Source organism: Argentina silus (genome assembly GCF_951799395.1).
Source record: "Argentina silus genome assembly, chromosome: 2".
In the NCBI taxonomy this organism is placed as follows: Eukaryota; Metazoa; Chordata; class Actinopteri; order Argentiniformes; family Argentinidae; genus Argentina; species Argentina silus.
Window position 1 is genome coordinate 20,339,026 of NC_139656.1, and position 71,171 is coordinate 20,410,196.

At 40.4% G+C, this 71,171-nt stretch overlaps 6 protein-coding genes across 7 annotated transcripts in view; 3 read left to right on the forward strand and 3 right to left on the reverse strand.

Moving 5' to 3' along the window:
• Positions 1-9,563: 9,563 nt before the first annotated feature.
• Positions 9,564-12,160, reverse strand: mcee (methylmalonyl CoA epimerase). Its single transcript, XM_083697342.1, has 3 exons — positions 12,078-12,160; positions 10,008-10,342; positions 9,564-9,775 (listed from the first exon to the last, which is right to left on the reverse strand). The coding sequence occupies exons 1-3, from the start codon at positions 12,103-12,105 to the stop codon at positions 9,623-9,625; spliced, it is 516 nt and encodes a 171-aa protein (XP_083553468.1). The 5' UTR covers positions 12,106-12,160; the 3' UTR covers positions 9,564-9,622.
• Positions 12,161-12,169: 9 nt separating this feature from the next.
• On the forward strand, positions 12,170-18,679 carry mphosph10 (M-phase phosphoprotein 10 (U3 small nucleolar ribonucleoprotein)). Its single transcript, XM_083697332.1, has 11 exons — positions 12,170-12,306; positions 13,021-13,672; positions 14,120-14,289; positions 14,424-14,595; positions 15,318-15,459; positions 15,580-15,647; positions 15,829-15,966; positions 16,865-16,975; positions 17,116-17,223; positions 17,414-17,644; positions 18,403-18,679. The coding sequence occupies exons 1-11, from the start codon at positions 12,221-12,223 to the stop codon at positions 18,550-18,552; spliced, it is 2,028 nt and encodes a 675-aa protein (XP_083553458.1). The 5' UTR covers positions 12,170-12,220; the 3' UTR covers positions 18,553-18,679.
• Positions 18,680-19,628: 949 nt separating this feature from the next.
• On the forward strand, positions 19,629-26,465 carry ist1 (IST1 factor associated with ESCRT-III). The gene is made up of 10 exons (XM_083697338.1): positions 19,629-19,731; positions 20,624-20,724; positions 20,932-21,112; positions 21,388-21,475; positions 21,621-21,704; positions 21,817-21,927; positions 22,023-22,199; positions 22,684-22,794; positions 23,676-23,721; positions 23,859-26,465. The coding sequence occupies exons 2-10, from the start codon at positions 20,637-20,639 to the stop codon at positions 24,023-24,025; spliced, it is 1,053 nt and encodes a 350-aa protein (XP_083553464.1). The 5' UTR covers positions 19,629-19,731; positions 20,624-20,636; the 3' UTR covers positions 24,026-26,465.
• Positions 26,466-28,794: 2,329 nt separating this feature from the next.
• On the reverse strand, positions 28,795-43,987 carry pkd1l3 (polycystic kidney disease 1-like 3). The gene is made up of 23 exons (XM_083697331.1): positions 43,628-43,987; positions 42,773-42,898; positions 42,475-42,503; positions 41,125-41,191; positions 40,865-40,926; positions 39,925-39,987; positions 38,587-38,733; positions 38,319-38,437; positions 38,073-38,196; positions 37,836-37,958; positions 37,223-37,442; positions 36,425-36,606; positions 35,485-35,715; positions 35,226-35,327; positions 34,945-35,123; positions 33,947-34,093; positions 33,286-33,488; positions 31,035-31,231; positions 30,535-30,670; positions 30,071-30,266; positions 29,638-29,854; positions 29,339-29,423; positions 28,795-28,977 (listed from the first exon to the last, which is right to left on the reverse strand). Exons 1-23 carry the CDS (start codon positions 43,962-43,964, stop codon positions 28,931-28,933), a joined length of 3,339 nt encoding a protein of 1,112 aa, XP_083553457.1. The 5' UTR covers positions 43,965-43,987; the 3' UTR covers positions 28,795-28,930.
• A 1,900-nt stretch (positions 43,988-45,887) lies between these two features.
• dhodh (dihydroorotate dehydrogenase) lies at positions 45,888-58,466 on the forward strand. Of its 2 annotated transcripts, XM_083697334.1 has the most exons (9): positions 45,888-45,928; positions 46,426-46,638; positions 47,924-48,123; positions 51,128-51,210; positions 51,794-51,981; positions 55,176-55,289; positions 56,849-57,002; positions 57,261-57,420; positions 57,542-58,466. In XM_083697334.1, the coding sequence occupies exons 1-9, from the start codon at positions 45,911-45,913 to the stop codon at positions 57,639-57,641; spliced, it is 1,230 nt and encodes a 409-aa protein (XP_083553460.1). In that variant the 5' UTR covers positions 45,888-45,910; the 3' UTR covers positions 57,642-58,466. The 2 variants fall into 2 exon arrangements, with proteins under 2 accessions (XP_083553460.1, XP_083553461.1); XM_083697335.1 differs by lacking the exon at positions 45,888-45,928 and having other exon boundaries at positions 46,470-46,682.
• Positions 58,467-70,573: 12,107 nt separating this feature from the next.
• The window catches only part of LOC310824963 (trace amine-associated receptor 13c), a gene marked incomplete at both ends in the record, with an annotated part of 1,660 nt that continues 1,062 nt past the window's right edge, over positions 70,574-71,171 (reverse strand). The window contains one exon of the mRNA XM_083697336.1: positions 70,574-71,171. This exon is cut by the window's right edge and continues 283 nt beyond it. Within this exon, the coding sequence (XP_083553462.1) occupies positions 70,574-71,171 (598 nt within the window).

The following is a 71,171-nucleotide window of genomic DNA, read 5'->3' on the forward strand; positions in this document are numbered from 1 at the left end:
TGTATCTTTGGATTTAGCAGGAGAAGTTTGTACTGTGTATAACCAGTTCCGTGTACACGCAACCAAGTGTACACCCTCGCATGCACCCTCGCCCTCGGTGACAGACACAGCTTCACGACTCCCATTGCAGTGAAAATAGGGTGCAATCCTGCATATGGTGCCTTTAATAACAATGGGATTGTAACCAAACACTATATAGCTTCAAAACATGGTTGAGAGTGGTTAAATTTCACCGGCACCATCCCTCAGCTGTTTACCAAAAAAAGTGGCCTGGTTGACAGCTTTGTTTTGTTTGAATCCCAGATTGCCCCTTTAAGAAATGATAGTCAACACTAGTTTTTGCCTATGAATCCTCACTTCACAACACATTGAAATATGATACACTTATCATGGAAATGTAATGCGACATTCCTACAAAATTCAAGAGCATTAAAAAAAAAATGGCCAGCTATAACAATGTTAATTCCCTCTAATACTGCAGCCAAGCAAGTCACTATGCCCTCTCATGACTGGGCTTGTAAATAACTATGACCATAAAAGCCTGTTTTAATGTAAAGAGGGTATATAAAAAGCTGGTCCTAAGCCAGGAGATCAAAGAGTAGAGTCAGCGCAGCAGCCCTTGGGTGTGATTATACCCTCCACATCCCAAATTCCCAGCCACATCTCTCTTGTAACACACTGCTAACATATTATGGCTGACAGCACTCCTGCAGGTTTTACATCCTGTACTAAAGAAACATGATTCTACTTCGACTTTAGCTCACAGAGACCTTTTATACTGTTGAGCAGGGGTGCTTTTTTGTGGAGAAAATATTTTTTATAACACTTTATGACAACTTTCATCAACTATTATTATTGCAGTGGTAGTACACTGTATATACTAGTGATTAATGATGATTTCACATTATTAGAGCATGTGTACGCATGTATAACCTTTATGAGCATTATAATGGCTCCATGATAAAAGTTATTACAAAGTGTTACCGGTTTTAACAATGTTACCCTCTCTTGCAGATTGGTAATGTAAACCATTGTTGATCCAATGAAATGCTCATGGTGTCAGAATCATCACAAATCCTTTAAATATCAACCCTAGACATAGGTCTTAAAGGGATAGTTCATGATTTTGGAAGTTGCCTGGGATGTTGTCAATTCATCCAGACACTTTCTTTGTTCATATTCGTGTTCTTGAGAAACTTTGCTACAGCTCAGCCGCTAGCATGTAGCTAGCTAGTGGAACTGGTAGGCTGATCCAACCACCAGTCTCAGTACATTTCTGTACAGTTCTTTACATCTCCACAACTTGTTTTACAGCAATCCTTTCTCTTTGTAGTAGAGTCCTGTGCTGCCCTGACCACCTGTTTCTCTCCAGCTGTGCTCTGATGGCAGAATACAGAATTAATTTACAAGGAAAAACAAATATATGGTAAATTATTTTGTTATTATTTGAAAACGGCTATCAAGTACTGTTTAGTAACTAAACATCCCAAAACTGTCTTGGTGAATCAACTACAGCCAAGGTACATGGGAAATCATTTTAACTTGTATTTTTAGTAAACTATCCCTTTAAAGCTTTCATGTGCTATCCTCTGGATTCAAATACACATCTGTTCATATATATTATCTATAACCCACAAATTAAATTGAATCAAATTCAAGACTTAAAACAAGCCCTGCTATTGCTTATTTACTTGTCACAGTCAAATTAATCATTGTCTTGGTTAGCTGGAGCAGAGGGAAGACCTTGGCCAGTATGTATCAAGCCTCTCAGAATAGAAAATACTGTAATTCTAAGCCAATGCCTTAGAAAAAATGTATGACTTTTCAAAAAGTTTTATGAGGACAGTTGTTAATCAACACTTTGTTTTATCATTAAGCCTTGTGCCAACTACACAGCCTATCTTGCTCAGAAGTCCTAGGCCTATTGACATTTTGAACCCTATGGTTTCTTCAGGCTTCAGCCCTAAGCAGAAAATGCCCTTCAAACTTTACATAGAGCATTATTTAATGTATATCGTGATAATTATCGTTATCAAAATGTTTGGCCATTCCTGGCTGAGACTTGTGACTGGGCAGCTTCATAACATAGTCCCACGTCCTACTCTGAGGTGTGTCTTTTTTTGTCCTAATAGGGCTGCTAGCGCGATTTCTATGAGTAATTCTGAGAGGCTCGATAAATACTGGCCCAGATCCCGAGCCTCTTTTGGCTCGCTCTCTTTCCGCAAGAGTCTAATTTAGAATTCTCCTTCTGCTGCAGGAATAACATCCCAGCAGGCCGCTGTGACACAGTGTTTGTCCTTCAGCGCCGGTGCCACACATAAAACTGTAACGAGCACCCTCTCTGTCAGGATTGGGGGAAGGGGAGAGGGTATGGTCTGGGAGAAGGTAGACTGCCAGGCTGAGCACAGAACCTGCTGTGAACCTACTCCAGGGCTGCACACCTTACCATAGCTCCCTGGGGGCACCTCTTTGCACCAGCCACCCTCTCTGGGACAGCAATCGTTCTGCTAATCTGACCCACTATTCTGTTCATTGCAGGCCAGGGGTTTTCAGCAGTAATATATAATTAATACAAACATCAAGGCCTTCCTTTAAATGAACTGACATAAAGACTACCCAGGCAGCAAATAAAAGAGGGGCTCCTAGTTGTGTCATAAAAGACTTGTTAGCACTCTTCTTTTGGATGTCTGGAGAATTCATGATTGAAAAGTGCTTTGAATGGAGCTTGGGCTGCAAGAGGTCACATTTTGATTGGTCCTGTGCAAAAGTGATGTTTCAACACCCCTCTCCCATTTTTCTTTACTCTTGAAAAGAGCTAATTGGTCAGCGTTAGCCAACTAACTAAACTATATTCTTGAAAATGGACATTGCTGAACTGGTTTTCTTTTTGAGATTATAATGCGGTTGTTGAAACACTACCCAAGTGGGACCAGTGAAAATCATTGGCTGTTCTGTTTTGAGCTGTCTATTGACTGGTTGGGAGTGTGGCAATCGAGGTACAGGTCTCCACCCCTCTGTTGCACTTTCTGCCTCAAATTTCCCCAGGCTTTCCGAACAAGGTGAAAACAAAAATTAAAACCATGCACTCAACAATGCACTAGTGATCTAATGATTATACAGTTTTGAAGTATTTAGAATTGTTACAAAACCTGACTGGACAATAAAAATGTAATCAAAATCAAAACATGGTTCAGTGTCATTTGCAGAAGTTGTCAGGCTTTCACTTCAACTTCCAGCGATGTACAGCATCCACACAACTTGAGCCTAGCAGGCCTCCACTGAACAATACACAGATATAATTACAGCGAGCTTGCTGCCTACTTATATGACTAGCTCTGGAACACAATGGTACAACAGACAGAAATCACAGCATAGCTCTCAACAACAGTTTTACAATTTACAGAAACTAGGCCCATTTGTTACTGGACAGTGGAACATGTGCCTACTGAATCAATTATGAAATGATTGTTCTTCATAGGATAGCTGTACTTGCTGGTTAGAAAATGTGCTACACCTGCTCATCATGCAGCTACAATTTTCAGTTATGAAGCCAAATATGGCAGGAGGGGGCTGCATCCCTGTATAAGGGATCAGCCATTAAGCATTAGATTACTAATCGTGTAAAAACATTTAAGAATTAACACTGAAAAGCAGTTACACAATTATACTGGTTAGTGGTTACACTGACTTGAACCTCTGTCAACTGTTCAAAAGAGTCATTTGAGGAAGATCATTGAAGCGCACATTTTATCCAGTTGGAAACTGGCTGTTCCGAAAATTATACGATTTTAAGTGACGATCAATCAATATTGAAAAAGCCTACGCTAACAATCAGTTAACACAAATATGTTTTCGTATAACAGGATTTTATATTGGATTTTATATTTATGTTACTTTATCACAATTATCATTATGACACATTTTTGGCGAACATCCGCGCTGCTAATGTTCTCACTATTCTCCATAGTACACCGTAAGATACAATTTATATAATGGATTTGTTGAGGTTATATTTTATTTAAAGAGAAATCAGCGGACATGTTTGCCCGCATGTAAGAGAATAGGTATGTGATGTTTCTGAAAAAAATCCTCATTTGGTGAATTAGCTGGCTGCAGATGATGAGCTAACACCAGGCGAGTGTGTCTACATGCTGTAGGAATAGGTTAATAGACCAAAATGCATCTTTCTTTTCAGTACACTTGTAATAATATAAGTTGTTTGTCGATAAATGTAGGATACAACGTCTTACCTTTAGTATTCAATGTAGGCAATTTCTTATGTTGCTCATTAAGTCACCTCCCTTTTGGAAATGTGAAAGCCCAGACGATGGATGCTTCCAAGACACTTGCGCGGCATCACACCCCATCAATGATCACACCGAGAGAAAGCGAATAAACCCCGGAATCTGGAAACCTTGTGTTGAGGGCGGCCCCGGAACGTGCATGAACATAGGCTCCACTGCAGTTCTCCGTTATAAAGTAGTGCAACAACGCACCGCCAAACCCCACCCGACCACCGAGAGAGCAAAGTGAGGAGGGGGACAGGGGGATGGGGGATTTTCTACACTTTTCATTTTGAAAGGATGAACAAAATGCACTCCAAACTGATTCATTATTGCTAACTGGCTCACAGATCACTTACACGTGGTGAGATCCCTATTGAATAACAATCAAAAACATTTCCTGAAGGAGGATTTTATTCATTAATTTGTATCATTCTTCATTCTTCTTAATAATCACTGAGTGTGCAGCTCATGAGTGATAATATTTAGCACAATTATATTACATAACAGAACATGCAATGAAATCCATTAATCGTTGCCTCCAATGGCAAGTTATGAAGGAATTATATTGTGGCGATCGGTGATGTAAGACGCAAATTAGCTTTCAAATTAGTCTCTTTATCAGCCACTCTTCTCTGGCTCGACCTGTCACGTGGTGGCCACTTGGAGAGCCACTTCATCTCGCTCCTCTTGGCACCGACAGTGTCTGCAGTCCTCGCAGGGAGGTCGGGAGAGGGCATCTGTGTTTCTGTGCAGGCACCTTGCTCGGTGCTTGACCTCGAAATTGTAGCTCTGCAGGGCCTCGATCCACCTGGCCACTTGACCCTCGGGCTCCTTGAAGCTGAGCAGCCAAGTCAGGTAAGTGTGATCCATCTGCAGGAGGAAGGACCTGCCGTAGAGGTAGGGGTGAAAGTGATGGAAAGCCATGACCACCACCAGGAGCTCACGTCGGGTAACGCAGTAATTGTGCTCAGGACGGGTCAAGGCACGGCTGTAGTAGGCCACCACTCTCTCTCCCCCATCTCCTTCCTGCAACAGAACTGCCCCCACTCCCACGTTGCTGGCGTCAGTGTCCACAGTGAAACAGCGCCCAGGATCAGGAAGGGCTAGGATGGGTGTGGTGGTCAGGGAGGCATGGAGCTGGTCAAAGGCGGCAGCACAGTTGAACTCTCACCCCTTGTGGGTGAGACGGTGTAGGGGCTGGTGATAGAGGCAAAGTTGCGGACAAAGTGTCGGTAGTAGGAGGCCCGCCCCCCGAATGGCTTGGAAGACCTGGCGGAGGTTCTCCAGGGCCAGCATGAAGTCAGTGGCATGGACCAGAAGGTCATCAAGGTAAACCACGCACTGGTTTCGGGGAATGTGAGCCAGCACCCTCTCCATTAGTCTCTCGACCGTGGCAGGGGTGTTGCAGAGAACCAAAGGGCATCACGCGAAACTGCCAGAGTCCTTGGCCGATGGTGAAGGCCGTCTTGGGCTGTTGGATGGCTCTATCACCCCTGCTGCAGCCATCTCCAGTATCATCTGCTCTGCAGCTTCACGCTTGGCAAGCGCTAACCGGTAGGGTCGCAATCTAATGGGCTGGGCTGTGCCAGTGTCAATTGGTGTGCTGCACCAAGTTGGTCTGGGTGCACTCATCGCGTGCAGCGAAAATGTCTGTGAACTGTTGGAGCAGGTCTCGCAGTTGTTGGCTCTGCTGAGAGTCCAGCCCTTCACTGCTCCGCTTATATACACTCACTGAGCACTTTATTAGGAGTATGTGAATATGTCTACGAATGACTAATGAAAACAACAAATCCACTGGATTACAGGGTAAAATTCCACTTTAACATGATGGACAGTTATGGGCACTGTGAGTGGCATGGACGTAGTTGAGGAGCACCCATTTCAGCACCATGGACAGCTCCAATTACTACAGCGTAACCTCAAACCGGGAACCTTTCAAATGGATGACCCAAATGTGATCCTAAGTCCTGGTCCTGGAGAGCCACAGTGTTGCAGGCTTTCGTCCCAGCTCAGCAGTGACACATCTGATTCAGCTAATCAAGACCAGTTGCTAGCTCTCTAGAACCAGGATTGAGTACAGTGCGTTAAATCAAGAGGACATCCTTGTGTTTCGAGGGCACACTTTGGCTTACAAGACACAGGCAGGCCTACTCATCACCAGAGTATGATTCCAAATCACCTCCGCTACAACAGCGCTACTCACTCATGAAACATGTACAACAGGCTTATTCACCTGGCGGCCCAGGGGCCAGATCCGGTCCACTCCTCAATTTAGACTGGCCCTTTCATACATTTTCAACATTAATAAATATCTGCAAAAAAAATCCAAGCAAAAATCTGATATGTGGTACAAAATGAACCAGAGTTGAATTTCCTCCAATAGGACAAGTGATTTTTCCCTTCAGATTTGCATGTTTTCTTCTAACTGTTTGGATCAACATACACATGAATCTCTCACATGAATGCTATTAAAACGAACACCCATTCCCTGCTGACTAATGAACACCTTCATCATTGTCTGAGAATTGCGCTGACTTCATATGAACCAAATTTTCTGTTCTTGCCCAATCAAAGTAGTGCAATTTCTCTCATCAGAAGGGAAAAATATCACTGTGTGTGCTGTGTTCATATCCAGTAAGTGAGAAAAGTATGGACTTAAAAAGGCCTTCAATAAGCACTTACATTTAAAATAATTAATTGTATTAATTAAAGGCACTTTATCAGAATATAGCAGTGTTTATGCATTGTTTTACAAGTGTACAGTTATTGGGAAGAATAATTGCATGCATGTGGAAAATGTCTAGCCCCCTGCAAATAAATTTATTTAGAAAATCTGGCCCTCTTAGAATATAGTTGAATAGTCCTGATGTAGTGCACCACTATCAACACACCTGCAAGGAATTCTCATATCAACCCTGGGGCATAAGAGAGCAGCCTGAGCCTCATATTAGTGGAACAGAAGAGCACAGCCACAGTGGCACACCTGCACTCCCAATTACAGCTCATTTACAGTCTTTTTCAATAGATTCCTGGAAGGAGCACTACTAACCCTTTCGGAGAACTCAAGACAACGCCTAACCATGTGACAGCCATGTGACTGCCATGTCCAGCCACCGTCTCGCCTGACAGCTCTGTGAAGATATTTTCTTACACAGACAAAATCTGAGGATGTTTGTTGATGGGTTATGCCGGTGGGGATGTGACGGTGGGCAAGGGAGGGAAGGTTGTTATGTGAAGTGTCTCATCTTGTATTTATTTATTACTATCATTTATTTATTTATATTAATTATTATACATTATTTATTTATTTTCTCACTCTGTTGGCCTTCTCCAATATACATTTGTTAACCTCTATGGGGGGAAACATACTGTATTTTCTTGTGATGGACAATGTCAATGGACATGTATGTTATCCCTCGCTCTCAATTTTACTTAACAGTTCATAGATCAAAGAAAATAACAGTTGATAACAAAAAACTAAAATGTGTCTGCAACATTTCTCCCCTAGTGATACAATGTAACTGTATGCAGCACTAATCACTGCACTTGTTGGATAATTTGTATGGGGCTTTATATCACTGCTTCACCAGAAGCTATGTTGGCCCTCATTATGAACCCACCGGCTGAAAATAAATTATGGTTTCATTTACAGGTGTCAAGAGTCAGAATAGAGCTTGGTAATACATGTTTCTGGCACCTATGTCCTGGAATAACCTCCCTGAATTCACTGAATGTATAGTATTTTCCTCTATAGATGATTGTTGATATGCTGCAGGAAGTGTACAATTGTTTTACGTGATAGTTGGCTAGATGAGCATCATTAATATGGTGGGTATATTATTAGTACTAAAACTGATCTGCACCTCATTCTGGTGGAACAGATTATGCCAACATGACTGAATTTGCTTATTTTACAGAAAATCTAACCGTCACCCATATAAAAATGCAAAAATGCACAGCATTGAGCCCATTGCCTGAATTGCAGTTATAAAACAGGAGCTTGACTAATGTCATTAGGAATACACTGAAGGCTATGAATGTATGTTCATGCAGTAGCTAGAACATTCCATTCCTATTAATTCACCCCAATTCTTAACAGTCTGGAGAACAAGGCACTGAGGCAATCACAGCATCCTGCAACAGTATAGATAACCCCGAACAGGCTGCTTGGATGTCCATGCAATTACACTTAACTTCTTTCAGTACACTACAATAACCCAATTACATTCTAACTAGGCACATGTCCTGCTGAAACAGTTAATACAACTGTATAATAAAGCATTTTCCTGCTACATGACCAATTCAGCGGCTTTTATTCATTAGCAAGTCAGCCATCAACTATGCAACCGGTTTGGTGATCTACATTTGATCAGACAGGTCCATAGCATATACGGAAATTCAGGCTACACAAGCGAAAATGGGCATACAGTTCAGTAGGCCTAGTGTAATGTGTGATGGGCATGGGAACATCAGGAGGAACAGATATTTGCACTTGCTGGGCCCACATAATAAGACATGTCCACATGACTGGACAATCATTTTAGAGCAGTAAGCGCACAGGCCTACCACAGTGCGTCTGTCCACATTAATCAGGGATGTACAGATTTCCCGTTGCAACAAGAAATGTATAGATTAACCGGGATATGTATACATTTCCTGCAAAAAAATAAACCAATGCATAATCTTCCTCTTCTGGTTACATCCAGCAGAAGAGGATTAGAAGCGTACAGTAAGCATCAAAGAGAGAAAGAGCCTTCTCTGGCAGGGAAAGTGGCAGTGGATGGTCGTCTGCCAGGGAGAATTCATTACTAAAACAATGCCTGCAGCTCAATCACAGCAGTTGATATTGTAGTGTAAAGACACAAATAGTACTATATTTTACATTAAAACTCAATTTTCATTTTGCTAAGTTAGGACAGTAATTTATTATTGGGAGAAAATAGACTCACTGCCAATTCAAGATACAAGGAAAACTTTTAACATTCAAAACAGCAAACCCAAAATAAAGGATACATATCTTCTGAAAATGTTATTGTGAAAAGTCAATGTGAACACACCTTAATTAAATAATTTATAAAATGTATTCACAGCAGAGAGGCAGAGGCAAATAGATTGTGATTCCAGCACACGGCAACCACTATTTTAAGGCAGATAGGCCTCTGAAAAGGCAAAGACTAATGCAGGGGACAAGACAAGTCTTAGTTTTCTAGTTTAAAACGCTGATGCTGATTATCAAAAATGATACCTTTGTTATCATAATAACTGGTAAAAGACAACTTACTACTCAGTTTTTTATTATACAATTTTGAACTACAAAGTTTGAGGCATACAGGTGTTCATGCTTGCTCCAGTTCCACAAGCACTCCATCACAGTCTTTTGGGTGGAGGAACATGACAGGTTTCCCATGAGCACCTATCCTTGGTACCTCTGACAGGGTTCTTATTTTCCTTGCCTTCAGGTCCACTATTGCTGCATTAATGTCATCAACCTGTAGTAATTGAAATAAGAACATAAATACAAAATCATATACGAGTATGTTTGACACATTTCGATATACATAGTCTGACATAATGTGAGCTGTGTTAGGGTCATAAGGAGAGAAGAATTTAGTGAATATAGGTAACTTAATATTTTCATCCCAAATAACGCCTTAATTTCCCCTCGGGTATCAATAAAGTACCTATCTATCTAAATCATATGCATTTCCAGGATTGACTTGCCTCAATGCAGATATGGTGCATCCCACCCGCTTTGTTCTTCTGTAGGAAGCCAGCAATGGGGCTCTTCTCTCCCAGTGGGTGTAGCAGCTCTAGTTTGGTGTTACCCAGCTCCACAAACACTGTATAGACTCCATGCTCAGGGAGGGGAACTTTATCGCTAACCTGAGCCCCAAGCACATCTCGGTAGAGAGCAGTAGCCTTCTCCATGTCTGGTACAGCTATTGCAATATGATTCAGCTTCCCTAGCTTCCAAACTGATCCAGGAATACCTTGACAGAGTGGCGTGGAGGTTGAGTGTGTTCTCAGGAGGGGAGCACACTTTGAGAGACCTGTAACTAAAGAAATGCATTTTTGCTTTAGTTCTAGTATGAAACAACCAGTAACTCGGAAAATATTTTTGTCTTAGTGTTTTCAGCATGGTCTATTTTTTAGTTTCTTCTGCCAATGTTAGAGTAGTTTATAAACTGTGACAGTGCATTGAATGTTACTGGTAGCTGACTCAAATATAACATCTCCAAGAACGCCTATGTAAACAATATTCTCTCACTAGCTGGATACATTTGATTTGTTGACGTTCTTTGTTTAAGACTTTATTTTCTTCTTGACTATGTCGAAGTAGGGTCTGAATTCATACCATAGGTGTAATTTCAACCACAGTGTAGGAATTCAATAAAACCCACAACAATAAAAGCAAAAGTCACTTGGACAATGGCAATCATTTCTGAAAGTTATTTTCAGAGTGTGGATCTGCTGTCTGCTGCAGTATATTCTGAATGATTTGCTTGAGAGCACTTTGTCTACCGCAACCATTTGAGTTGGGAATATGCAGAGATGCAGAGAATAGGCACAGTATGCTATATTTCCCATTCATTGCATTTGTAATGGCATTAGCGGCACCATGCAGTCAACTAGGGTGGGACTAGCCGACACAACACTCCATCTTCTTTCATGGGAGTGTCATGGTATTGGCTTGCAACTTAATTCAACATGAGTGCCCTTATCTGTTTTGGCATCCCTTATCCTAGCTTTGAAAAATATCCATTACTCTCCATCATCATCCAGCACCATGAAATATCCAATGGGCTGCTTTAATATCCATATAGATTAACTTTATACCAGTCATTACACGAAACCAGTGGAAAACTCCAAACATGACACTCAGAATTGCAATTGCAATTCCGCTTCTTCGTTTATAATGATGGCGTTTAGCCAATCACCCTCTGGTTTACCTGCACACTATGCAGAAATGCGGAGTGCCATGTTTTCCACCGTGGCGTCTCGGAATGACGGGTATAAAATCCAATTGTAATTATGGAATTATGAATTAATGAACCATACACATTTTTGTTGACCAAATGCGAACCTATCCCATTGCCTTGCAGTCAAAAATCGCATGGCTTTGTCTGCAAAGCGTCACTTCTCACCTGGGACGGAAGAAGGGGCGGAGTTGGGTCTCTCGCTTCAGGGTGCAGTGAATTCATACTACATGGAAAGGTACATTTAGTATGCCATCCTACTATTTTATAAATACTCAATTTCGCATAGCGTAGTACCTTTTAATCGTGCATACTGAAAACACTAACCAGGTCCCAGCTTTCGAACATGGCCACTGTTAATTAGGAGAATGCGCCATCTAATGGTTATAACTCTGTGACCATGGGTTTTAGAGTCCTGTTCTCGCGTATTTGTGCATGCTTCGGAACTGCACTGACTACATATTTCCAACTCAAATAATGGTAGCTATAGGTAGGCTAACCAGGTGCTCAGAAGTCAGGTTTTTCGTAATTTGGAGAAATTACACTCCTGTGCGTGGAGAGAAGAGTTCGTCAGCAACCTAGCAACACAGTTACTTTGGTGTATGACGAAAGTATATTTAAGTCAGTCACTCCAAAAATCAACATCATTTGCTGCATGTCAATGGCCTAGTAGCAACATCACAAGCTAACTAACTAGCTAGATAACTGCTCAGAAATGGGGATATGAATACATGTTTATTTTTATCCGAACACACTTCGACAGGTATAACACACATACTGATCAGGGAGAAAGTTAAAAATTACAAACACTGACCTGCCACCTTCAACAGGGACGCCGCCATATTTTCGAAGATTTGTGCAACGTTATCCGGACCTTGTAACGCAATTTAAAGTGTTTCCGGGCGGATGTGTTTATCTGTTACTCACATGTCCACGTGAGCTCGCAGAACAAGAACGATGGCTACGAGGGACATCAATTACACGTTGGAAAACTGTTTAAAGTTACTAAACATCAACACTGCACACCCAGAACAATTTCTAAGGTAAGTGCAACATGTCTTCCCTACTGCCGAATATGTCTGTGCAAGCTATAATGAATTCGTACAGTTTAACATGCTTCATGTGCATGCTTTTGATCTAGCTAGCAGCAGCAGCAGCAAACTAGCCAAGCAGCACGAGTCTCGACCCACAGACGGTTGTATATGACAATACGCCTGTATTACTTTGTTTTTGGAAAGGGGTTCCTGTCGCGTCGGGTAAGGAGGTTTTAATAGCCGAATGGGTGCTTTCAGGTGCGCAAAACCTTATTGGGCCTAGTTAACAAATGTGGTGTCTCACTGACCGGTATGGTAGGCCAAAGGCCATAAGTAAACACTTACTGAGCACTGCAACCGTCCTTGTCTGCCCCTTCACAATCTACTTTGGCTGCTCATCCTAACAGTAACCCCCCTCCCCAAGTAAATGGTATGACATATCTCAAATCACAAACAAGCATATTGCATAGTTCATAGCGAACAACATATTTGTTGCTGAATCCACCCGCCATACAATACAGCGAGCCAGCCAACGTTACCATACACTCGTTGTTATGTATACCTGTCATGGTTTGGGGCTAGTGTGCTATTACTGGTCTGGAATTAAATCCTACACCCACCCTGCAGGTCTCAAGGACCAGGATTGAAGAACATTAAGCACTGAAGCCCACTGCTTCAGACATAACAATTGTTTTAACATGTCTGTGTTTACTCTTGTTTTAGTCTGCAGGATGGAGTGGCAGCTGACTTCACCTCCCTCACAAAGACTCTGTATGATTTGCATGAGCCAGTGGACACAAAAAGTTGCCCTCTGGATCAGCTGGTGGTTGAGAACTTTGACGAAGAACAGATCTGGCAGGAGTTGGAGCTACAGAATACTGCAGTGTTGGAGCACTTTGAGACAGTCGTGAGTCAGGCTGTCTTGGATGAAACTTTGAGAATAGTTGAGGAGGAAGATGAAGAGGAGGAAGTGGATGATGACAATATAGAGGAGGAGGAGCTGGAAGATGAGGGTTTGGAGAATGGGGAAGGAGAAGAAGCCCTGCCTAAAACTGCTTTAGCTGATGAGGCAGGGGAAATCACAGATGAGGACTCTGATGTAGATTTTGATGTAGATGTGTTTGAAAAACAAGCTAAGGAGAAGAAAAGCTCTTTGGGGAAAGCATCCAGACCAATTGGACCTTCTTCAGAGGTTGATGACAGGTTCTTCAAGCTCTCAGAGATGGAATCCTTCCTGGACAATATGGACAAACGAGAGGGGAAGGGAGATGATGAGGATGATGATGTAGACTACTTCCTGGACTTGCCCTCTGGGGATGAAGATGAACTAGACCTTGATGATGTGACCTCCAAAAGACAAAAGAAACAAAACACAGTAAGTAGAGTCTATACTTTAATTCATAGACAGTTTCTATTTTTCAGATCTATGTGTTTCTGCCGATTCATGCACATTTGATGCCATGATTGAAGTAGGGCAGCAATGACTAGTCAACTTAGTTGATTATTTCGGTTATGTAATTTTGTTGATTTGCATATTGATCATCGACAAGCCATTCATGTTTTATAAATTCGAATGCCTTTTAGTTGAACAACATATCGCTGGTTCTGGTCCGTCTTGCATCGCATTCAAAAGCATGTTTTTTGTAAATTAATCTTTTAGACAAATCGATAAAATAATCTATAGATTAATCTATAACAAAATAATCCTTAGTTGCAGCCCTAGATTGAAGAAATGGGGTTTGTCAAATGAATGTTTTAATTTGGTGTTTCAATTCTTCATTACTGCAGACACATATATTGAACTCACATGTTCCTTTTGTAGTTGAAAAGTTCCAGGAATCTTAAGTACAAGGACTTCTTTGATTCGGTGGATGGGGGACCTTCACAAGCAGATGACCAATTAGGTGCTGAGGATGAAGAGGACTGTACGGATGAGGAGGAGGAGGAGGATGACGACAATGATGAAGATGAGGAGGAGGATGATCATGAAGAGTAAGGACGTAAACATTTATTTCAATGACTAGTGTTGTAAACTGTCATCATTGTGTGTTCAGAGAAAAAATTACATTTAGGTCCCTGTAAAACAGACGAGTTCTGCTGACATGTTTGTTACTGTACTGTTGCAGGGATTTAATTGAGGATGAAGACAACAGGCAAGCCAAGGAGGCTCTGAAGAGGGTGACTTTTGAGCTACCTGAAGACAGCGAGGGAGAGGACATGGAGGACATTTTTGGGGGAAAGGCCCGAAGTGCACCAAAATCTGACTCCAAGTCATCCTTTGAGAAGCGACAAGATAAGGTACAAACAATATGTTGGTAAAATGAACATCACTTCCTCTTTTGGAGACACACAAACAAGTGTGCAAACAGTCCAAACCACATGTCTCTATCTAACTTGATTAAAAAATTCTAAGGTTTCTTTATTATTATTTAGTAATCTGAAAAGCAGAGGTTTTGTGTATGTTGCATTTAGTTGCAAAAGCTGACTTAAGAATGGATAATTTGTCTCTGCTTCATAATTGATAATACTGATAAAATCACGTTCCTCTCCTCAAATAATAAGTATTAGCCCTAATTAAATACATAATTATTTAATAAATTCAATGTTTCCATAACAGGGTTCTCCCTTTTCAACAGGGTGGTGGTGGATTGCATTATCAAAACCGAGTCACGTTTTTCATGTCAAAATGTGCAAAAAAAAAAATACAGCTAAAACGCTGAGGAACATAACACTTGCACTTTTGCTTTTAACAACGATGCCATTGGCGATCAAAGATCGTTACTCTATCATTACTAAGTCTCAGTTAAATTTGCTCTTAAATATTTACATAGTGGCGGAGCCAAGTCAACAAGGTGCCCCTCTTACATTCTTTTGGGAGAACCCTGCATAAGTATCCCCAATACATCCTCAAGTATTTTTAGTTTGTTGCATTTACATTTGTTTTTAACTTGACTTCATGGAGCACATTCCATAACGGCAAACTCATAATTGATATTGATATTGAAATTTACCACACACAGATGGCTGAAAAAATCCAGGACTTGGAGAAGGCTGCGATGGGAGAGAAGCCATGGCAACTGACAGGGGAGGTCTCAGCTCAGACTCGGCCAGAGAACAGTCTTCTGGAGGTGGACGTGGTATTTGACCAGGCCTCCAGGATGGGTAGGTGCCAAATGGCTGTCAGTCTGTCCTGTTTTGCTCTGCTGTTAACATTCCATTGCTGCCAATTAAGGATACCTTCTTAGAGTTTGAGGTGTGTGTATGTGTTTTGTTCTCTCTTAGCACCTGCTGTCACAGAGGAAACCACTTTGCAGTTGGAGGACATTATCAAGCAGAGAATTAAAGACCAGGTCAGTATGGAGACCATTAACTCCTCTTTACAATAAACTAGACATTTGCAGTTGTATCCAATTGAATGTGTAAATATACTTCTGATTGTTATTAGTTGTAGTAAAAGAGTACCACACTGTTTCTACATGTGGCACATTTCAAAGACTTTTATTTGCAGACTCACTTGTAGTTTTTTCTTAGGTGTGGGATGATGTGGTACGTAAGGAGAAGCCTAAGGAAGAGGTGTTTGAGTACAAGAAGAGGCTGACTCTGGACCAGGAGAAGAGCAAGCTGAGCCTTGCAGAGGTTTATGAGCAAGAATACCTCAAGCAGAATCAGGTAGGACCTCCATAAAGCTTTTTCCATTTGCCACAACAGCCTAGAGGATTAGCATAGCTTCAGCTATGCAGTGTCTTAAAATAGAATATTGTATTGCTATATTGTCAGTTCCGTAGCCGTGTATACCTTTTTTCAGAAGTGACATCAGAATTTGTGCAAGTTTTTTGATACATTTTGAATAAACTGGTATCTCAACTACCTACATTTGCCAAATAATGATATGCTTAGGAGAAAGGTATACACTAGAGGTCATCATAGGTCCAAAAATGTAGATCCATTCCGAAATGGATCTGTGGGTTTCCTACCTGAACGGACCCGTTCTTCTTTTTAAATATAGAGACCCGAACCTTAACTAATCTGTGTATAATCAGACCAGAACCCAAATGGACCCTTGGACAAATATCTCCAAAACATGACGCATCCAGGTCTAGCCCTGACCCGATTAGATTAAAACCAGATGTTCTCCCTCTGACTAGGTAGCCTGCCAGTTCGATAGGCTAATAAATTTAATTTAGCATAAGTTTCTGTTTAGGGCTACCTGAATAAAGAAGGCCTCCATAAAGGAGGTGCTGTGAATTAACCAACACATTTCTGATATTTTTAAGAATTTACGCACGGTCCACGATTGGAGAAGCAATTTATGCACACACCGATAAAGTTAGAGTGAATGATAGAATGTGTCATGGTAACTAGCCTATTGTGTGAAAATGAAATATTAAGACACAATGGTATTGAAGTGTGTTTTGATGCATCTTCTGTCATTGGTGGAATTGGGACAAATAGCCAAAATGCGGTGAGGTGTGTGTGTGTGTGTGGCCAGAGGTGCCTGCTAGACTGTAGCACAGGTTTTGATGAGTTGGGATTGATGTACTTACAACTGTATTCTCTTGTATTTTAGCAAAAGTCTGAGGAAGAAGAAAATCCAGCCCATGTGGAAATTAAAAAGCTCATGGACTCTCTTTTCCTTAAACTTGATGCTCTGTCTAACTTCCACTTCACACCCAAACCAGTAAGTGTGAATTTGTTGTAATATTAGTGTTGTAACTGATATGTTATTAGGATTTAAGGGGTATTTCAAAGCTGTTTGGACTGTATGTCAGTACATATGACAAACTTAAATGTAAATATACTTCTCTTTGTGCCCTATAGCCTGTTCCTGAGGTGAAGGTTGTGTCCAATCTGCCTTCTATCGCCATGGAGGAGGTTGCTCCAGTCAGTGCGAGTAATGCAACTCTGTTGGCTCCAGAGGAAGTCAAGGTTTGTCATGCATCCCTCTCTGTACTGTTTCATGGAAGTGAAATATTACTTTTTGTTAAGAGTGCGCTTAAACTTATGAAAACTATAGTGTACAATATACTCTTACTTGCTAACACAATAAATTATGTTGTCCAACATTATCCTTTTAATCTTGAGGTATTCATGCTACAATATTTTCCCCCTATGTTAGGGGAAAAACAAAGCTGGTGATGTGCTGGGTGACTCTGAAAAAACCGCTACAGATAAGAAACGTGACAGACGCAAGAAGAAGAAGGTGAAGCGTATCAGGATCCATGAGAAGGAGAAAAGACAGAAACTGAAAGAGGCCAACAAAGCTGGAGGGAATAAGAAGCCATCAAAGACAGAGGTGGCTGAGAACCTCAAGAAACTCACAAAAGGAGGCAAAGCAACATTGCTGAAGGTCTGTATTTTGTTTCCACCTCAGTGTTCACATTTTATTATGGTGTGTGAGACTCAGGAAGATGTTTGATTTTAATTGTTAGATAGTTTTTACTTTTTTTGTTAACATTCTTATAATAATTTGCTTGCCTTGCATAGAGCACATGAACAGCAGTCCATTGTTCATGAGTCCTAGTGGAGCATGAATTGTCTGATGTAAACATTCCATACTATCTTGGCCAAACATCCTTGTTTACAGCATCTCCTTGTTATGATTAATTCAACTTTTGAAAACCTGATCTTTTTGATATGTGATCATACAAGTGTATAGAATCCATTTTATTACATCTCTAGTTCCAAGCAAACAGTCAATGTTCAGCCTTTACGGCATTGCTCACCTCAAATGGTGCCACTCCTCCCACATCAAACAAAACGGCCACATGTCTCAGTGATCATCTGTCATCGTTTGGTGTCAATCATCAGCTGGTAGATCGCATTCAAAGTGAGAAATTCTGTCTCAAAGAAGTCTGTGACAGAAGACGAGTATATGAAGTAAGGAGTTAGGATTCTGAGTTTTCATCTGATTTGTTGACAACATATGCAACCATTAATATCAAAACCAGTGACAAAATATGGAAAAGACGTGACATGTTCCAACATGCTGCATCTAAGCTAAGCGGCTGCTTCACACAACAAGGGTTGGCCCATTCATGCAGTCATTGGGTTCAGCATAATAATTGAAATAGATGCAGAGCTAACTTAATTTGTTCTCTGTGACAGGACGAGGGGAAGGACAAAGCTCTGCGCTCTTCCCAAGCCTTCTTCTCCCAACTACAAGACCAAGTGAAGAGCCAGATCAAAGGAGCCAAGGACCAGGCATCAAAGAAGAAAAAACTCAAGGAAGTCTCAGCCAGCAAACTGAAATTGTAACATTGATATGGTGTTGTGATGCATATTTCTTTGTACAGAGTTTTTTTTTTTATATATATATAAAAGAAAGCTGCAATATATTAACCAATAAGTAAATGTCATTTGCAATAAAGAAGTTGTGTCCAGGTGTAGTTTTTGTTTGCTATTTTTTCAATAAATGTTATGTACATTTTTTGAGAGTGAATTCACTGGCACCTCTAGGCCAGCTTTCAGATTTTTCAAGAGCTTCTCTGGAGGACTTTTATGGTTAAAGCAAGTACCATCCATAAAATCAGACTGAAATGGGAATCAACATTTTGCTTGCTGCTCCCAGGTAGTATGTGGCCAATGAGCCACACACGTACGTTGCATGTCCACAGCAGTTGGTACTGTCGATGCCCAAATACTCCTGAAATTTTGGGGAAAGCAGAATACCGCCTGCAGAAGGGCAGGGTCTTGGCAGGTGCATGCACAGTCACAGATTGCCAATGCATCATAAGTAATGATTCAGCATGATTATTTTGTGAAATTTTTAAGGGGACAAGCTACATGTTGCACCTTTAAAGGTAGATTCAGCTATATATAATGTAGTTGTAATTAGTGGGGTGAATTTTGACTTTGAGACCAAATTATTGAGAAATGGTTATGGTATGATGTTTTTTTGTTGTTGTTTTTTTTACACTTTATAGTCAGATGGTTCCTTACCCTGAAAGTAATCCATGGTTCAGAGTTGTTTAATAGTCACTATTTAATGTAGCCACGGCTAAACAAAAATCCCCAACAAAGTCAGAAAGTTCATTTGAGTTGATTTGGCCATGCAATTTTAACTTTGTTTAATTGTCCCCATCACTCCCATTGTTCTTTTGTTAGTCATGGCAAAAGTTAGCAGTGGCTTTTTAAACATCTCGTTTTTTTGTGCAGCAGATTTTAAAACGTTTTTGTACAGAAGTTTTTTTATTAAATTTTTCTCAAAATTCAAAGGAGAACCAGCCTCCACTGAAAGGGGCGTAGAACATATCTGCTTATACCACAGCCTACCTCTGCTTACTTATTCGTTTACTGAACAGGACTGCACTCTTATTTTGAAGGATTCCCACCGGGAAGCGATTTGTTAATGCTCGTTTGAGATCCGTCCAAGATCAAACGCGGAAGTAGCCAAGAGAAGTTGCTGTTTACCTAGCGAGTTGACGACCACAACAGGTAATGTCTGAAATTATATAAATACGTTATTTAAAAAAATGATTAATTGTCTTGCACTGTTGTCGATTGTCAATGTTCTAGCTAGCTAGCAATTTCCATCAAAGTGCGGTTGTTGTATTATTAGCTATAGCTAGCTAGCAAACTGCCAGCCAGGATTGCTTCCTTCCTGGTATGACCAGCTAGTATTTCAGTATTGTATCACTAGCTCGCTGGCAGTACATTAATAATATAGCTAGGTAGGTAATAAGCTAGCTAACGTTTTTGGTTAACTACCCCTCTGTAGCTATTGTCGTATTCATTATGTCGCTAACGTCAGCACGTAAACTAGTCCGTCTATATATACTAGTGTCGTCAAGTCAATGTTGTGAATTATTCTCAATTAAAATTTCAGATTGAATGCGAGCAAGCTAGCAGGCATTTTATTATTGCTCTTTGATTTTATATATAGCTCTATCTGTTAGAACTCCGTCAGTCCTGCCTGTAGTTCCCCGGTATGGCGTCATCGGACCCGCTCACAACACAAGACTACTCTGACTCACTCCGATCTTGGGCCTCTGCACCTTATTTAGTCCTTCGTCTGCAATAGTGTGAAAAGTCAGGCTATGAGAAAGCAATCGGTATAGAGAGCAAGGAAACTAATGGTTTATAAGCACTCTTGGGTCGTTGGCATATATAGAAGCTGTTAAGCAGTAGGCTGTCATTCAAAGACTCACTATATTATTAGCGACAAGCGTACACCCCATGTTAAGCTACAACTGACGTTCGTTCGCCAAATAGGCCTCAGTATCCTGACACATTATCTGTCTTCAATCAGAATTGAAGTCAGTATTCTTAAGACTGCCGATCCTTTAGTTTCCTCATTATATTAACATTGTTTACTCTTTTTCCGTAGTAAGCTGACCATCATGCTGGGAGGAGGATTCAAAGCGGAAAGACTAAGAGTCAACCTCCGGCTGGTCATCAATCGCCTGAAACTCCTGGAGAAAAAGAAAAGTGAGCCTTCACATTTGATTTAAACTCTTCTGCAATTACACATTCTCACACATGCTCCAAATAGATAAACACAAAACACAACATGTAGCCCATCCTCTGTTGTTCACTGACGTGTGTCTTGAATGTCCTTTGAAATAGATTCTTATAGAATTTTCTTTTAAAGAATGAATAATTTTACATTCTTGGATTTTCTCTCTCTCTGTGTAGCTGAGCTAGCTCAAAAGGCACGAAAGGAGATTGCAGACTACTTGTCCTCTGGAAAGGATGAGAGGGCAAGGATCCGTGTGGAACACATCATCAGAGAGGACTACCTGGTAGAGGCCATGGAGATCCTAGAGCTGTACTGTGACCTGCTGCTGGCCCGCTTTGGCCTCATCCAGTCCATGAAGTGAGTTAGCCAGCCTGCAGTAAGCCTGCCTGCAAGACTGCACACACTCCCAATTGATGCTTGTGACATGCTGATTCCACCCATCTCTTGAAAACCTGTCTGGGATGCCTGTTTAAGGGTATGAATTGGGGTGTAATCTTGAAGTGTGCATCCAGCATTAGCCAACAGGGATCTGAGGCTGCACAAATGTAATACTTCCGGGGAGTATTGTCAATAATGTGTGCATATGAGGTATTAACACATCTCTCTTCCTCTGTCCCTCTCCTCTACGTCAGGGAGCTCGACCCGGGCTTGCAGGAAGCAGTGTCCACTCTTATCTGGGCTGCTCCGCGTCTTCAGTCGGAGGTCTCGGAGCTCAAAATTGTGAGTAGTAGGCATTGTGCTGTATAAACCCTGGCTAGAGCATGTCTAGTGGCTTGTTTCAAGTTCAATCTTAATTTAACTGTGCAGTTTGTATTTCCCTCTTGTTTGATTCTAAACCTGGATCGTATGTGCCTTCTTCATACAGGTGTCTGACCAGCTGTGCGCAAAATACAGCAAGGAATACGGCAAGCTCTGTAGGACAAACCAAATTGCAACAGTCAATGATAGGGTAGTTATTTTCAGATGATCTGCCTCAATTTGAATGTGTGTTTATGAACCTTATAAAGCCTAAATCCTTTTTATATTTGTTTAAAAATCCCTGTCATGGCTTTTCCTCCCAGCTCATGCACAAGCTGAGTGTCGAGGCTCCTCCTAAGATCCTTGTGGAACGCTACCTCATTGAGATTGCCAAGAACTACAACGTGCCATACGAGCCTGATGCCATGGTCAGAGTGAGTATTATGAGTGAGACCCCCCTGCCCCCCATGTGACGCTAATTATTGTAGCTGCTTCAATTAATGTCTTCCCCTGACAATTAACCCCACAGCCAGAGGTGAATCTTGGCGAGGAGGCTGACCTTATAGACGTGGACACTGACAACAGGAAGCCAGGCGGTGGAGGCGGAGGTGGTGGTGGCGGCTTCACTGCTCCTACAGGAGCCATGCATATGCCCATGCCTATGCCCATGCCATCAGCCTTTAGCTACCCGACCCCCAAAGGAGCAGTAAGACTGTTTTTACTGATTTTGATTACACTGTTAGCACTCTTGTTGTCATAAGATCGTACCTGTGTGACTTGAAATGTAGAGATTAGAAAAGATTAAAAAAAAAAAAAATAAACTTTTGCTGAAACACTGGAAAATCTAATGGAAATCTACTGATCCTCTATCTTTACAGCAGTCGAAGAACTTGTTGTATTATTTAAATATTGAAACAAATCTGGCTCAATTTGAAGTCATATGGGATAAATTAATGCAAGCACTTAAAACATCGAATCACTGCAAAATAGTAAAAAAAAAAAAAAAAAAAAAAAAAAAAAAGTGATATATGAAATAAATGAAAAGTTTAGATATTGGTATTGGATACTATGGAAAAATGTAGGATTAAGCAAAGTCTGATGTCTAGAATGTTTGTCGAGATGTATCTTTCCTTTTGTAGAGATCAGAAATGTTAGAAAAGTGTGATTTATGTTTTTTTTTTTTTTTGCAGGAGGCCTTCAATGGCCCAATGGGCACATATGATGCCTTTAACAACTTCCAGCCCCCAATGAGAGGCGGGCAGCCCCCTCAGTTGCCCAGCTGCCCCCCCACCTATGAGTCTGTAAGTCCCCCTTCCACTTCTCCAGACAGACGGACAGACGGACAGATCACCCTTCAGGGAAGAGAAGTTATTCATTATAGTTAGCTATAGCTTATATAACATGAACAGATAGTGTTGACAATGGCGATGGCTTATTTGAGCTAGAGGTCTTCTTGGGTGCAAAAATGTGGACCTGTTCAAAAATGGAAACAGAAGTGTTCCTACCTGAACCTGAATGGATCAGTTCAGTCAGTTGAATTGGACAGTCTGACCTGAACGTACCTGTGAACAACTAGACCCGAAAAAATAGGCAATGATAGGGTAGTTACTGCATTATAGACCTCACAGCCAGACCTTCTCCCTCTTAACAACATGAGCTCCAATGAGGTAGCCTATCGGTAGGCTAATCATTTTAATGTAGCCTAGCATTCTGTTTATGCCTACCATGGTAAAGAAGGCCTCCATGGGAACACATTTTCTGATAACGCTTTGGAAGAATTTACTGACGATCCAGTGTGCCAGAATACACTCTGATGCTTGGAGAGGCTGTAGTACAGGATTTGATTACTTGGGATGCTCTCCTGATCAGAGCTGTTTATCAGGTCCGCTAAGGTAAATCAGCTGTTTTGTGATTTACCCGAGGGGCTAGTTAACTTTTTGGACCCGTTCGGGTTGACCTGTGAAGACGTCTTAATTTGGCAGGCCTTCTTATTTAGGAAGTGATAATTCTTCCATTAATATACACATTTTTGGACGTTTTCTGCCTATCCTGATCAAATTCTATACTAACATAGAAACCATTGACTATCTCTGCATCTCCATGTATCAATACTTGGTATGAAGTAACATTTCAACACATAGGCGAGAGAGATCATATTAACATATGCTTGTGTATTTTTCAGATTGACGAACTCTCTGTCAAACCATCTGTTCCATCACAGGTGTTAGGTAAGTTTGATGGTCACCACCAACTATAATCTTTGCATTATAAAGCAGTCTCCAAGGGTAATACCGCTTGCCCTTTTCATGATATTTGTGTTGGCTTGTATCTGTGATCTAATTTGAAATCTGTTCCATCTCAACAGGCCCCAACCCCTCATCTCAGTTCTACGATAACAACGCCCTCCCAGAGCTCCCCTCAGTCCCTGATACGCTTCCAACTTCCTCATTTGGGGGAAATACAACAACCTCTGATGACATCGACTTTGATGACCTGTCACGGCGCTTCGAGGAGCTGAAGAAGAAGACCTAATCGTCCTGTATCCCCACGCTTCACTGTGACATCCACACAGCCTTCAGGGAATGTCTGAAGCTGAATCAGATCTGGATAAGCACCCTCTCGTACAGTGAAACCTATCTTGCCTTTACAGATGTTAATGTTACTGTGCCTCATTCAAACACAAATGTGTCTGGCACGCTGATGTCGGAGGCTCCCTCAACAATTGTATCTTTAAATTTCAGAGGGGTTCGTAATAAGTACACTTTACAGTAAACAAAAAAAGTTAAAAATAATAATAATCTTACAATCACATCCTGTTTTTATGACCACTTTGGATATACAGTGCTTTTGGAAAGTATTCAGATCCCTTCACTTTTTCCACATTTTGTTATAGACTCAATTCAAAATGGATTAAATTAAAAGAATTTGCCATCAATTCACACACTATACCCCAGAATGACGAAGCGAAAACATGTTTTTTGAAATTTAAGTAAATTTATTAAAATTGAAATACAGAAATGCCTCATGTACATAAGTAGTCAGACCCTTTGCTATGACACTCTTAAAATTAGCTAAAATGCAAAAATGTCATCAACAAATCACCCAGTAACTTGAATTGAGTCCATCTTAATGCAAGGATAATAGTTCATGTAATTTTTTTTTTTTAACCAAGTGGCCAAAAATAATCCCTTAATGGAAAATAATCTCTCATATTCCATAATTGTGTTTGCAACAATTAATTCAAGTGATACAGCAAAAAAAGTGGCTGGAAATGTGTTTATTTGGTTTTATTACAAAGCATTAAGTTTAGTGCAAATCCAGCACATGCAATGCAGTTTCTGCACCATCGCTCCTGTGAAGAATAGTAGTAGCTGCATCAAGTTATTGGTATGTTTGTCACTGGCAGGGACTGGGGAGTTTGTCAGGATCAAAATGTGAAATTTGCTGAGTTGATAGTGACATCCTAATCCACACACTGTCTAATTGATTCCTATGCAAACCAGAGTCTATAAAAACAAAATATATTAATTAATTAATATTTCCGAAATCAGATGAACTATTATCCTTGCACTCATATGGACTCAATTCAACTTGTTTAGTGACTTGTTGAAGACTGCATTTGAGCAAATTTTAAGAGTGTCATAGCAAAGGGTCTGAATACTTATGTACATGAGGTATTTCTGTATTTAAATTTTAATAAATTTGCAAACATTCCTAAAAATGTGTTTTCACTTCTCATTATGGGATATTGTGTATGGATGGCAGTGCCTGGTTGATATTCCAATAGTCTTAAATAACAGCATAGCCTATCTCTTCCCAGGAACTAGATAAATGAGCTCAATACCTCCATTTGACTTTGCTAGGTGTTATGAAACTCCAGTCTTTACCTGTCACTAAATAGAATACCAGAAAAACCTGTCGGTCTGGCTCACCCTGTTTGTTGGGAAGATGCAGGGCTAGGCCATACAAGGCCCCATAACTCCCAATGTGACTTTACACTCCTTTATTCACTGTGGCTCTGAAACTTTGGTGATGTCTGATACTTGTTCTTTGACATATCTGTTACTCGACGTAGGTGAAGGATTGCAATCAAACTTTAAATGCAAACTGATTAAGTGGAAAACTGAAATATGTAATATAACCAATGCTATTTACAAGAATTACTTTAATTGAGGTTGTAGGCAGTTTTAAGTCAATAATGGGCAAAAAATGTTTTTGTTTTGTATGTTTTTTCATTAAAAAATTAGTATTTTATTAGGTCTTAATTTTACCACATATACGCACTTTCAGTATAGCCCAGGCAGTGAATCGGCGAAGGGAATGCATGATATGACTGTTGACATACATTATAGTCTACAAATAACCACATGAAAAAAGTTTGATATAAATGCTTTTCCCAAATTGAATAGGTTGTGCTCCCTCATGTACTGGAGGTGTAGTGTGATCTCTATGTACATATCTACACAACACTACATTTGCCTTAGTTGCCATCTCTCATCAGAGGCCTTCCTAGTCTATACGTATACCAGGGATGTACTTTAACAGGCGTATATTAAATACAATTTTAATTTTTTATGTATACAAATCAATACAATTACTAGTTAATTTTTTGTATATATTTATTTCAAACAAAAACATCTTGGAGATGGTTGAAGTCTTTTTTGACAAACTGGAGAGTGGTGGGAGGATTTGCAGTTCCTGTCTCATACATTGTTTTCACTGATGGAAGGAGGGTGAGACCATCCTAGAATGAGAAGTCTAATTAAGCACTACTGTACAGTGACCCACTCACTGCTTTGCCTGATGTCATCCTCTTTTGAGGTGTCATATATGTAGGATAGTTTGAGGAATGTTTGATACTAACTTTAATTTGCAAATATATACAGTATCTTGTCTCTTACAACATGTAGTAATCAAAGGTTTTTCCTGTCTACCAAAAAAATGGTTTAATAAAGAAGATATTTCAAATCTTTTCCTGATGTAATTGTTTTCTGTGATTGGTATGTGATTTAATAATGAATAATAGATTGGTTTAATACATTAAATAATAAATGCAATATTTTTTTTATTTTTTATTAGTTGATTAATCAACTGATGTAAGTGGTGCCTAAACAATGTGTTTGGTAGTAATAGGATACTTAACAATTAAATGATGGCCTCCAAATAAAGGGTGCAAATTGCCATTCTCATTCCCAGAGACTAAGACTAAAGCTGGCTAACTTCTTCAACCGAGTTTCTTTGGTACAACCAATGACTGTAAATAGGAGGGTACAACGTACAAAAAACATTTGTTTCATATGTTCTATTAATTGCCACAGGTTTTACACATGTGGATCCATGCCTCCACCCCATTACATTCTTACATACAAATTGACCTTATTTCATACTAAATACATCCAAATACTCGTGTGCATACCTATCTTTTGTAAACAAACGAACTACCAATGGCTGTCGGTTACGACATGTGGTTGTTGTGATACCCTGGAACTGCAAGCACATAGCCTTGCCACTAGAGGGCAGGCTATTAACATATGAAAAGTAAAGATCTGCGTAGAGCTTTGTCTCAAGGCTAGACACATGAGGCATGTTTGTATTACACACACACGCAAGTATCACAACCCTGTAATCGTTGGACAAGCAATTTGTGGCGTGCCACACAGCCATTAAACATCACACAGCAGATTATGAAGAATAATACAAACACACCCTTTATTTATCCCATAAACACACACCAGAGAGAGGTCTGACATACACATATCAAACACTGGCCAGGATTTCAACTAGGAATAAGTTTTGTCTGGGTGGCTTTATGCATCCACCTTTTGGCCCTGAAGAAATCCAACACCTAGAAAACCCATCTACTGGATGGCTGACAGATTTGCTAAAGTTGTTTTCCAAAAAGGTGCACACTCTAGGCTTTAGATTATTATTTTTATTTTTTATCTAATAAGAAGATGAGCCCCAGGTGTATACTAATGGATGCTCTAGTCGCGGGGAAATCTTCGCAATTAGGATCATCTCTTTCACACCTGTACCTGATTCATCAAGAGACCAGCTTATGGTGATCCCACTCCCAATGTTGGTTGCAATCAACCCAATGAGATGGGTGCTTGTCTGGCACAAGTCATCACTACTCTGTCTTCTCAAAAACTATTTTGCAAAGCAAAAGGGTTCTTGACAGATTTCCCAAAAGTAAAATGAATTATAGTTCAAAGAACACAAATACTCTTCTCTACCTCATCTTTATTAAAAGATAATCCTCTCAGGAGTAACACAAAATTAATTTTCACATGGACAATTTAGCATAGATGACTTGTAGTTTTAAATTAAAAACAAACTCTGCAGAGGGGCAACGTTTCATGCCAACTAGTCCAATTTAGCTGAGATCAGTTGTTCCTGTGGACCAGGGAAGGAGTCATTTTATTCTGTGTGACCATTGGAGCAAATCTCTCAATATTGTTGCTGTATTACTGCCTTTAATGCAATCACCATTGGTACAAGGGTCTACAGCAATCTCCATTGATACTGAACACTTGCAGAGGTTTAATGAAATTATTAATGACACAAACACACCAGGTTCTGAGACTCACAAGATGAATGGATAACCAACACAATCAACCCATATTGTATCTAAATCGTCATAGCTGTGTTTGACTCATTACCCTTGGGATGGATGCCTTGATGCTTAAGCAATTTATCGAACATAGACTCATACAGTACACTGTTGACTGAATATGTTTCATTGCAAGGGTCAAACTGTTTTAACTGTTTATGTACTGTTTATTAACCCATTCAAGCAACACACAAAGAAACATGATGACTCAGAGGAGGTTGAGACAATCTTGGCCATGGCATTGACCTACTGTAAGTTAGATACCGTAACTATGTGATTTAATGCTCCATATACACCTTAGATCCATCTACAGTATATTTATGTATATGTATTTATGTATATGTACATACAGAGGTGAAGTCCTGTAATGGAAAAGAGGGGGGAACGTGATAACCTTATTTAACACAAATAACACAAATCCATTTTTTATTTTGACCATAATGGTCATACTGTGCTGATCATAATTATAATCCATACAGTACTGTAAATATGATATTTAAATGTAAATACATATTTTACAGTGAAAAAAACCAACACAACAGGAATATGTCATAGATTAAATCTAAATGTATACAGTAGCAACCACATGAAAATGAAATATTCTCACTATCAGCATATTATCAATTTAAGAAATGTCCATTACATACATACATATTATGCATTATAGATGACTTATAAGGCCAAATATTCACACAGACAAAACCTTCACACTATATTTTCAAAATAACTTGTACTCTAAGTTTCCCATATTGATGATCAGTACAGCAAAGGTGGTCTACAGCAGAGCATCAGGATTTCCAACCCCATCCAACTGGAGACCTTCCTCAGCATGTCTCCCCACTGGAGTACAACTTACACCTCGCCTGTTGTTCTGTAAAACAGAGATGACAGGGCTCTTAGTGAGCACCCTTCACTCCATATCTCAGAGGGGAACTTAAACACAAATTCCTTAAAGCCACCATTCTTGACAAACTGTTTTTTTTTTCTTCCATACTAACAGTTTACACTAAATACAAGTAAATATGAGAGTAAAGCAGACCTGGAAAACATAACTCCACTCAGTCTACTAATCATTCTACTCCAGGCACTCATATTATGCAGAATAGAGAGGTTTCACAATAGAAAGCTTTTCAAGCTTGACTGAAGAAATTAATTTCCAATGTGAAGCAAAGCTTTTGTGGTAAGCATGCACATGAGAGAACTATACTTTTTCATTTGACTGCACTTATTACCTGCCAGCAGTAGTTCAATCTCCTCGCTCTCTTCTACTGCCACTGGTTTTAGGAGGAGGGCAAATAAGATTGCCAAGCCAATCACCTGGTATCAAACCCAAGGTTCAAATGTAAATATATACTCTGACACAACCAATTGAATGTTGGAACTACAGCATGAAGCTTGAATAACTACAATTCTTGGTTTGAAGAATAACATCTGAAATAAGTATAACAATAAATACCAGACATTATAAATACAATTTCATTTATGTTCAACAAGTGAGTTACCACTAGAGCCCTGATGCATACCCCCATACCTTGAGAGGCTGTAGGATGAAGATGCTTTGGAATAGGGACAGTCCCAGAGAGACGACCCACTGGATGGACTTTTCTCTGCCAAAATCAAAGCTGTAGATCAGGGTGAAGTAGGTGGACACACCACTGATGGATAGCAGCAAGAACCAGCCCAGAAACACAAACCACCAGGGCAGCCAGCATCCAGACTTCCTCTTCCCTTTCGGAACAGGGAGAGGGCTGGGTCGGATTACAGGGAGAGGAGGGCAAGGAGAGAAAAATATGTGTATTTTCAAGTATTTGGTAACAGTATAATGATGTCAGTCCTAAAATAGTCGCAATAAACTTAATTGGTATTTTGTGTGAAGGAAGGGTGAGATATGCATTTTTTATAACCCATCTTTTAACACTATTCTTTATTTCCCATGTCTGCACTAGTCAAGCATATTGGCTGACCTGTAAGCCATGTGACTGGAGAAGACCATTTCAGCCTTCTTCAGCAGCAGATTGACAGTGCTCAGGACCTGTTGGTGGGCCTCTGTGCTGGGGAAGTTACTCCCATCCAGCCGCCCCAGTGACATGGACAAGTGGTGGAGGGAGTACAGGACAAACTTGCTGCAGTAGACCCAGTGCGGGTCACTCTCGCTCTCTCCTGGTGATGTTAAAGACAGATAAATGTGGGCATATCATAGTAATCAACAAGACTTGTGTGCATGTAAGGTTGTCTGTTGGAAAGGTTTTTTTGCTCGCCTCTCTCTTTGTTGCATAATTTTCCTCCAATAGTTAATGATGGTCAAGACAACAACAAAAGAGCAGAAACAGACTGGCTCCTAGGCTAAGGGAGGGATCTCTGCTGTTTCTTTCAGGACATCTGCATAAATAATGATGTTTAAGGTTGCTCTTGTACTGCAGTGAAGCACCTTGCATAAGCTGAATCACATCATGCACTCTGTCCAAGGCTGAGCAAAGATCATCGTATGACTCCAGCCTCTCCTTCAGCTCAGGCACTTTGTTCCTCTGGCTCCTACTGAGGATGTTGACCATGTCCTCCGTCTCCTACACAGAACCACAACAAATAGGTACACAAGGACACAACATATATGGACACAACACAAATGAACATATCACAAAATAAAATCACGAACGCAACACATAGGGATCTAGGTCTAGAGGTCGTCTCTGGTCATGGGCAAATTAAAAAAACAGATTAAAGAAAGCATACAGTTACAGTCGCTATCAACCGGGTAATATATTTCTATACAAATATAATCATGAGAAAAATGTGTGGCTTTGGAGGTATTAAAAAAGGAAGCCACTGCATAGAGAGACATAAACAATGAGACTGTTTGAAGGTTAGACAAACCATGGAGCAAGACTAACACGGGGAACAACGCTTTTGAAAAGAAAATGTATAGTGGACCTTCAGAATGGTTGGCATGGTAACAGCACAAGGTATTGAGTCTTGCATGGAATTGCTGTTTTTGCTTTTTTCTGTTGGTTGGATGGAGCGAGGCTTGATACTGCGGAATATGGTGATAATGAGGATGTTGATAGGGAACATGAGAAAGCCGCTTTCCACCCCGACCATAATCTCTTGCCAGGTGATCGACAGTGAACCTGTCAAATCACAAGCATTTTGTGGACAAGATAGCTGAGGTTATTACATTGAAACATTGGTCCCACTTGAAAGAAAATACAACTTTTAAAACAGTTCAGTTAGGCATTCTTCATGCGTAGTAAATCATTAATAAGCACATGCATAGTTCATAAGCACATACAGGGTGTGAAAGCAGGTCCTGGCATCTGGCATTATCTGGCATACTACCTTTTGCCATCCGTTATGCATGACATTTGCTCATAAATGATTTATGAAGCATCTATGTAGGCCTTATAAATAGTTAAGAAAGGCTTTAAAAGTCTACAAAGTAATTAGTTTGAAGTGTGACAGAAACATCTCTCTCTATAATTAATTGTCTGAACTCTTGTTGTCTCGATTTTGATAGATATATGTTACCCTATGAAACATGTATCAAGGGTCAGATCATAACCACAACCCTCTCATCAAAAGGCTCAGTGCACCAGACCTGGGTTCTAATCCTATATTGACACTGCAACATGATAAAAGGCTGACAAGTGAATTGTTAGCTAATTCATCTAGTTATCTCTGCCAGCAGTCGCTCCGTTATCGCTGAGTCGACATTCAAAAGTACAACAATTTGATTTCCAATGGATACATTTAATGGCTCAATAAATCATTAATACAATGTTGGGCATCATAGATGCTTCAGAATTTAAGCAAATGTCATGCTATAAAGAGTGGCATGGGGCAAAACATCAGATTTAAGTGTAACCAAGTTGAGATGGGTAACTCACTCCTCAAGTTGAAATACCCCCACCCTCGCCAATCGAATTGCTAGTTTTTAGGTGGTGCAGCTGGTTTACATTGGGTGTTTTGTGGGTGGTCATGTTTGTTGGCAATACAGAGGACGCAGGATCAAGACTCGTGTGTGAGGAAGCAATACTGTTTGCTGCAGGCGACACCTGTTAGAGTGGTGCCTTTTGACTCGGATCCGCAGTTGTGCTTAGCTTAACAGATGGGGTCGCTGTGGAGTGAGTTTAGAGGGGTGAGTGTAACTGAGTTGAGATGGTAAACTCACTCTTCAAATTGAAATACCCTCATCCACGCCATTGAATTGCAAGCTTTTCGGTGACGCAGCTGGTTTACATTGGGTGTTTTGGTAGCCGTGTGTAGTGTGTTGGCAATAAAGAGGACGTAGGTTCGAGAGTCGTGTGAACTTCCGTGCGAGGAAGCAATACTGTTTGTGGCGGCGTGACGCCTGTTACATAAGGACTTATAACACCTTTTACATAGGATATGACTTGGCATAAATAATATGTGATGCATCTGTAGGTGTTACATAGGACCTATGAAGGCTTCATCAAGCCTTTAAAGTTTAAGTGGGACTGGTTCAAGTTACTACAATCTATGTCTTTCAGGACTGGAGAGGTTAAAGAAATAAAACAAAACAGACACAGCCGATATGCCTTATTCACACTGTGGCCATTGTTCATTGTTCATTTACGAACATTCACATTTCCTGACTGGAAAGGAAGTAATGGTGCTCCTCCATTGAAACCAATATAAAAACACGTATTGTGTGACTTGTAGATTATAAACTGCTGCACACCTACACAGCAAAATGACATCATCATGATCAGATTCTGGATATTCTGAAGAATATTGCCTCACGGTTTGTCATTATCATCTGCTCGAATTTTAAAAGTCACAACTGCGTAATAGCATCTCACGCAAGTTCTAGTAGAACATATTATTAGTATGCCAGTTCAGCTGTTAATAATGTGTATTGAAGGTGGAGCCATGCCCATATTGCTGACATCAATCCAGTCCCTACAGATCTATGACCATCAGAAGGGTAGAGGCAAGGGGAGGAGAGTAGGGACTAGATTGTAGCCTGACATTTAATGAACATGAGCATACTCCTCATCCATTGTGGGCTAATCACATGAACCCCGTACTGCTCTCCTTTTTGCAGCAGTACATCAATTCTCCAGTAGTTAAAAAATCATCCAATTCTTTGTCAGTGGGACATACTGTATCTCTATCAGGCTGCTCATTAGATATGAATTGTAGAGTGACCTGATTGACTTACCAATCTGGAAGATGACAGGAGACTCCTGATCCTGGGGTATATTCCAGAAGGCAATGTTGATGGCCATGGTGCAGAGCAGCAGACTCATACAGCAGGACACCCTCTGGGCTCGAGTGAAGGGGCTGCGCCAGGGAGGGTCCACGATGGACACCCAGATATGCTCATCCCTGAAGCCAGACGACGTCCTGGTCTGAAAGATATTCCTAACAGGGGGAGAGTAACTAAGGTAGAAGTCACAGGCACTCATTGGTTAATTTTGGAAAAAGGCAAATAGATACAATGATGCACAATTAATGCATCATAATCACCCATTGCATGATTGCAGGATCTTGGCTAATTCAACCATTATCAATCATATATCCAAAACTAGCAGGTAGAAAGTAATCCATAGCACAGAAAAAACAATAAATTGCATTCTAGTAATACTGAAATTAAGCTAGCCCTGTAACCTAAGGCTAGTTCTTTTCAGAGCTGGCTAGTGAAAGATTTGACCAACTACCTCGACAGCTTGAGTCTCAACTGAACAGTCACAAAGTTATGTAGCTGTACATTTATGGGAAATAATAATAATGTCACTAGGGCTTGTAGAAATTGCATTCTACTAGGCTGGTTGGTAATCCTTAGGTTACATCCCTGAGTTTATTACTCCACTGGTACTCACCTGAAGCTGTCTATCTCATTCTTCTTAGCAGTGTTGAAGGTCTTCTTGATCATTCCATCCCCTTTGTCAGAGCTCAGCCATGATGAGGACAGGAAGTGCCAGATCTGCCGTGTCTGCAGGTCCTGGATGGTCACCTTCTGAAGATACCTGACATGAAAGGAAACCACAAGACATTACACTCAGACAACTGCATATCAAGGTGAGGGGGAGGGGCTTTGTCAGGGGGAGGGCATTTGCGACTGTTGTGTTTGAAAACTAAAGTTTAAAACCTTTTTTCCTTCATAAGATATCCACATTCACACTACAATATATATACAACACATATAAGACAATATCAACACCAGTCTATTTAGTCCAATGCATATTTGCAATGAACATTTTAAAGTACATTCCTTGTAGTAGTCCATGCATATATTTTGTTGTCCCATTCTTGGCATTCCTATTACAGAATTATTTTTTAAATTACCACCTATGATATCATAGGGGTTAATTTTCTTGGTTCCTTTTCTTCTTATCTTTTTGACTTCATAACATAGACAATCTCAGTATTCACATATGTAGACCCTTGTATGGTGTTAATGAATATGAGGTTGAAAAGTTTTGAAGTGCCCCTTTAAATAGGCATGGTTGACATTTAGTGTCGTTGTGATGAACTCAACAAGCTCTCCTATGGTGAGAGGACAAATGCTTGATAATGTCAGCCCTAAATTGCTTTAACAGCTCGTTATTCATAGGTCCTGTTGTCCCCAGAGAGTTCTAAACATGTCACAATGTACCTATCAAAGGAGGGAGGGATTTCAAAATGTTTTAGGAAAGCCATAATTATGGGAATAATGGTGTCCCCCAGGGCTGTGATGCTCACCAGGAGGGCTGCCCCCCAGGGCTGTGATGGCCACGAGGAGGGCTGCCCCCCAGGGCTGTGATGCTCACCAGGAGGGCTGCCCCCAGGGCTGTGATGCCAACCAGGGGGGCTGCCCCCCTAGGACTGTGATACTCACCAGGAGGGGTGCCCCCCGGAGTTATCATGCCACAGCCGGATGCCCTGCAGCTCTCCCAGTGGGAAGGGTGTGGTCACCAGGAACATGTCCTCACCCCTTCTCTCAAACACTGGTTTGTCAGGGTCTGTCAAGTGGTGCAGCTCGCTCTCCCCCTCTGAGCCAATTAGCTTCAATGTCACCTACATAAAAACAAAATACTCAGATGCAAGGATATTGGGTCTACATTCCCATGCCATTTAAACTGGTCAAACCTACTCAGATATGACATTACCCAACCTCACCTTGGCAGAGGTGCCCGCCCCACTCCGATGGCCAGTTTGCACATTCAGCAGGTAATTATAGTGGGCACATGGGTGGTTGTCTTCCAACAGGGTCAGTTTTCTCTGAGAACACAGTACAACAACAAAATAGTGTGTGTGTGTGTGTGTGTGTGTGTGTGTGTGTGTGTTGAGAGTGAGTGAGTGTGTGTGTGGAGGGGGGTTAGTATTTGAATGAAAGTGTGTGTACATGTATGTACTGTATGCCACTCAGTGCACTCACCCTGGTGAGGGCCCTCCGGTCAGAATAGCAGGCCCACAGCAGAGTCATCAGATAGAGGCCAAAGAAGGTGGAGAGCAGCACCACAACTACATAGTTCTCCCCCACTGTGGCAAATAATTCAGCTGTACGGGACAGGTCCACGTAGTTGGGCATCACAAAGAAAGATGATCCAAATAATGTCAGGTGGTTACACAGGCAATGGGCCTGCTCTGGAGTGGACTTCACACCCACCTGCAACAATCCAACACAGAACATGTACACCTTTACATTATACAGCAGTAATGCAGTTCGGGATCAGCCACAGTGCAGCAGCACCATCGGAGCTAGTATGGGATGAGGTGACTCAAGGGCACAACATCTGAAACTAGCAACCACAGTTTCCAGTTCAGTTACCATTATTTGTGTTGTGCCCAACCCAGGATTTGAACCAGGCCTTCAGGCTACTGTCCTATCTCTCTTGCCTTTTATCTCTAGGCTACCTATCACCACATATGAAGTTTATGTAGGTTTAGGCAGGGCACTTTAAGGAGAAGAGCAGCTGGCTGTCAGGTGACGGACAACTGAATCCACGTATGAAAGAAAGAAAACACATTACATGTTCATGGGACTAGGCTAAAAGAGTTATGGAACACTCTGCCATGGTTAAACAGTGTTTTCGCCAGTGGCTATGCGAGTTACAGTTTTACACCCACCGCCTCAGCTTCCACCTGCAGGTTCACTCTGTGTTTTTACCTACCTACAGGGGGTTTGAAAAGTGTATGGGCTCCCGGCCTTATAATATTGTATTTAATGTTGTTTAACTTCAGGCGGGGAGCTATATCAGAGTGGAGCCATCCAATTACGCCAAAACTAATGTATTACCATTTTCATTAAACTTATTAAAGTGACATAATACACTATGATTGAGCCAAAGAATGAGAAAGGTTAAATGGTGGCTCACCCAGCAGCCTGCTATGCTCCATGTCTCCTGTACAGTGTCCCAGTACATGCACTTGGAGGTGAAGGTGGTGATGTTTATTTTGAGGCCCTGGCTCCAGGTGGAGTTGAAGAGACTGGCATTGACATACCAGACACCAGTCCTCTCTGCCATCATCTCAGGGGTGACCAGCCAACGATATCCCCCTGGCCCAGTAAGGATCAATCAATCAAGCTTTATTTATATAGCGCCTTTCATACACAATTGCAATACAAGGTGCTTAACAGTAAAATTGAAAATACATAAGTACAGAACATACAAGCATACATACAAGCATACATACATACAAACATACATACATACATATATACATAGAGAATACATAGAGGATGACACAAGGCTGGATCATTCTGTTCTCACACTCATGAGAACAAAGCGAAACAACAGATTATTTATAATACTGATAATGTAACAGTGGCTAGATGAGCTCTCCTGGTTCAAAAGTGTCATCCAGCTTGGAGAGCCTATCCTCCAACTTCCTAACTACTGGGAAATGTTACCATAAATATCACAGGATATCAATCTACAATCCAGACAGCCAGGGGGTTAAAGAATATAGGCACAGTACAGTAGGTGCAATTGTGACCAACTGGGTTCTAACTCAGGTTTTCTGCATGCCACAAGGCTACTTGGCCTATTATATTAAAGTCTAGACATTAGCTCAGGTAGCTCACACTGTCTTCAGGCCATAGGCAAGATTACCCAACACGTTAGAGTGATTCAACAAACCACCTCTGTTACACAATGCTAGCAGTATGCTACCTGTGTGTTGCAGAATGGTCCTGTGGTCATAGTGGGTGTGGTTGGGTGGGGAGCCCTGGGATAGAAGCAGCTGCAGGGACACATTCACACTAGGCTCTACAGTGAAGATAACCGTGACGTTGGGATCTGTGATGTTGAAAGTGGTCATGGCTGTACTCCCATTCTTCAATGAAATACACTTTTGAGAAACTGATGGGACAACTGAACGTGGCAGAAAGATCTGTGGGAGAAACCGAAGAGAACTCAAACCTGCTGGGTTATCATTGTACACTACAAAGCAAATAAGGATATTCTGCAACACTTAATTTTAACCATACTGTATGTCAAAGCTGTGATACCGATAGTTACTAATCATACTACCATAAACATGTCAACAAATGACATCTCAAGACATTGTCATTAAGACATCAGATGTCATGACATCTTTTGATATTTGTAACATTATTGAATGCGTACAATTTAAAATGGTGTTACCAAGTGTTCTTTGACCTAAGCTTTGAACCCAACTTTTTGGAAAAGATGCGAAAGTTTCCTGCTCTATTTTTGCAAACATGGAGAGTTAACCTGTAACACTAGAGTTAACCTGTAGAGAAATGTTGTGGTCAAGCTGTACCTCAATTAACTCAGACAAATTCTCCACATTGATTGTGGATGACCCATGTGATAGCACAAGGCTGCAAACTGTCCCTGTGATGTTCTCATCAGAGTCGTGGGGGTTCTCTGAAAAAGTGGCCAGCTGAGAAGTACAAAACAACCCACAAAAAAAATTGACATATGATAAACTCTTTGAACAACGAAATAACACTATCTCCAAAATAGACAGACGCTTGTCTCATGTTGACACACAGACCTGTGCATTGACGACTGGGAAGTTCTTCAATTGGGACTGTAATGCAGAGTAAGATGGAAGCTTGACGTACGTGCCTTCTTCCTCTGACCCTAAAACTGCATTTTCCAATTCCATAGGGGTGAAACTGAGGAAGAAAAGGATTGATGACTCAATGCTCACATTCAATTACAGGTATACAGTATATTCAAGAGAAAGCCTTTAAGATCAGTGATATTTTGGAGGCTCGGGTCAGATGAAAACACTAACCTGCTCTGGTAAATGAATCCTGTTGGGTGCTTAAGGATAATTGTCTTATTAGTTGCTGTGGCTATCAGTAAGCTAAGTTTCTGATATATCTGAAAGACCAAATCAAACATGGCCTTGTCCTGTTTGAAGAAAACACAAGAACATTTTCTCATCAGTGAAACATATGTGCTGCTGTCTTTAATTTGCATGTGGTACATTGCACCGCCACCTACTAGTGTATAACAGCTTTTGGTCACTGGTGAAGTAAAGTTGACAATGTTTGACCTACCTTGGGGTTATAATCACATTTTTTCAGTGAGAGGAGATAGATGCCACCTGAACATCTGATAATGTGGCTAGAAGTGTCATTGTTTGATATTATATCTTGTGGAGTCATCATCTCAACACCCTTCAGTAGATATTCAAGGAACTTGATCTGAAAGGAGAGGTAGGCTCAAGTTAAAGGGTTGGCAGTTGTTGGCATTGATGTAGCAGGACTATCCAGATCGTTTTTACATGCATATCTTTTTTATGGACCTGCATTAATGAGAAGGTAGGTTTCAGTCTAACAAGACCACGGACAGGAAAGGACGCAACTTTTGATGGCTCATTCCCCACACTCAGCCTCACGTCATGCATAGGCCAGGTCATGTATAGGCCACGTCATGCATAGGTCTGCAACTGTGGCTTAGGATTTGGCTTGAACAGGCCAACTATCCTACTGCACACATGCAAACTATTGGATTTGTGTGTGAAAAATATCACATAATGATTGAATGATGATGATTGATGAATGATAGCCCATGTAGGCCTAGCTGGTTGTGAATGGTAGTTTGGCCAGCAGAGTGCGGGTCTCGAAATGGACATATTCTGAAGTATATAGGCATATTTTACCAACAGTATTTTACCTACTGATGCTGGATTCTAGTCTAATTCAGCACCATGGCATCCCTCCCTCCACATCCCCATCCCATGGTCAATCACTTGCTCCTGTGATGCAAATGAAAAGAGTTGTTTTCTGCATATATAAAACATAAGGTTACAAGGGCGGAAACCAGATACATCATTGCTATGGAGGTATTGCTCATAGCAATGTTGTATCTGGTGAACTGGTTGAAAGGGAAACTTCATCTGATTTCTCTACTCCAGATGCTGCCTTTAGTGCGAGTGACCAGCAGGTAAGGGGACCCAAGGAGGCACAGACCGAAAATGACTGACTACCGAAAATGTTAATAGCCAATCATAAAGTAAAACAGAAGAGATGGAGACAGAGTTGTGGATTATAGGGGGGGGGGGGGGGGGCTGAGTTCCAGAGTTTGGGGGTAGCCGCTCTGAAGGCTTGGTCTGCCATCAAGCACAACCTGGTTTGAGAAGTGGTGAGGTTTCCAGTGTCCGAGAAGCAGAGTCTACGGAAGTGGGTGGAGGTGTGAACTGATAAGCATTACATGGACGCCTGACGGGCTAGCGGGCTAGTTGGCCAAATTGTTCACTAGACAGCTCTGAAAAATACTAGCCTCAGGCTAGCAGGCTAGTTAAATGTCGATCCCTGCCTATACCTCTCTCATACTCTTCCCTGACCACAACTTGGTCTTAGTCCTTTTTTTTAGTCAAATTAGCGCCAATTTACCATGTTTTCGTCTGAAGGCTGTCCTGCAGTCAGTTCCATCCATAGCAGTTCCCTGTCCGCCACCTTAGATAAAAGAGAAAATGAGAACAAAAACTGGACACTACGGACCAGTTTCACAAACTTGGAAAACTTTGGGCCTACTCCTAGACTACAGTGCCTTCAGAAAGTATTCAGACCCCTTCACTTTTTCTACATTTTGTTCTGTTATAGACTCAATTTAAAATGGATTAAATTAAAAGAATTTGCCTTCAATCCACAGACAATACCCCAAAATGAGAAAGCGATTTTTTTTTTTTTTTTTATAAATACAGAAATACCTCATGCACATAAGTATTCAGACCCTTTGCTATGTCATCAACAAATCAGTCAATGAGTTGAATTGAGTCCATCTTAATGCAAGGATGCTTAATGCAAATTAATGCAAATCAGAGACCCTATAAAAACAAAGATATTAATTCCAAAATTACATGAACTATTATCATTGCATTAAGATGGACTCAATTCAACTTATTGAATGATTTGTTGATGACATTTTTGCATTTTAGCTAATTTTAAGAGTGTCATAGCAAAAGGTCTGAATACTTATGTACATGAGGTATTTCTGTATTTTAATAAATTTACTGACATTTCTAAAAACGCTTTTCATTTTGGGGTATTGTGTGTGGATTGATGGCAAATTCTTTTAATTTAATCCATAAAAATTTATTGAAATTAAATTGAACTGTAAAATACATCTACAATGGAAAGTCATCAATGAAAGTGTGATTGAGTCAAGGCCTTAATATGTGAACAGCAATCCCCCCCCCAACTGGCATATAAATACAGTGAGATGTGAAGTTTGTGACCCACTTTTGTGTGACATTGAAATGCAATACTTCATGGTTGACCAGTTGTGTAAGGTGTGTGGAAATATCGCACCACACTTTAAGTTTTTTCTGACCTGCAGGAGCTCCTCAATGTTGTTAACATGATAACCCATATCAGTCACATTTCTTGGCAAACCTGTAGGATATAGTAGAGAGAGAGAGAGAGAGAGAGAGAGAGACCTTTATGAAAAGGAAGAAACTCAAGTGACATAGTGTGACATTTACAAAAAGCAAAAAAATAACACACTGCCAAGAGGTTTAACTCTGGTTTCATTCAAGTCCTTACATGATCTGGTGAAACAATGAAACACAGCCATACTTTACACAAACTTACGTTTGAAAGAATTATGATGAAAATTCCTTTTGATACGTTTTGATTCGTCACTTGCACTCTGTTTCTTCTGTAACATGAACAAGAACAGACAGGGGCAATCTACAATTGGTATATACTTTTTTTACTTTAAATTAATGATATAACATTGATTTAGAAGAATATAACTTAATATATGTTTAAATAAATGCCTCATGAGCTTAGTTTAACTGTTTCCCCATTAGAAAGCAGAATACGCCTATTTTACTCCATTGTTTGTAAACAATGTAATTGTAAACAAATACTGTATAGCTTCAAACATAATAACAACTATAATGTTGATCTCTTGTATGGTCATTCCTTGCATCCATACAGTAGCTCTGTCTATGAAATTGAGAGGGGTTACATTTCTCCAGCCCCATCCGTCAGCTGTTTATCAAAAAAGTGGTGGGGAGCCAGTTTTATTGTTGTTTGAATTACAGATTGCACCTTTAAAGATGTGCACCATGAACGGTGAAATGGAATTGAAAACAGTGTTTTGCTGTCGTGAACCAGTAACCAGAGATACAGTTTAGCTACGTGACTGCCCTCAGAAATGTAGCTTTTATGGTAAAATGTAGGTTTCAGCAGCACACTGCCATGTCTGTACTGCTTTGTTTACAAATGTCCTCTCCACAGATAACCTTATGCTGCTATTTCACTATATTTTCTAAATTAAAACAAACTTTGAGGGCAGTGGCATTGCTAAACAGTTTCTTCAGTACTTTTACTAAAGCGAAACACTATGTTTTCTGTGTTTTTTTGTTTTATTTGTTTTTTGGTTTAAATATGTTTTTAGGGCATTTCTGCTTTATTGGGATATACAGTAGAGATTGACAGGAAGGATGGGAGAGAGAGGAGGGATGACATGCAAGATAGGTTGAGGGTCGGAACCAGGAACCTTGCGATTACGTGGTAAGCGTATTAGTGTCCCCTGTTTTTTAGCGCCCCCTGTTTTCTGTGTTGTTAACCCCGAGTGGTGGGTCAACTACCAAAATAGGCTAGTTTTACTGTTTGTGGATTACAGCTTTAAAGGGGCAATCTGGGATTGGCACATCATTACTGCATTGTTTGTAAACAATGTAATTGTAATCAAACACTGTATAGCATCAAAACATGGTTAAAACTATCATTTTGATCTCATGGACGGTCAGTCATTGCAGCCAAAGCTCTGTTTATGAATTTGAGAGTGGTTACATTTCTCCAGCCCCATCCCTCAGCTGTTTACAAAAAAAAGTGTTCGGAAGAATGCTTTGTTGTTGTTTGAATCCCAGATTGTCCCTTTAAATTAAAGTCAAATGATTACAACAATGAAATGTTGTTGGTGCCACTTACCATTCGGTTATTTGTTGACCATTTCAGATCTGTATAACAAGAAAAAGTACAGTACAGATTTCATGCAAAATATCAAAGGCCCCTATTCCATAGTTACTGTTGAGTACACTCAACATGTTACAATCCTATGTCTGCTTAGAATGAGGAAGGAGACTTTTGGGTTAATGTAAATGTTGTATGCATATACTGTATTGTATTTTGTTTATATTGTAGTTAGAGTATATTGTACTGCAGGCCTCATTAAATGAATTTCGAAAATGTACAATAAAGAACTGTACAGTATAGTGTCAAATCATACCCAGGGTGCAGAGGTAGCCACGCCTTTGGCTGCAGTTGGTTGTGGTCACTAGCTGAAACGGATCCATCATTGCATAGTTGCAGAGGAGCGGAGTGATCCCATTACTCTTAAAAGTATAATTCTCAGCTGTAGGCACTACACACACACACACACACACACACACACACACTTACAAATTGGATGAAACATTACATTTCTGACTGTTTTATACTATATCATAATCTAAATGTAATAAAAAAAACACAATATTACGCAATTAAAGTTTGACTAATCAAGTGTGAAAGAATGTGAGATTTCCTTAAAGTTATGATCTTGTGAATCTCTGGTGGAAATATGCTTAATTATTACATTAGCTTATGAAAAGATTGGACTTATTCATAGTGGCTACATAGTCAACAGGATCTCACGTTTAATTCATATGAATTCATACCAAAAGCAGAACATAAGACAAAACGCAAATTAATCTGTTAGCAGTGAAGAAATGCTTTTCACCCATGTCGGCTATCAGGGCTTGTCATTGGGTTGTCAGCAGTGGACTATTTAAGATAACTCAGCTTCATCATTTAATTAGAAAATCAAATACATTTTCATGGCTCACAGCGAGCTTAAGTCAATTAAGACTATAGAGCAAGAAGTGTCTAACAGAGGTGTAAAAAAAACACAGCCCAGCCCAGGAGCCACTATAAGCCTAATGGAGGATTCCAGAATGAAAGGACCATAAACAAGCAATTAACATTTAAACACTGGTAACAAACATGTATACAAACTGCATTTCAGATCAATTAGGGCCTTAGACAGGGTCCAAAACACTTTGGGTATTCGGAGATCATAATGATAACAGTATTTCTTACTCACCGAAAGATAGACCCTGGGGCTTCTCTAAAACCCTCTTGCCCACCCACCAAGTCAGGTTGGTTGAGTTCCTTTCCTTTTGGAAGTTCTGAAGAAAATTTGTGATATTGCAGTTCAGGACATTCAGAAGTTTCCCTCCTCGCTCTTCACAGGACTCTCTGGCTTGGGACCAGTTTTGGGGCTTTTGTGCAAACTCATAGCACACATTCCTGAACACTTGATGTCTGAACTTTAAACCATACTCTTTGTCTTCGTCCTCTATGCTGCATGGATATGTACCCATGGATAAAAGGCCCCCAGTAATCCACAAAAAGAAAGAAGCTTGTATTAACAAATCCATGGATGATGGAGTTGAAACACAAACTACAACAAGTCACACAGTGTGGAGAGCTGTTGAGTGAAAGACAGACTGTACATCTCATGGAAATCAAGAAGCTTTCTCTGGAAAAACTGAATACGCTCTTACTACATTAGGAAAATGTCTGCAGACACTCAAACAACATGCAAAGTGAAAAGGTGGCTTCACCCAAGGTCAGAAATCTTTGGAGTAAGATTCCCTTCTCCACTGTAGGACGTATAAGTGAATGGTGGATTTGTACTGGCTGGGCTAGGGATGTACAGTCATTTAACAGGATATTCAACTTTAGTTTAGAATACACTGCATGGAAATCCTAACATCTGTGAATATGCCACACTATGTGTGTACACACTGTGATGTAAGCACATTTCAATATTTCAATTCTTATTGACGTAAGTGATTTTAACAAGATAAGCAAACAAACAACCTTTAACAGCAGCAGCCATGGGTGGGCCTGTGTAAGTTTGTATGGACAACACAAAATAAAGATACATTAATAGTGATTGCAATCTATTACCAGTGGTTCAGTCAAGAACACTCACATCTTAGCTTAACCATTTAGTGAATGTAAAATGATAATTCAATTAAGCTTGGCATATTTGGATGGCTCTGCTCTTTTCAGAGCTCCCTGCCTGAATGTACAGTATCATGGCAGGGAGCCCATCCATCTATCAACCCCTCGATAGATACAGACTGAGCAGAACCAAAGCAGGTGGAGGCTGGGGTGGTGATGGGAACTTAAAGCAACTATACAACTGCGTAATAGTTTTGAAATCCATCCTCTGCGTAGCCAAGCTGCACAGATGGGGGAGTGAGGCTACACTCCCTCAAGAAACAGACAACTGGATTTTGGAGACTTGCCACGTCCCTGAGGAGGGTGTGTCTTGCTCTGCCCATTAGATATGGAGTCCACTGTAACCCTGGTGCACCCTGATGTGGTACCAGGTAAGACTCAATTTGAACCTACATGCAGCTCTGCATAGATGAGCTGTCCCCCATAAAAGGGAAAGGGATGTTGACTGTGGGAGGCAGGACTGTGCATCACCAAGTAGCAGCTGTGCAGGTCGACTGGACCTAGAGAAGGGCACATTGAGCTTCCAGGGAGGCCCTTCTACTGTCACGTCCACAAAGGAACTGTGATGGCCTAGATCCCCAGCAAGGTGAGCAGTTGTGGAAGCTATTATTAGGGTTCAAGGACAGCTTCCCACTGAATGAGAATGAGGTGGGGCGTACCCGCCTGATACAGCATGAGATTGAAACAGGGAGTGGCCCGCCAATCAAGATGTGCCCCGCCGGCAACCCAGGAGGTAGCAGACAAAGTGCTGTGGGAGATGCAGCAGGCAGGCAACATTTAAGCCTTCATACATTTTTAAATATTATACTGGTTTTTGGGGGGGGGTTTACATAGTGCTTTATGGCAGAATTTCTGATTTCATGCTAAGTGATGTAAGGATGTGCACACTATGGTAGCCTTTCGTTTCTGTCTTTGGTTTTGCTAGGATACTGTTGGCCCTGGGCAACGTCGGTGGTGAAGAATAGCAGCTGAGGTATGGGGCAGGAGAAATGTAACTACACTTATTACATAGATGGAGCTATGGATGCAAGAACTGACCATCCATGAGATAAAAAATATGGTTTTTAACCATGTTTTGAAGATATACAGTGTTTGTTTACAATTACATTGTTTACAAACATTGGAATAAAACAAGTTTATATTTTGGGTTCTAATGCAGAGACAGTTGAACTAAGCTCATGAGGCATTTAGAAGTTATTTCTTCAAGAATCAATAGATATCATTAAAGTCCCAAAATTGATGCACCAATCCCAGATTGCCCCTTTAATGTATCGCGAGAATACTTGCAGGAAGTTGTTCACAATACTCTCGGCAACGTGCTTACAGTTCCTCCTTCAAGTGTGATATAATATCCATGGCGGGACAACTGAAGGTAACTTCATTGATAACACTTGTGTCATTATGTAATAGTCTCAAAAATCTTTTTGACGATTTAGTCAGCAAAGAGGAGTAATGTTGTCACGTAGATCAGGAGCCAGGACGTTGCGTACGTAGAAAGTGGTGTTGAAAATGATGGTTAATGTAACTTGGACGCTATGCCTATACCTAGCCCGTGCTGTGCCTAAACATACTTAGCTGCTAACGTCTTCTATTAATGCATTTGAATTATGTGAACCTCTGTCATGACAATTCTAGACTGCAAACAATATTCTCATTGATACCTACCTGTGCATTCTCACTTGGCTTGCTACTGATATAACTGCTATTCTCTGTATCATAGCTAGTCTTCATCAGTTATCTGTTATGTTGCGTACTTGATGTAAAAATAACAAGATGGTGATAATATTTCCCTGAAAGTTTCAGTGCATTCAAGCCTATCCTAATTGATAAGCATTGATGAAGCCTAGTCTAATATTGTGGTCTTTGCAGCGACGTGTGAAGGATGCGGTGCAGATAATAGGTGCTGGCAGTGTCCTGTTCGTGTCCTACCTCACCGCGGTTGGAGATGAGCGCTTCTACGCCAATCAACTAATGCCGTTGCTGCAGAGAATTGTGGGAGCTGAGACTGCCCATGTGATGGCTGTGCGGCTCATTGGTCTGGGGCTTGCACCATGGAACCGTTACCAAGACCCAGCCTCATTGGTCAGTGTGGGAGGGAGCGCCGAGGTGTTCTCTTGTTGGATCAGGTGTTATGTCTCTCTTTTCTTTTTGCATTGGATAATAGGCACAAAATAGAGAATGTTTAAAACGGAAAATGAGTTTTCTTATTGGATACATTCAGGTATTGCCTCCTCTGTTTCACTTTGTCTTGGAACATGTTCTCCTGTGTAAGATAAGAACTAAATCATTTACATGTGTGCTCTGTTTTAGAGCCTGTGCAATTCATCAGTTCACCGATATGATCAGCCAAGAATGACCCTCTACCGGCACATATCACTCCAGTATAGCATCAACATTTTCAGACCGTGCCTCACAGTCCAGAATGATAGAATATCAATGTAATTGGGGTTTTACATAGCAATAGATATAGGCTACTGTGCCTATCGAAAGTCTACACATTTTCAACTTTTCTTGCCGCAGACCCTGAAATTGAAATACATTGAATTAAAGGTAGACTCTGGGATATGATGTCATAGAGCGGGGTGATGCTGCCAGAGAATTTCAAAACGGAGATGCAACAGACGAGAGAAAAGAGTTACGAGTTGAATGTGATTGGCGCATGGACTCAGCCATCTTATGTTAGAGGGCAGTGAAACGAGTGGCCGCTCGTTCACTCTGGCTCACTACAATATATTTGAAAGTTGCTCTGTTTTCACAGGTGTGACATCATATTCCAGAGTCTACCTTTAAGATGTTTTTTCCGCACTAATCTACACAATTTACTGGACACTTTCGATGTGAAAGAAAAATTCTAATATATAGTTTTTTGGTTGTTGTTTTTTTTGTAAAACTGAGACATGTTTGCATAAGTCGACACATCCTTTGCTGTGGTTCTCCTAGAATTTGCTCAAATGCTAAAATGTGTTCAACATTTTTGAAAGTTGAATCTGAGTGCAATATTGATAGTTGACACGATTGCGGAATAAATACCCCTGTTTTTATAGGGTTCCTACATTGTGTTGATCAGGCTGTCACATGTCACAGACTGAGCCTATGAAGAGGAACAAAACCTCTCAGAAATGCTATCCTGTGGCCTAGGGTGACTTACAAAGAGCCACAAAGTTCAATGGCTGTTCATATAATATCCAGAGTGGCCAGAGGGAATCCCATAATGAAATCAATCAATTTCAATCCATAATTATGTCTGCATACCGGTAAATGAATTATGTAATACAGCATTCAACCTTTGTATCACATTGTTTGGTCATTACTGTATATTTCCATGGAATTCAGGCTCTGTCTGATTTGTTTTTGCTGCTGTCTCTAGGAAGTGAACGTCATGGGCCGAAGGTTCAAGAACCCAGTTGGAATTGCAGCAGGCTTTGACAAGCATGGAGAGGCTGTAGACGGGCTGTATGGGCTGGGTTTTGGCTTTGTGGAGGTTGGGACCATCACCCCTAAGCCCCAGGAAGGGAACCCCAAACCACGTGTATTCAGACTGACCTCTGACCAGGCAGTGATCAACAGGTATGGTTTAATAGATTGTGTATAGCTACAATATACTAAAGGACCAATATTGAGGTCGTAATTTAGTACTTTATAAGTTAGCAATAAAATGATATGATTTAATTGATACATCTGTACAGCTTCTGATTTTAGGGTTAGGTGTCAAGTGGCAGCTCATGGAGATATCACACAGACGCTGAAAGGGAATATTCTGCCTACATATTTCAATTTTGTGAATATTGAGCCGAATGAGAGGCTTTCAATATGAATTCCCTTTTCATCTTTTTCTTACACAGCTTCACACTGAAATTAAGTGGTCAAATGCATGTTATCAGTGTGTTCCACTATCTCCTCCTTGCTCTTACTGTCATACTCAGAAAAATGCTGTGAAATGAGATGCGAGGCATGTCCATAAATATTCATGAGTTGTTCTAACTGACAACGTAAGTAGATATGGGCGTATCTGCGTCCGTGCCTTGTGTTGTTGTAGCCATTTCCAATGTGCACAGTAAGTGGGTCCTACATAAGACAGGCTCGTTGAGAAGGATGTGCCCCCAAAATGAAATAGGCCTATGCCAATCATACTTGCTTTTGCATTTTCTGAAGTGTGTACCCACGCACACACTCATTGACATGCACCAGGGTTGGGGAGAGGACACCGTGAATCTAACCCTCTGATATTTAACTAATAATCACAGGTGATAATACATTTTTGAGTTAAATTTGCTACCTTATCCATGGCATACTAGTCTACCATGTTATACATTCTCAGCATTCTATGAAAATGGACAAGCATGCACGCACGTCCAAGGTGTGTGCGTCGGTCAGTAAGTGAACCCTATGCAGGTCATAAAAACACTGAAACGCGCCTCTACTTTAGCAATGGACTGCGTCTGCATTGGTGCCAAGGTTGGTGCCACAAATCAGATGTCGCTATGAATCAAGATGACTGCCAATTTACGGCATTTCCTGGATTCGCTGCGCCAGTCACCATCTCTCATAGGAATCCATTGAAAGGTCAGTAGTTAGCAGTATCCATATATGCAGTGCCCTCTGTAAGTAATGGGACAGTGAAGCATGTTTCTTCTTTTGGCTCTATACTATGTATACTATAGTATATTTAGTATATTATAGTATATTATAGATACTATACTATACTTTGGATTTGAAATGACACAATTACTATGAGGTTAAAGTAGAGATTCTCCACTTTTATTTGATGGGATTCGTGTACATTTTGGTTTTACCATTAAGAAATTCCAACACTTTTTATACATAGGCCCCCTATTCAGGGCACCAAAAGTAATGGGACAATTGGCTTGACAGGTGTTTCTGGTTAGTCAGGTGTGTTCCGTCACATCATTTGTGCAGGCATAAGAGAGCTGTCAATGTCTAGTATTGATTCTAGGCTTTGCGTTTGCCTTTGAAGTCTGCTATTGTAGTCTGTCAATATGAAGACCCAAGAGGTGTCAATGAAAGTCAAGGAAGCCATTATTAGACTGGAAAAGACTGTGAAAACCATAGGCTGGCCAAAATCAACAGTTTGGAACATCATTAAAAAGAACAAAAGGCACTGGTGAGCTCAGCAATCGCAAATGGGCTGGTAGGCCCAGGAAGACTTCTACAGTGAATGATCCCTAACCCAAAGATCAGGAACACTCTCCAGGAGGTAGACCACCATCCGCAAATCAGGTGACAGCTTGCTAAAAAGTACCTAAAAAGCCTGTATGGTCTGGAAAAAGGTATTGTGGACAGATAAGATGAATATTATCATATACCAGAGTGATTGCAACAGGAAAGTTTGGAGAAAAAAGTATCTTCCCAAAATGTACAGCATACTGTACCACCTCATCTGTGAGACATGGCGGAGGGGGTGTTATGGTTTGGGCATGTACAGCTGTATAGCTGCCACTAGAACTGGCTAACTTGTCTTAATTGATGATGTAACTGCTGACGGCAGCAACAGCATGTATTCTGAAGTGTACAGAAACATCTTGTCTCCTCGAATACAAGTAAATGCCTCCAAATTCATTGGATGGAGCTTCATCATACAGTAAGACACTGATTCAAAACATACTGCCATAGCAACTAGGGAGTTTTTCAGGGCCAAAAAGTGGAAAATTCTTAACTGGCCAAGTCAATCTTCAGATTTAAATCCAATTGAATAGCATTTCATTTCCTGATGATAAGATTTCCTGATTTTAATATTTTATTATTTAAAATAATTTTTATTTTATTTTACTTTAAAACTTATTGTTGCACTACTCTGTGGCACTGTCACTTTTGCATTTCACTGTATACTTGTATGCACGTGACAAATAAAGAATCTTGAATCTTGAAACAAATAACAACTGAAGATGGCTGCAGCACAGGCCTGACAGAGCATCACCAGAGAAGACACCCAGCGTCTGGTGGGGTCAATGGGCCGCAGACTTCAGGCAGTAATTGCATGCAAAGGATTGTCGACCAAATACTGAACATGAGTTTAATTTAGACATTATATGAATCTGTCCCATTACTTTTGGTGGCCTGAAATAAGGGCACTCTATGTTGTAATTTCTGAATGGTAAAAACAAACATGTACAAAAATACCTTTAAAAAAAAAGCTGACAATCTATACTTTAACCTCAGAGTAATTGTTTGATTTAAAATCCAAATGTTTGGAATATAAAAAAAGGAAGAAAACATTTAACTTACAGAGGGCATTGTATGTATTTGTTATCAATGGTCTACACACAAAGTGAGCTCTGCAGTTGATGCACAATGCCTGCACATAAACACAAGGCATTAATACAGATCTATTGGGGTGCAAGGTAGAAAAGCCTCACAAATGCGTACGCTTCATAAAGTCTATGAGGAGTCTTGACATGGAGCAAGTTAAGTATTTATTTTATCATTTCAATTTGTATTGTATATCCGTTGTTATGTCTGAATTCCGTAATTCAGTCCACGTTTTCAGTGTTTCGATTGCTACAGTAGCAAATATAAGGTGAAGGTAACAAATATGCAATTTTGTGTGTTTCAGATACGGATTCAACAGCTGTGGTCTGGTTGAAGTCCAAGAGAGGTTGAAGGCGAGGGAAAGGACCCAGGTAGAACTGACAAAAGGTAGAGGCGCAACTCTTTACTTAAAGGCCAACATTAGTAATTTTTAGATTTTTTAGCTGATATGACATCCTGGTGCTAGGATGTCAGTTGTGTGGTTGCCCCCTTTGACAGGCATCACGCTAGCCAAATGTGCCTTGCAAAAAATGTATAAACACACTTTTCAACTACACAAGGGGTATACTACGAAGCAAGCTAAGGGCGTTATCAAGCTCATTTTAGCAACTCAGGATTTGGTCAAAGTTAGCTCTCTATCTCCCCTTACTTGCTATTAAATTACTTTGCAAGAGATATTTGGCAAGATTGATACCCGCCAAAGGGGACAACTACCAGACGAACCATCAGTGAAAAAAGGATTTTATTAGAAACTGTCTTAGCGGAGTAATTTTTATTTTGATAGATGGCAAAATCATTGACTCTATCTGTTCATAGGACTGCATAAAGGAGGATGCTATCCGGCTAACATTCAATTTCAGACCACATCCATGTTACTAATTTTCCACTGATGTTCTGGGGGCTTGAACATTCTGACCTTAAAACTCCTCTAGTGACTCATCTATGTGATGTTCCTGCTGTGTTTTTTTAGCTGGCCTGCCCCTGGGCATCAACCTGGGGAAGAACAAGCAGTCTCAGGATGCGGTGGCAGACTATCTGGAGGGGGTGCGCACCCTGGGTCCATTGGCTGACTACCTGGTGGTGAACGTCAGCAGCCCTAACACTCCAGGCCTGAGGGACCTACAGGGCAAAACAGAACTGCGCCAATTGCTGCACAGGGTAAGAAAATAACCAGGAGGGTAATGTCTGGCTTCCCTAAATAGTCATCCATTTACATTTATAGTGTATGTGGTATTGAACTGACTTTGCCATAGTATGTTTTTGGAACTGGTTTTCCTTTATAGAGATCAGGTGAGTAATGACACATGTTTTGAATATAAATGTTTTTTTACACTCTACAGATTATTGGTTCCACATTGAACATAAACATGCATTTAACAACAGTATACAAATTACTGTTTCAGGAGCAATAACATAAAAGGACTCTAACTCTAACTAATTGCTCAGTTATATTCCTCAAGGAAATCTTATCTTATCCTGTACCAATCTCATCTGAGTGACATGCATATGCATATTAATTAAAGCTAGACTCTAGAGGCTTTTTACATGCTTAATTAGCTTTTGGTTCAATCCTGTCATACACAATCTTTTTAGTCTGTGTAGAGGTCAGGGGTCTTCACAGCAACCTGCTTATTGTAATACTCCAATCAGATAGCTAGTTTGTTCAGGTTGTACTCTCACTAAGCTATGTTGTTTATGCTAGCAGGCAGTGCACAGTTACAGCCTGGTACAGATACAACAGTCGAGGTGAGATGCAACTGAGAAAAGAGAGACGGGAAATGCTGCAAAAATCAAACGAGGCATGCCGTTGGCTGCTAAAGAATTGGGAACATTTACAGCCAGCTGAACTTAAGAGAAACATGATAAACTGTCAGTCAAAGATGCAAGGAACACAAACAGTCCTGTCAGTCTGCTGGCTTGAGAAATTGTGGCTTTTAATATATTAAAAGTAGCCCTTATGAAATATACAAAGTATACAGTGCCCACCATAAGTATTGGAAAGAGGAAGCATTTTGTCTTAATTTAGCTCTATCCTCCCAACAGTTTGGATTTGAAATCAAACAATTACTATGGGGTCAACGGAGAGATTCTCAGCTTTAATTCAATGTTTTTTTTTTTTCAGATTGAAATGCATGTTCAATTGGATTTAAATCTGAATATTGACTTGGCTAGTCAAGAACGTTCCGCTTTTTGGCCCTGAAAAACGCCCTAGTTGTTATGGCAGGATGTTTGGGGTCATACTGGAGTTTTCTTACTGTATGAAGAAGCTCCATCCAATGAATTTGGAGGCATTTTCTTGTACTTGAGCAGACAAGATGATTACTGCTGACAGTAGCAGCAGAATGTAACATCAATTAAGACAAGTTAGCCAGTTCTTGTGGCAGCTATACATGCCCAAACCATGTTTCACAGATCAGGTGGTATGCTGTAAATCTTTGCCATATCCTTTTTTCTCCAAACTTTCCTCTTGCAATCACTCTGGTACATGATAATATTAGTCTTATCTGTCCACATTACCTTTTTCCAGACCTCTGCAGGCTTTTTAGGTACTTTTTAGTCAACTGTAACCTGACCATTGTTTTTGAGGATAACTAGTGGCTTGCACCTTGCAGCGAAGCCTCTTTAGTTCGGCTGCTGATGTATTCTGCATATGGTAGTCTTTAACACATTCACGCCTACCTCCCAGAGAGTGTTCCTGATCTGTGGGACAGTTGTTTTGGGTTGTTTCGTAATTATGGTGAGCATTCTTCGGTCATCCACTGTAGAAGTCTTCCTTGGGCTACCAGCCTGTTTGTGATTGCTGAAATAGGGGGATGTATACAAAGGGTTGTAATTTCTAAATGGTGAATCTGAATCAGAAAAAATAAAACATTGAATTAAATCTGGAAATCTCTACTTTAACCTCATAGTAACCTCATTCTTTGATTTCAAATCCAAACTGTTTAGTATAGAGCTAAAAGAAGACAAAATCTTCCTCTTTCCAATACTTGGGGGAGGGCACTGTGTAATGGATCACTCCCACTCTAAACAAAGGATATTTTTAAGGCTCAATGACGCCTTCATAAACCCTTCATTAGGCCTATATATAGTAGATGCTAAACAATCATTCATAAGAAAATGTCAGGCATCAAACATATGGATCTCATATCACCCTTGATGTACTATAATTTTGGTAGTAAATGATGTGATACATCTATTTAGGCCTTATGTATGGGGTTATGAGGGCTCCCAATCCTTTAAACACGTTTCCTGAAATTATAGCTCAATTTCTCAAAACTCTAAACACAAAACTGAAAAGAGTTAACCATTTTGTCAAAACTCCACAAATCTTTTGCAAACATGAAACACTGCACCAAGTAAACACTGGTGTGATAAATTTAAAACACTACCATCAAAATAGTGTTTACAGTGCCTTCGGAAAGTATTCAGACACCTTGATTTTCTCCACATTTTGTTGTGTTATAGACTCAATTTAAAATGGATTAAATTAAAAGAATTTGCCATCAATCCACACACAATACCCCAGAATGACAAAGCGAAAACATGTTTTTTGAGATTTCAGTAAATTTATTAAATTGAAATACAGAAATACCTCATGTACATAAGTATTCTGACCCTTTGCTATGACACTCTTAAAATGAGCTAAAATGCAAAAATGTCATCAACAAATCACTCAATAAGTTGAATTGAGTCCATCTTAATGCAAGGATAATAATTTATGTAATTTTGGAATTAATATCTTTGTTTTTATAGGGTCTCTGATTTGTATAGGAATCAATTACACACTGTGTGGATCAGGTTGTCATGTCAGATCTACATGTAAATCAGACCGCATCCAGATTGAGTACATGGTCAACCAACGTTGAGCGGATTTCATTAGACATATTGGCTCGCCTTCCTCTTCTTCTTCCTCCTCCTCTTCTTCCTCTTCGTCTCACGAAGAGAACACTCCGTGCTGTTCCATTCTTTTCCCCAACACAGTAGAGGTCACCTGAGGCCTCTTTTATGCTCTGACACATGATTGAAGTGTTTTGCCAATTGAGTTTGAACAGGTGAGTGAGTGAGTGAGACCAATTGGTAATTAGGGTGAAGCATTTTGAAGGCCAGTGTTTTCCAGGTGAACAAAGTGTGCTAATTGATGCGATTTGTGCTTTTTGCAAACATGTGATTTAGAATTGCTATTTGAGTGAAAACAATGGAATTCTGCTTCGAGTTTAGCAGTCTGGAGTCAAGTTTTCAGACTTGTGTGCATAGTTCCATTTTGTGTGCGTATACAATGGAGAAAAACTGGAATTGGACTGAAGGATTTATGTTGGCTCATGTGTCCATCTTGTCTCCCCCACCCTGCCCAGGTGCTGAAAGAGCGTGATGCCCTGCAAGGAGAGAGCAGACCTCCAGTGTTGGTGAAGATCGCCCCCGACCTCACTGCCCAGGACAAACAGGACATAGCCGATGTCATCACTGAGGTCAGAACCTAGCCCTGATGGGGTCATTGAGGTCCGTCAGGCCTCTCTATGCTCCACCCCCCCCCCCCACCCACCTAATAAGCCACCAACGACTTGGAGCTATTTTCCTACTTTCAGCCATGTATCTCCTGTCTGCTATTTGCCATTCTGCTCATGTAGTCTCCTGTGTAGCCCTCATCAGAGTGATGTCCTGCCATGGATGCTAAGCAGCAGACAAGTAGTTCACCAGATTCTTTTGAGTATATTAGCGTTGCTTCCTCTCCACTCTCTATTTTAATGGAGGAGTGTTTGTGTGTTCATGCAAATGAGACACACATTCTTAATGGAAAATGCAGAGAGAAAGCATAGCAAATATTTCAACAGCCATATGCCAACGTCTATGTGTACTTGTTCAAGTGTGCAGGGCATTCTTCAGATGCCACACTCCAATGGAACAAAACTCCAATGGAACAAGATCTACATTTTATACAGATGGATTTTCAATAATAAAAGAAGTCCATTATAGAATTGTTTTTGTTTACCCTAATTCTCAGTTATTCGATTACATAAGTGTTTGATACAGACCTGGGTTTGTCGTGGAATTCTAAGTTAAAATACTTTGAAATAAAATGCCAAAGACTAGAACTGATGGCTTCTTCAGAGACTTTTATTACAAGTAACAAAGCCGAGGTGGTTCGAAACATCCTCTTGTTTGTCTCTCAGCACACCATGTTTATACAATTTCCAATCTTTATCAAATTTAGGTTCCATCCCTCATATGTAAATCATTCACATTTTCTGGCTGTTCGCCACCAATATAATTCACCCGGTTCCTACACCTCATCACGGTTTGGTTTCCCCTCCCATTTCTAAAGACAGTTATTGGGTTATAACGATATTGGTGGCGAGCCCATCGTGATTATCAAACAAATATTACATCCCCCCCCCGGTACTTCTTAGTACTGTTCCTGCCCTTATCCTCTGGGTACCTGGTACCTCTTGGCTCTGTTCCTTTCATGCACCAACTTCTAGGTACCTCTTCGTACCACCTCCTCCATAAATCATTACTCCCTCTATACATCAACCTGTTTTCTTATGGAACATTTATAATTGTTTTTCATAACTCACTTTTGGCCTCTTTGTCCTGTCCTATATGGAATGTTTATAATTGGTTTTCTCAATTACCCATAACTCACTCTTGGCCTCTTTGTCCTGTCTTGTTATGTTCTCTTTTTATTTGCTATAGACATTTACCATAGGTTCAAATAGCATTATATTATTATTATGATATAATAGTAGAATGCTTATATTGATCCATGATTTGTGACATTTCATATCTAGCGTTGAAATTGGGAGGAGGGCATGTAACCTTATGATCCTTTTGACAGACAGTCTACCAGGTCAAAGAGTTATAGGAAGAATATCTGTTTCCCATATTTTGCCTATGTTCCCCTTTACGCACAAGTATTTCAAACCCAGGTCTAGTTTGGTACAACGTCTTAATGATAAGGTAATGAATGATTCCGTTTTAGTGTGTTGATAATACTGGCATCCCCTCAACCCGTTTGTTTGTGTTTTAGCTCGGTGTAGACGGCCTGATGGTCTCCAACACCACAGTGTCCAGGCCTAAGACCCTGCAGGACTCCCAGAGTCAGGAGGTGGGAGGATTGAGCGGCCAACCACTCAAGGAGCTCTCTACCCGCACTGTAAGGGAGATGTACAGCTTGACCAAAGGTAGGTAGGAACAATGAATGACCATCAGCATTCTGCTGCTGCTGCAAAACATTGGCTTGGGTTTGAAGGCCCACTCCAGTGATATGTCAACTTTTCTAGCTGCAAAACGAATCCTTGTGTATACCCATTATGCTTTATGATGATTTTAGCGCACTTTTCCATTATTACGTATTTTTGTCAATGAAGTGAAACCTCTGCCAGAATTCGCCTTAAATTTGTCAGTTGTTTATGTACTTTGTATGCTCTTTCTCATTGAAGGTAAGGTGCCAATCATTGGTGTTGGGGGTGTTGCTAATGGACAGGATGCCCTGGAGAAGATCCGTGCTGGAGCGTCCTTGGTCCAGCTGTACACTGCTCTGATATATCAGGGCCCACCTGTTGTCAACAAAATCAAAAGGGAACTGGATCAGCTTTTAAAGTAAGTGAGAACATGGAAATGTTTTTTTATAGTATTGAGTGACCACCTGAATGCTTTTTTATTTACTCAACATGCATGTATTTGCTGTGTTTTTACCTTTTATCCTAACCATGTATTACAGGGAACAAGGATTTACCAATATATCAGATGCAGTTGGAGCTGACCATAGGGGTGTTGATGGGATGATTTCAACGACAGAGTCTACAGAGGAACAATATTGATCAAGACTCTGAGACCTCACTGTCTGTGAGCTCTACCAGCTAGACATACATCAGACTGATGCCTATGCCAACTTCCTGCCTTTACTTGAAGCCTATATGAGGTGGCTTGTTTGCTTAATTCATGTCACTACCGGCCGTGAAATATCTGCGCACAAAGATTCAGAGACAGCAGTATTGTGGACCTGCCCCATCTCATGGTTCTTATTGTTGCATTGATCCAATAACCAACAGATGTTTATACGAAAAACAACAAGAATGGTCAAGTGCTAAATAACACCAAAGTGTAATGTATGTAAACATGTCAGTCTAGTGCTGAAAATGTGTGATTTATATATTAATATAATGTGCTCTATTCTGAAATGTGTGCTATTTATGCAACTGTATCTGAGAGTTAAAATGGAAAAATAGCTCTAGTTCACAATGTACTTTGTGTCTGAAATACAAATCTGAAACTGTAAATCACTTAACTGCTGCCATCATAATCGAAAATGTGTGTGTGACCTCATCTAAAATTACAGATGATCAATGAGCAGAGTAAAAACTACCTGACAATTACCATTTACCCTTTCAGCTGAATATAGAAGAAGGCTGGGGAAGTGTACAAAAAGATGCCAAAAACCTTCTGGCACAATTACTACTCAATTTTAGCAGGGTCTGAATACACACCATAACTAACAGTCATACACAAGTCATACCTTGTGAAAGATTGGCCACTTTTCTTTTCCTTCCCCTTTTATAAAAGTTTCTCTCTGCTGTGTCCACAATGTCCTCTCACTATTAGGCCCCTTAATGGCTGGGGAGGCCCAGGGTAAAGAGTGGAGAGTGCTTTATTTTGAGTCCCTTTCCTTGGGGGTCATTCCATATCAAACATGCAGGAAGTCTGGTCTGACTGCAGTAGCAGGTGTATCGTTCACTCATGGATTGGTTGACAGTAGTAGTCACCATTAAGCAAATGGTGGAACCTATATCTTGTGATATGAGCAGGAGATGAGATCATCCACTTCAAACAATATGATAGAATGTGATATATAATTCACAACAGATTCATCATGGTGAATATGAGTAGCATACAACATATGTAATAGAGATGATGATTATTAGTTATTTGTTCTGATGTACAATCCCAATCTATTGACATGATTCTGTACTCCAGTCAGCGCAACAATAGATTCAGTTTAGTTAGTAGTCTACACGTCTGTCCCTCCTGCTCCTAGATGGTTTGACCAAAGTCTTTATGAGGAGCAGCTGTGGAGAGGAGCCTTCTCGCTAAATCCCCTCGGCACTTCCTTCTGATTTCTGTTCTAGTCTTAGTTCAGAGAAAACACATGCACATGAATACCAATACACGATACACTCTAACCCAGATCTTCATGCAAAGCTTGTAAACAAAACATGTTGACCAAACCCAACAGCTGCTCTCTGTTCCTATACCATGGAAAAGATGTAAAAAAAAAAAAAAAAAAAAAAAAAGGGATGAAAAACAGACTAATTTAAGCAATTTTGTTTGGTCCAGACTCTGACTTTCCCCAGAACCAATTAGGTTAAAACTGTGTCACATATTCTGCATATGTATTTGCTGCTGGCAACAGTGCCTGTGTGGCCATATTCAAATTGCCTAACCCCCCTCCCTCTGTCCAGTACAATGAGCACAGGGATATTCAGTTTGTGGTTCCTTTGGATCAGAATGTATTTTATAGATGACATTTACTGAAATGCATAAATATTTGTAAACCATTGTTTAATTTAAAGGGTGGATGCAGTCTCACACTCAAGTACATGCATGCACACTTATCACATGAAATGTAATTAATACCACTTTCAGTGTGGTGTAACATCAAACCCAGTGTGTATTCAATATTTATTTATTTATTTTATCAATTCTGAACATTAGACATTAGAATACAGTATACCTGGCATATAGTGTAGACTTATATTTCTTCTTTGCCAACACTTTCTCTGTGCTTGTGAAGATATACAGTTTCATTATGACAGCTGTGTAGGTTGGAGAAGTATCACCATATCTCTAAAATGGACACCGTACATATCAATGGAAGCTTCCATGTGTGAGCCTCTGATATATAGTTTGATGAGATGGCTGTCCATCATGTTCTCTGTTATTCAGTGGGAGTCAGAATCCCTTTGAGGAGACAGCTATGCCCTGTACCTGTGTTTTTACTGCACTTCATCTTCTGCAGTAATTACTCATACTGTAGCTCCTGAAATCTTTAGTAGACCTGAACATATACAGGGCTGTTCACTCGTGTTAAATGTGTGTTAGAAAGTAGGAAGAGATCTGGCAGACGGGATGACATAATCAAGAGCACCTAAGGCAGTCTCTGAGGTGATCACAGGTTAGCACCACAGGGGACAGAATGAGGGGGAACAGCTGCGATCCTTTCAGACCACCTTGTCCTCGCCCAGCCCAGCCCTGACTGGCTTGACCACACTACTCCATATGTAACAGATCATTCTGTGAACCATGCACGCATGATGAATAACCTTGAGTGAGACCTTCAGAAAGCAGGATCATTGAGTCAGCTTGCTTTTGAAAAAACCTTTAAACAGCACATTTATACAAGCTGGCAGGTTCAACTTTTACCTGCAACTGTGCTGATTCATATACATTGGCTTAAAACCTGCATCTGGGCAGGTTTACAAATGATTCATGTTATCAACAGGTTCTTCTCAAGACCTTCATCCAGTTTAAATTATACCTGCAAATAAAAGGTTACCTGTCTCCTCGCAGGTTTAGAAATGATACATGGCAGTAACAGGTTCTTCATACTCTGCAGTCAACAGGTTTAAATTAAATCTGCATGAAGAAGGGGATTTTTAAAACCTGCAATTGAGCAGTTAGTCATTTATTTTGCCACCAACCACTCACTCTAATTCTAATTTGAATGCAGAGCCTGACTGACTGGGTAGATAACATGGCCCATCCAATGCAAATTATTTTTTTTATATACTTGTGTAAAGATTTCCAATATGTTACCTCATTTTTTATTTATTTAATCGATACATGATGTTCTATTGTTCTATTATGACATGACATTATTTTTTATTGATACATCTATTTAAGCCCCTTTAACAATAATTGTTTTTACCATTTGTATTTATAATGTTGTCCTTTCTTATGAACATGTTTTTATTTATTGAATGTATTTTGAATGTATATGGATTGAGGAAAACATTTCACTATATTGATGATCACAAATGGCTGTTGGTGGTGATATAGGTTGCAATGAAATCCTTGCCACTGACACTCCTGCTCATTGCAGCTCTCTGCAAAATTCCAAGGAGGTATCAGTGTGCCTCTTTCAGTGTGTGACAAGCAATTAACTGCATGAGTTGACTCCAGTCTTTGTATTGGGTAAACAAAGTTTGATGCGTTGGTCCACCAGACCTTTAGAGAATATTTCGCGGAAGTTTCTGTGGTGAGATTAGTTCCACAGCAACCAAAGTTCAGCAATATCACAGGACAAATACTAACCAGACATATAGAAATGCTCTGGAATGACACACACACACACACACAATATTTATTGCAGCATGTGTGCATAATACATATGAACTGCTGCATTTTTTTATCCTCTGAATGCAGAGTGATGTATTTATGGGGATTGGGAGTGTGCGCTGTAAAAGCAAGAGGATCACAGCAATGTTGCCTGATATGCAATGATACAAGAGTCGTCGGTTTTACTGGGAGTAGCGGAGCACTCAGTAGTGACCTGCTACATGTTTGAATGTTGTGTGATTGAAGTGATAGCCCAGTGTCTTATCCCAGATGGCAGTTTCAAAATCAAGCGGAGATGCTGCTTCTGGCTCCTGGCAGTCAGGTGTCTGGGGGCTATGTTACCTACACCTCCATGCCAAGCCCATTATCCACTGCTCTTTTGATGGAATGACACACACACACACACACACACACACACACAAACAAATACTCATACACTGTATGTACGCCTGCATGCTGTAGTTATATGACTATACAAGAAGCCCATAGGGCCAAATACTTGCTTGAGATCTGTGTGTACCTCTTTACTTTGGAGTTTTGTGTAAATTGTGCATTGATTTTTTAGGTCTTCGGGTGTTATGTAACCACTGCTCCTTATAAACCAAGTAAACACATTGCAGCAAAGCCATATGGGACTCCAGCCTTCATCAGCTCAAGAGAGCGTGAACCTAACAGGCTAGAGTACAGGAGACAGTATTAGTCCAGTGCCTGCCTTTCTCTAAAAGGCTAGAACACCTATATATATTACATTATATATGTATATACACCGGATACAATAGTAGTCCCAGTGCTCTCTGACAGGGGAAGCTTGAACTGTGATTGATGTTGTTTGCATTTGGTTACTATTGTTAATGATTGGGTGGTTCCTTCCTTGTTATATGATAGAGAACACAATCCCAAGCTGAGAATGAAAAAGAAAGCTATTTGACAAGGTATCAACCTCTCCATGCCACCTGCATGAGGATGATGGGTCTAAACATGTTTGAGGTGTATTTTCTTTGCTCTGCTATTTAAACCACATTTGTGAGATGTGGCATGTTGATGTCATAAACTGCCACTGGTTTTATGTCATTCTTATGTCAGCATTATCCAGGCTTTATGACAGCCCCCTCAGGTAGAGGGACACATCAGCACCAGTGCCTGACCTAGGACCAGTGTATGTACCTGGGAAAGGCTTGATCCCAAGGCGTTCAAGCAGTCTGTGGTTACAACTTGAGGGCTTGGTGAATAATCAAGCTGACGTCTCAGTGAGGTGGGGGCAGGGACTAGCAGTACAGTACCTGTAGTCTCAGAGGACATGCTGGACCACTTGCAACGTTGGCGATTTGCCATAACTTTATTACCATGACAGCGTGTTCTGGAAAGTTGAAGTGTAAACTAAATTGCAACATCAATTTGCTTGGGTCTTATTGAATTAATTTGATGCACCTGCGCAGCTGTGCTCATGGTTTAATATTACCTGCTGTCATGTCCTCGCGGAAGTGTCTGACCACATTTAATGTTGCCATGAACAAGTGCGGGAGCATGTGTTTCGCAAGACCTACACATTTAATGTTTAAGGAACGTGCCGACAGAGTGGAGAATAGTCCAATAGAAGTGTACAACATTATTTTGTCTATCCTCATCAATATGCTATTTCATATTTCCACATCCTTGCCAATATAGGGAAAAGGGCTATTTGCTATTTATCTTCGCGATTGATATTTTCATTCTTATTGACTATTATTCAATGTGTAACTGAATATATAATGGCATTCTTTTTACACGCAATTCATGTAGGTTAATTGTGCTGATATGACCCGACACTCTGTTGAGTCTCTGAAATCCTGATTATAGCACTGATACACATGACCTCCACTGTGAGAAATATAGTGGTGAATATAAATATGATATGAGGTTTCTGATAGCTCAAGACCATTTTCCGATTGACTCGTCTTGAGTCCTTATTTTTATTTCAAGTAGGATCAAATGTCACCAGGGCAGTGGTTCATACTGTACTCAGGCCGTTGCCAAGGAAGTTACGGCAATTTAGCCGCCAACAAGCTAGTGAGTGGCCCATCCTTGTGTCCATGCTCTACTGTGATAGTGCGATGTAACCAGCCTGGAGAGAGATGGCACCGTAACCTCCCTTCGGTATCCCTCCGGAAAAAACTATTGTACATCCTTATTCTTTTTTCATTTCTCTCAAGGCTAGGGGACAGGAATGTAATTATCTGAATGGTGTCCAGAATTATTTTTCAGCACTTACATATTAAAGGAACCGAGCCCGCTTTTAGCGGTTTAGTTAACTAAGTGTGTCACCAGAAATCATGACATTTTAATGAGTATTTCTGACGTGTTTTTACTCATCTGTACAGCTCATGGTAAGTGCAGAGAAGGAACACACTAAACACACTACACTAGGAATATACTGATGTGTCTGTTGTAAGCCATAAAAGCCAAATACTAAAAATGTTTTACCCTGCTGTTCTGTTTCAGAGAGAGACTGCTATATTTTGACCTCTGAAAAAAATCTTGTTTGTATTGTTTGACTGGGAAAAGCAGCTCTACAGAATTATAATTAAAAGAGCATTCCCTTTCAAATTGCAATGGTTCTAGAGGATATGTCAGTTCTATGAGTTCTATTCTCATGAGCAGTTTGCCTCCCAGAGTCCCCCCTCAGCAATCTGTGACTCTGCCTGTGCTCTGCCAAATCCAAAAACAGACTAGAGCCACAGGTGGTCATCCCTTTATTGTTTTTGACACACATATTTCCCCTTAAGAGTTTAGTGAAACAATTACAAATTCATTAGGACCCTAAATAGAGAAAAAAAATACAATTATGGTAAGGCGCCCAACACACCCTAGACTATATCCTTGCTGATGGCATTGTTTTCAAATAACTTATTTTCATTTGGGCTCCAATCAGAGTGGGTGGAGGGGTTGGGGTTGGGGTGAGCTGAGGGCAGTCAGATTAAGAGAACAACAGTGCCCTGCTGTGACCCAGACAGATCACACAACAAGGAGGACTGATGCACCTGCAACAGACACCGGACAAAAAAATATGAAAAAAAAAAAAAGGTTGTTTCTGTCCTTCAAGATTTGGGGTGCTGTTTTTTCCCCCTTTTATTGCTTAATTTTTCCAGTCACTGATACATCTGCAACAGGGATACAGCCAGAACCAAATGCACTGATTAGGATTAATTTATAGCGTAGTTCCATCTACTGGGAAACACATATTGATTGATTGATTGATTGATTGATTGATTGATTGATTGGTTTTGAAAATAAAAAAATGTTGTAATGTTGTTTCACACTAAGGGCTGCAGGTATAGCTGCAACTAGATTACATTTACGGTTATCATTGCATGTGCAATGTTACTGGTGGCTATTTAAACACATCTGAACCATGGATGACAGTTTCTCCTGGCCCATAGACTACTTTCAGTGTAAGGAATCATCTGACTATAAGGTGTAAAATAGTGAACCATACCTTTAATCCGAGTCCTGAAAGCTGTTCCTCAATGATTTCTCTAATCATTGAATTGTGAATTGTCTGTGTGTAGCTGGGACACCCTCCTCAAATACAGCATTGCTGCACTCAGTCAGGATCTGTTGTAAGTCCACTCCAACAACTACAAGAATTCAGTCAGCAGAATGTTGAATATAATTATATTCACACATTGGGGCATGCAAGTGTTGCTGAATGGACGTTTATCTTGACATTAGCTATGGTAAAGAAAGCTTACAACAGATAGCCCTTTTGGAATAGTATTCAACATTCTGCTGCAACTGTAATAATTTAAGTTCTTAAAGATCCAGACTCGGTTTATCTCGATTTATCAAGGTTTATCTCGATTTATCAAGTGCACAAAATTACTACAAAAATAAATAGTGTCTTAGATAATGTATTTATCAAAAGGCTTTGCAGTTTTGGATAAGGAGAGTTTCATGTTCTAATGGATTGCTTGTTTAATCTCATTATAGACATTTGAAGTTATCAACGTGCATTACGAGTTGAACACAAAGTAAACTAATGTAGTTGCTGCCATAACTGTGGTTCTTAATAAATCTGCAGTATGCAGTAAAGCTGTATCTGAGGAGGGTGTCCCGGCTAGGTCTGTATGGTGAATGATCATAGTATCTGCACTGTAAACAGAGACAATGTGACTAAAACAAAAGGGCACTGTCAAGACGTCAACACATTCAAATCTGTCTTTGAATAACAAATGTCTTATTTATTCACTGGCAAATGTGCTTCTTTCTTTTTGTTCTTTCTTCTTTACATAGAACTGTAGATAAAATAAAATAGCAATAGATAAAAACTCACCTAACAGGGAGGTGGTTCCAAGTGCTCTATCAGAAGCTCACAAATGGTTTTTAGTGTTAATTCTGGTTCCAGATCTATATGTCCTTTAGTCAACTCCCAAGACTATCGTTGTAATGTCATAGGAATTGAATATGTAAATCTGGGTCCAGGCTAGGGCTTATTTATCTGGGTGGTTAGAGGAGCTCCCCACTAGCCGATTGGCACCCATGGCACCCATGGCAGTTCACTGTTACCCAGACTGCTGTAGAGAGATTAACATTTAGGAGAAGGTCTGGGGAGGCATTAATGCCAGCCACACTCTGCAGGTTTGTTATTACAGTAGGTGCTCAAGGCATGTCTTCAAAAACTCTCACATTGTAAACATCCTGGGAAAGGTTTGAATGTACCATTTGAATATAGTCTACAGAACTGGGTAACCTCTGACTGGCTAGTCTCACAGTGAAAGCAAACAGGCTATGTCAACTCTTTTTCTTTGTAAGTCAGCCACCATGAAAATTGCATTTGTCTGTTTTCCTGACAGTGCTGCCACCTGTGTGTAATGGCTGACCCACCTCATATGTAAGCCCACCAACAACAGTTTTGCTAGATGTCTACAATGTACACTGCCTTACAGTTTCTCACCAGCATAGCACCAGATGTTAAATTGCACCATGAAATGGAAAATCTTAGAAGACATGAACTCACCGCACAAAACATTATCTACTGGATATTCTTAGCTCCAAACAACCATACTTCCGAGACTTACTAATACATAACCAATCAGTGTACATAATTTGAAAAAAGTCAAAATCCTGTGTGAAAAAAGCCGAAATTACAATATCTAGATTGCTTACTAACATTTACTAATGATTAATAAACTATGAATAAATAATTTATAAACAGTTTACAAATGCTTTATAACGGAACATTATTATAAATTGTTACCAAGAAAAAGTTGTTATAAACCTTCAAGTGGAAAGGGGTATACTGTATTTAATAGTTTAGTGCTGGTTTGATGGTGGAGACTTCTGATGGTGTAGGATTGCTATTTGCAAGCAGCGACAGTATAATGCTTTCCTAAAAACCAATAGTAGGGCTTGTGGTATTCTCAACACATAATTAGATGAAGCAGAGATCCGGAGTGTCTGGGGAAATTAACAGTGCTCAGTCTAGTGCAGTCAGTCTAGTGCAGTCATTCTAGTGCAGTCATTCTAGTGCAGTCATTCTAGTGCCCACAGATTCAAAGTGCTGGAAAAGAGAGCAGGAACATACATATGTTAATATGTATGTTGATACACACATATACATGCACACAACAACACATTGTTATCAGATTAACAGCCCATGTAGATTAATTAGTGAAAGACATACTTGATTTCAGGATAAGAATATTTTGATTTACATTTCAGAAGCTGGCATGCTTTTAGGAACATTTTAACTCTCTTGGTCTCTCTGCCTCTGTATTTTCTTTCTATTTCTCTCACTCTGATTATTAATCTCTCTTTCTCCTCCTCTCTCTCACTCTCACTCTCTCTCTCTCTCTCTCTCTCTCCCTCCCTCTCCATGGTAAGCACCATGTGACAAGCCATGTGTCAGATCATTTATTTCATCACAACGCTGGAGGAGTAATATGCTTTTATCACATCTCCTCTGCCAGACCTCTGGCATTATGATTCGTTTTCAGTAGAGATAAATGTATTCTGGAATTGTGTGGTGTTGTGTTAATACATTGGGGTCTTGGTCTTTATTTTATGTCAACTTGTCCAGAGATTTCTATAGAACAAAATATTTCATTAGAAATTCATTGGCGTGGTAAGTAGAGATGGCATAGTGTTCCAACTCACATCGTATCACATTTAAATGGATCCTGATGAGGTCAAAAGAAACATTCTGGAGAAAAAAACTGGTTCTACGGGAGTCTCGTGGGGCCAGCCTGGTTGCCTCTCACAAATTGCATATGCTCCCGGCATACCGTCTGAAATCCTATTGTCTTCCAAATCCTATAGACTGATGGGGAGGGATGAGCACGCGCTGGAAATTTGCCTATCATTATTCCTCTTCCGAATCTGGTTGTGCCTTATCGTCGACACAAAATTAGTCGCTAACTTCTAGCGGGTTGCCGATGCTAGCTGTCTGCACTAGCAAAATAGATTTAATTAGATTTATAGAAAGCGCAATTTCCACCTTAATTCTGAGCCCCACCTACCCAAACATGTGATCTGTCGGTGGAGGTGTCTGTCTTTCCCTTCTCAAAGTTGTATAACTGCTGAGGCTGTTAATTTTTAGAGCAGGGGCCTGAGAGTTATTTAACACTGTCTGGACACATTACCCTCAGTGGGTGAGCAGCATTAAACACACAAATTAAGTGTTTCCAAATGCGTTTATTTGCAAATCTGAGGTCATCAGTCCATGCATAATGCAATACTGATATGGTGCTGTACAGTGTTCAAATATTGACACAGCAATGTCACATAGTACACACCAAAGATTTAAAAACAGATATTTTCATGACAATACACATTTTTCAATGTGGCCAAAAATTATTAAAACTATCAAAACAGTATTGCATTAATCATACCGTTACAGTATCAAGAAAGTATTCAGGTTTCACTTTAAACTAAAGTCAACGTTGAGTTAGACATGAGTTTGAATTACACTTGGCAAAATATGTCCCAAAATTAGCTAAATTGACCCAGAGAGGGGGTAAGAGAGGCGTGCCAGTAACCGGAAGGTTGTCAGTTTGAATTCCAGGGCTCGCAGGAAAAATCGGGCGGGGTGTGACCTGGCAATCTGAGCTTTGTTGGCATCAAAAACTCAGGTGCCAACACTGCCATTGTTTCCATTAGCAAGGCACTGAACCCCTGTACCGCTCCAGTGGTGCCTTATTGTGGCTGACGCTGTGCTGCTCTCAGCCTGTCATGGATAACGTGTGTGTGTGTATGCAGTATGTGTCTTGGGTTGGGTACTGTGACAACAAAATGTTAATTCTCCTAGAAAGATTTACCAATAAAGATAAGAAAACATTTTCATTGCATTTTATTCAATCAATCAATCATCAATCAATCAATCAGCTTAAAGCTGTGAATATTAACATATTTTCCCTGATTCATTATGCTTTATCCAGTATGTAGAACAGATAATAAAAGTAATGTAGCCCCTTCTTAAAGTGCTGTATCTATTCTACAGCAGCTAAGCATGATTGATTTTATATTTGTGGGTGAATTATAATAAAAACATAAGATAAGGCATCTGCATCTCATTTCTATTATAGTCCATTCTTATTCTTTTAGAAACATTCTATATAAATTTTCTTAAAGGCATGATCCCTAGTTGCTTGCCCACTATTCTGGGTAAACAACATGGAATACATTGCTTTCCGCTTAGTAAAAGTAACCGGGGAGAAAAACAAGCATGGTGAAAAACAAGCATGGTGTAAAACAAGCGTTTTACACCATGCTTGTGTGCTGCTGTAACCATAGACCTTACTATGATTTCACATATTAACTAATTGTTTAATCTGTCAACTTCTTCTATTTCCTCCCCAAAAAATATACATCTAAAATGTCAATGTTATTTTCTTGTTTTTTCATCATTTAGTATTTGAAACGTTTGTGTGCACCTATTTTTCCTCTGGCCAGTAATGCCAGGAATCCGGGGACGTGGCCTTCATTCGATAGCTTTGTTGAAGTTAGCTAGCAAGCTAATTTAGAGTACCTAGCAAATAACTCAGCATCTAAATGTATTTGGCTAGCTAGCCAGCTACCTTACCTAGAGGTAGTAAATCATGTCTTGAACAAGTCAGAGTCGTTGTATTAAATGAAGGATGAGGTGACATCAACTTTCTTTAGGTAACCACAATCCATTCATTTCAGATGCAAGTTTGAAGTTGTATTTTTATGTGCGCTATTTCACACATTTATGCTATAGCAACAAATACAAGTAATTTAAAATAGTGTAACGACCCTGTGTAAGGCCCGTTAGCAGCTCCGCCAAGGGAGTTAACTCGCTTGGTGTTGTGGCTAGCGCGGCCGGTTTGTAAGCGGAAGGTTGCGAGTTCGATACCCGCTTAGGGCAAGCTGCTCTACCCCGCCGTTCGTTACAATAGTTTTCAGTGCACAGATACTTTGAGGGCAGTCACTTAGCAACACTATTTCTGTTTTCCAAGCTGCATTGTAAATGAAGTGGTAGGCCAGCCAATCGCAACTGCATCTACGGACCATGAGTTGAAAAAAGTACATCTGCATGTATTACTCAATCTTCATTAATATACCAATCATACAATTCATTCATTCACATTTGATTAGACAAAAATAAAGCCATCCTCATAAAAATGATGGTATCATAGCAAAAATAAAAACTGTAATTGAGATATATTTGTGCAAAATGAACATGTAATTGTATTAATTGACACAGAATACCAAATGAATATCATACATTACTCACAGCTCTATGATAAAGTGCATGTTCAGATATCCTTGACAGATATCACAGCTAGACTATTGAGGCAGGTTGAATTATATGATTAGATGGGTGCTGGGATTTGCTGGTTACTACAAGGTGCCATATAGGTTACTTATGCTTCTCAGACAGATATCTTTTGCTTTTTAAGTATTGTGAGTCATACAGTGACAAACCGGAAACAATTTATTTTCCAGAGTTGCATCTGTTTTGGTCCCTGAAGTGAAATGCCCATTGCAGCCCTCTTTATGGTAAATATAAGGTACAGGGCACTGTTCATCGTAGAAAATGGGAACAGAAGTAGTTCTAAGGAGTCAGGGCTAGGGTTGGCTTTGGCTGGAAATGTCGGCTGGATTGTGCTGATATGGGGGAAGTGGAAGGTTTGGAAACACTTAACATCCCTGTGTTTGTATTAATATGTAACTGCTATTGTATTGTATTACATTGTACTTACAGAAGTGTACAATATAACAAGTGTAACCAGTTTCTTTTGTAACTACTCATTGCTACACTGTACTTAAGTAACCCTGACCATAATCCTAAATGCAGTGTAAATAAAATTTAACAATGCATAATTACAATTTTACAATGCCTGTTACTCTATTCTTGCAATAGTTATTACACATAAATACAAAAACTAAAATGAAAAGTGTTCAGAGAAATGTTCAACCCTCAGCTCTTCTCCCCCTGGGGAGGCAGTGAATGGTCCCTCTGGAACAGAAGAGTTACGCCTTTCCTGAAACGCTGATCCCGCACACTGTAAATGATCACGTTACAGCAACTGTTCCCAGTTAGGATCCAGAAGGCGAAAAAGGAGAAGTTGCACCAGGTGTAGCCCACCACGTTGCCCAGTACAAACACAGCAATGGGAGAGAAGGAGGCCGTGAAGGCAAACGTCAGAATACCGATGGTCTTTGCAGCCTTGATGTCCGAGAAGGAGGGCCTATGGGGGCAGCCAGACCCACCTGCTCCATCCGCCCCCAGGCTCCCCTCAGAGAGCAGCTTGCGCTTGCGAGAGTAGCGGCGAATGCTAGTGAAGGAGAGGATGTTGACTGCTAGCGTGGCGCCCAGCAGTGTGAAGTCAAAGACGGGAAAGAGCAGAAGGATGTTGGCATCAGGCGGGAGTTGGCCTCGTTCCAACAAGGGGGCATAGTTGCACATCCGGCTGCACTCATTGTACTCCAGGGTGAAATTGTTGCTGAGAATGAGGGGGGCCAGTGCCAGGAGGAAACTGCCGGTCCAGGAAAGGAGGATGAGGAGCAGGGTGCGG

Bases quoted from the DNA above. Each gene is read 5' to 3' on its own strand.
- mcee (XM_083697342.1), bottom strand. From the start codon at position 12,105: ATGGCGGCGTCCCTGTTGAAGGTGGCAG. The intron at 10,343-12,077 runs GTCAGTGTTTGT...GCATTTCTTTAG, and splicing joins GTCCCTGTTGAAGGTGGCAG to TTACAGGTCTCTCAAAGTGT. The intron at 9,776-10,007 runs GCAAGTCAATCC...CAATTACTACAG, and splicing joins TGCACCATATCTGCATTGAG to GTTGATGACATTAATGCAGC.
- mphosph10 (XM_083697332.1), top strand. From the start codon at position 12,221: ATGGCTACGAGGGACATCAATTACACGTTGGAAAACTGTTTAAAGTTA. The intron at 12,307-13,020 runs GTAAGTGCAACA...CTCTTGTTTTAG, and splicing joins CACCCAGAACAATTTCTAAG to TCTGCAGGATGGAGTGGCAG. The intron at 15,648-15,828 runs GTCAGTATGGAG...GTTTTTTCTTAG, and splicing joins AGCAGAGAATTAAAGACCAG to GTGTGGGATGATGTGGTACG.
- ist1 (XM_083697338.1), top strand. From the start codon at position 20,637: ATGCTGGGAGGAGGATTCAAAGCGGAAAGACTAAGAGTCAACCTCCGG. The intron at 21,705-21,816 runs GTAGTTATTTTC...TTTTCCTCCCAG, and splicing joins TTGCAACAGTCAATGATAGG to CTCATGCACAAGCTGAGTGT. The intron at 22,200-22,683 runs GTAAGACTGTTT...TTTTTTTTGCAG, and splicing joins ACCCGACCCCCAAAGGAGCA to GAGGCCTTCAATGGCCCAAT.
- pkd1l3 (XM_083697331.1), bottom strand. From the start codon at position 43,964: ATGGATTTGTTAATACAAGCTTCTTTCTTTTTGTGGATTACTGGGGGC. The intron at 37,443-37,835 runs GTACAGCTTGAC...TTTCTCCCACAG, and splicing joins ATTTGTCTGAGTTAATTGAG to ATCTTTCTGCCACGTTCAGT. The intron at 36,607-37,222 runs GTAGCATACTGC...TTACTGGGCCAG, and splicing joins GACCATTCTGCAACACACAG to GGGGATATCGTTGGCTGGTC.
- dhodh (XM_083697334.1), top strand. The intron at 48,124-51,127 runs GTATGGTTTAAT...TGTGTGTTTCAG, and splicing joins GACCAGGCAGTGATCAACAG to ATACGGATTCAACAGCTGTG. The intron at 57,003-57,260 runs GTAGGTAGGAAC...TTCTCATTGAAG, and splicing joins GATGTACAGCTTGACCAAAG to GTAAGGTGCCAATCATTGGT.